We start from the raw sequence: 72089 nt of genomic DNA on the forward strand, positions 1-72089 counted from the left end.
GCCATATTTTTCTTGGGTTGTTGGTGATACCTTCAAACGTCTTTTCGTAGCAGGAATGGCGCGCTTTTTTAAAGTCATGTCTTAGTTTGGATTCAATTTTTTTATTGATTAAAATAGTCCAGAGCTATAGTTCTCATAAATAGACCGGGAATTCTACCACGTTCTTTGATTTATTTAAAAGTTCTCTGTTAATCCACGGCTTTTTTACTTTTCTACTTTTCCTAAATTATGAATGTCTTCTTGGTGGGAACAGCCGAAAAAAACCAAAACGCAGACACAGAAAGGAACACACAGAACGTAGACGAGGCTGACTGTCAACTAAAATTTTTATTGGAAAATCCGCGCTTTTTTTTCTTGTCAAAAAGATCTTGCTTTTATCTCCCTTGGGGTTCGTTCAAGAAGGAAATTTCTTTTCTTGATAGAGAGATGGATGGTGTGCTGACGCACCGCCGTCCTGTTTCCCGTATCGCCAATGCCTCAAGAATCTCACGTGTCAATTTGTCTGCATACCTTTTCATGACTTGAACTTCATCCAACACACTTGCGCACTTGTTTGCCTTTTTTGGTTTCTTTACAATCTCTGCAATGCAGGGCTAGATTGCTGCTTGGGGCACCTGATAGCGATGATGCATGTTCTCTTATCCTATCATTAAGGCACCTTCCCGTCTGTCCTATATATTGTTTTCCACAGGCCAGAGGTATATTATAAACCACACCTTTAACACACTCGCTGAATCTTGTTCGGTGTGCGATCTGGCATTGCTGCTTCTTTTGCCTGTTGACTCGAGCACACATGCTCATTGCCTTGTTCGGTGCAGAGCAAACAACCCGGACCCCGTGCCTCTTGCCAATCTTCATGAGGTTGTGGGTCAATCCATGAACATACGGAACCACAGCTAATTTCTCCCTTTCAATACCTTCTTCATGTCCACCTTTCCTTTCTTGCACTCCTTTCACTTTCCGCAGCAAGCTTTCAGCTACGCTGCTAAGCATCAGAACGGGATAGTCCGCATTTTTTAGCCTTTCGATCTGCCGCCGAAAACTTGTCTCCATCTGATGCTCACACGATTTCTTCAGAGCTGAAAAGAGCGCGGCACTCGATATTGCCCTTTTCACGGTCTTTGAATGGCTTGATGAAAAAGAGAGAAACTGTTTCTTCGCCCTAGGCTCGTACCTCCAACGTACGTGTCCGGGTTGGAATTCAAGGCGTAAGTCCAGGAATTGCAGCGAATCCTTGGCTGGAAGCTCGTGGGTGAATTTCAACTCTGGGCAGGTTTTGCGAAAGGTCTCCAGTACGCTATCCTTGAGTCGCTCAAAGTCTGTTGAATCCTCTGTTCTGCACAGAACCAAGAAATCATCAACATAACGAAAAATCCGTGTGACGCTATTTTCTTTCACAGATTCTTGTATTCTCTTGTCGCATGCGGCCAGGTACAAGACACTGAGTAGTGGTGCTACCTTAGAGCCGATGCTGACGCCTCTTTTTTGGACGAACAAGGAATCCCCATGAACGACGTTCGTAGAGCCAAGATAAGCGCGCAGCAGCTCTAGGAACCCTTCCACCGACACTCCGGCCGAGTTTTGAAATGAAATAACTCCCTGCTCTTCAATGGTTTCTCTAAGTATGGTCATCAGTTTCTTGTGCGGAATTGAATAATACATTTCTTCGATGTCAATCGAGAACCCGTACATTTCGGTCGTTTTGAGCCCTTTTATCTCAGACGTTACTTCTTCAGACTTCCAAATTCTAAAAGGATCTTCTACCCTCAACAGGGAAAGTTGCTTGAACAAGTGCTCTGACACCAGCTTCTGCCACGTGTCTGCTTCTGAAACGATGGCGCGGAAGGGGGTAGCGATTTTGTGTGTTTTTGCGTTGAAAAACACCGACAAGGTGCAAATCTTGGCAGATCCTACCTTGGAATACAAACGGCTCATACTATTCTGTTCAAGAAGCACCTTGACTCTTCTTTTAGCTTGCTTCAGTTCTTTCTTCTCGACCTTGCGGAAATTTTTGTTGATGGCTTCTAATGCTCTTGTGTTGTAGCTACCGGAATCGAGCACTACAAAGCCGCCCTCTTTATCTGAAAGACATAACTTTAAGTTATTCTCCTTAAGCTCTTTTACGGTCTTTTCAAAACTATGCTTACAATGTCCGCGTTCCTTTGAACGGGCCAAGACGTCAACACCTTCAGCCACAACCCGGCTAACGTCCTCTTCATTCGCTCTTGTTGCGACATGCCTGATAATGGCGAGCTTCTCTGCGGCGTGAAGTTTTGGGTGTAAGGCAAATTTAGGACCAAGTTCCAGTACTTCTTTTGAAGAACGTGAAAGCTGCACAGCTCCTATTGTAACTACTAAGTTCTTGCTTGTCGTAACATGCTTTTTCCGGCCTTGCATAAATAATTTCAAACTCGGTAGGAACCAAACATTCCACATGTGCTCCGTACTAAACCTAGCGTTGGCCAAATGAAAACGATGCGATTTTTCGTCGCAACACCTCCCCTTGAGGAAGCCGGTGAATAAGCGGATCTGTCGCCAACACTCAGCTATGATGATCTTCAAAACTCTCCTTGCGTGTCCTTCGGAGGGCGAAAATTCTCCAAATATTGGCTTCAAATCTTCACAAAGAAAGTTCTTCTTGATGCAACGTGAATATAAGCGGGCACGACAGGTGAAGAAAGCGATGTGATAGCACAATTGTTGCGGATCCAAAAGATGCGGGTAACACAAAGAAAGGCTCAGAGTGCTAAAGATGAACGTTAAAAGAGTAGAAAACTGAGCTAGTTGGTTCATTCTTCTTGGTGGGAACAGCCGAAAAAACCAAAACGCAGACACAGAAAGGAACACCCAGAACGTAGACGAGGCTGACTGTCAACTAAAATTTTTATTGGAAAATCCGCGCTTTTTGTTTCCTTGTCAAAAAGATCTTGCTTTTATCTCCCGTGGGGTTCGTTCAAGAAGGAAATTTCTTATCTTGATAGAGAGATAGATGGTGTGCTGAGGCACGGCTGTCCTGTTTCCCGTATCGCCAATGCCTCAAGGATCTCACGTGTCAATTTGTCTGCATACCTTTTCATGACCTGAACTTCATCCAACTTGGGCTCACACTTGCGCACTTGTTTGCCTTTTTTTGTTTTCTTTACAATCTCTGCAATGCAGGGCTAGATTGCTGCTTGGGGCACCTGATAGCGATGATGCATGTTCTCTTATCCTATCATTAAGGCACCTTCCCGTCTGTCCTATATATTGTTTTCCACAGGCCAGAGGGATATTATAAACCACACCTTTAACACACTCGCTGAATCTTGTTCGGTGTGCGATCTGGCATTGCTGCTTCTTTTGCCTGTTGACTCGAGCACACATGCTCATTGCCTTGTTCGGTGCAGAGCAAACAACCCGGACCCCGTGCCTCTTGCCAATCTTCATGAGGTTGTGGGTCAATCCATGAGCATACGGAACCACAGCTAATTTCTCCCTTTCAATGCCTTCTTCATGTCCACCTTTCCTTTCTTGCACTCCTTTCACTTTCCGCAGCAAGCTTTCAGCTACGCTGCTAAGCATCAGAACGGGATAGTCCGCATTTTTTAGCCTTTCGATCTGCCGCCGAAAACTTGTCTCTATCTGATGCTCACACGATTTCTTCAGAGCTGAAAAGAGCGCGGCACTCGATATTGCCCTTTTCACGGTCTTTGAATGGCTTGATGAAAAAGGGAGAAACTGTTTCTTCGCCCTATGCCTCACCTGTCGTGCCCGCTTAAATTCACGTTGCATCAAGAAGAACTTTCTTTGTGAAGATTTGAAGCCAATATTTGGAGAATTTTCGCCCTCCGAAGGACACGCAGGGAGAGTTTTGAAGATCATCAGAGCTGAGTTGTGGCGACAGATCCGCTTATTCACCGGCTTCCTCAAGGTGAGGTGTTGCGATGAAAAATCGCATCGTTTTCATTTGGCCAACGCTAGGTTTAGCACGGAGCACATGTGGAATGTTTGGTTCCTACCGAGTTTGAAAATATGTATGCGAGGCCGGAAGAAGCATGTTACGACAAGCAAGAACTTAGTAGTTACAATAGGAGCTGTGCAGCTTTCACGTTCTTCAAAAGAAGTACTGGAACTTGGTCCTAAATTTGCCTTACCCCAAAAACTTCACGCCGCAGAGAAGCTCGCCATTATCAGGCATGTCGCAACAAGAGCGAATGAAGAGGACGTTAGCCGGGTTGTGGCTGAAGGTGTTGACGTCTTGGTCCGTTCAAAGGAACGCGGACATTGTAAGCATAGTTTTGAAAAGACCGTAAAAGAGCTTAAGGAGAATAACTTAAAGTTGTGACATTCCTTGTGTGCTACGAGGTGCATTCCTTGTGTGTGCTGCGAGGTGCATTCCTTGTGTGTGCTGCGAGGTTCCGCGTTCCACGGCGCGGCGTAGACGGAGACCCAGATGACAGCGGCATCATCAATTACCCAGCCATGCACTTTGAGTGACGACCGGAACGAAGGGGTTTGAGCCCAACCGGACCCAACCGGACCCGCCGCCGCCGCCGCGGGGAAACAGGCTTTATCCTCCCCAATTGGCGTGGCGGTTTCAGGGGCGGCCCTCCCGGGCACATTCCAGGACAAGGGAACTGTCAGCGATCCAGAGCGCGCCGTACCACAGCCGACGCTATGCGCTACCGCGAAGACAACATTCTTTCCCTCGACTCAACACGTGAGGGGGGGCGAGACCACGATGCGGTGGTATGTTTGTGCGCCCAAGTGAAAGCCCTAGCCCCCCCTCCTTCCCCTTACGACGTGGGCTATCGCCGGGAAGGCACCCACAGCTTCCCGCCGTGCCTCGTGAACAAAAGCGAATTCCCAGAAGGGCCGTGACGGACGCCTGTCATGGCGGACGGGCAGTGCTCGCCAGGAATGCGGAAAGACAGGCGCTAGTGAACAAAAGCACATTCCCAGGATGGCCGTGACGGACACCTGTCATGGCGGACAGGCAAGACTCGCCAGGAATGTGGGAAGACAGGGGCGACCCTTGGTCTGGTTTCCCGGAGCAACAGACGAACCAATTCATGCTTATTAGCTGTGTCCCGCCGTCGGTAGCGCGGCAGCATCGTGGGCCCTTTCGCCCCCTCCTCTGTTGTTGACGAGCGACGCGGACCGATGGTGGGAGGCGGTATGCATGCCTGAGGCAAGGATTAGCTCCGAAGAGAGAGCCTGTGTATACTCTCACTTGAGAGAGAGTGGTGGCGTTTTTGTTGTTTATTTAGTTTGTATTGTTAACAGACTCTGGGTTCGAGGCTAAGCCCAACCCAAGGGGTTGTCCCCATCTCGCATGTTATTTTTGATTGGAGAATTGATGCTTTGGGCGGGCCACTGGAAATGACCGTCCTTAGTCCTTTGTTAATCAAGTGCTTAAAAGCACATGTAAACGGATGCAGTCCAGTCCAGTCTTAGCTGAGGACGACATCGTTCGCCAAGAGGGCCTTCAGCGCCGAAGCCCGACGGCGTGCAGCTTCTGCCAGCAACCGCTCGAGCCCAACTCCGGAGCCACTCCATCGCCCCCATGAAGTCGTCGGCACGTAAGCTCGGACGCCCCAGCCTCTGATGTATAACCTTAATCATGTGTAATTATTGAATATACCTGTTTGTTTAAACTGAGCCATACGGTGTCTCTTTGCCTCTCCGTCCCGTGTGGACCTGCGCATTATGGGGGTCATCACAAAGTTATGTCTTTCAGATAAAGAGGGCGGCTTTGTAGTGCTCGATTCCGGTAGCTACAACACAAGAGCATTAGAAGCCATCAACAAAAATTTCCGCAAGGTCGAGAAGAAAGAACTGAAGCAAGCTAAAAGAAGAGTCAAGGTGCTTCTTGAACAGAATAGTATGAGCCGTTTGTATTCCAAGGTAGGATCTACCAAGATTTGCACCTTGTCAGTGTTTTTCAACGCAAAAACACACAAAATCGGTACCCCCTTCCGCGCCATCGTTTCAGAAGCAGACACGTGGCAGAAGCTGGTGTCAGAGCACTTGTTCAAGCAACTTTCCCTGTTGAGGGTAGAAGATCCTTTTAGAATTTGGAAGTCTGAAGAAGTAACGTCTGAGATAAAAGGGTTCAAAACGACCGAAATGTACGGGTTCTCGATTGACATCGAAGAAATGTATTATTCAATTCCGCACAAGAAACTGATGACCATACTTAGAGAAACCATTCAAGAGCAGGGAGTTATTTCATTTCAAAACTCGGCCGGAGTGTCGGTGGAAGGGTTCCTAGAGCTGCTGCGCGCTTATCTTGGCTCTACGAACGTCGTTCATGGGGATTCCTTGTTCGTCCAAAAAAGAGGCGTCAGCATCGGCTCTAAGGTAGCACCACTACTCAGTGTCTTGTACCTGGCCGCATGCGACAAGAGAATACAAGAATCTGTGAAAGAAAATAGCGTCACACGGATTTTTCGTTATGTTGGTGATTTCTTGGTTCTGTGCAGAACAGAGGATTCAACAGACTTTGAGCGACTCAAGGATAGCGTACTGGAGACCTTTCGCAAAACCTGCCCAGAGTTGAAATTCACCCACGAGCTTCCAGCCAAGGATTCGCTGCAATTCCTGGACTTACGCCTTGAATTCCAACCCGGACACGTATGTTGGAGGTACGAGCCTAGGGCGAAGAAACAGTTTCTCCCTTTTTCATCAAGCCATTCAAAGACCGTGAAAAGGGCAATATCGAGTGCCGCGCTCTTTTCAGCTCTGAAGAAATCGTGTGAGCATCATCGTCATCATCATCATCATCAGCCCTACTACACCCACTGCAGGGCAAAGGCCTCTCCCATGTCTCTCCAATTAACCCTATCCTTTGCCAGCTGCATCCACCCTTTGCCTGCAAACTTCTTAATCTCATCCGCCCATCTAACCTTCTGCCGCCCCCTGCTACGCTTACTTTCTCTTGGAACCCACTCCGTTACCCTTAAAGACCAGCGGTTATCTTGCCTTCGCATTACATGCCCTGCCCAAGCCCATTTCTTTCTCTTGATTTCGACTAGGATGTCATTAACCCGTGTTTGTTCCCTCACCCACTCTGCCCGCTTCCGATCTCTTAACGTTACACCTATCATTTTTCTTTCCATGGCTCGCTGCGTTGTCCTTAACTTAAGCTGAACTCTTTTCGTTAGCCTCCACGTTCGTGCCCCGTACGTGAGTACCGGTAAGATTATGCTGTTGTACACTTTCCTCTTGAGGGAAATTGGTAAACTGCCACTCATGATCTGCGAGAATTTGCCATATGCGCTCCACCCCATTCTTATCCTTCTAGTTATCTCCCTCTCATGATCCGGATCAGCTGTCACTACCTGCCCTAAGTAGACGTATTCCGGCACAATTTCTAGGCTCTCGCTGCCAATTGTGAACTGTTGTTCCCTTGCTAGGCTGTTGAACATTACTTTGGTTTTCTGCATGTTAATTTTTAGACCCATCGATCTGCTCTGCCTGTCTAACTCGTTGATCATGATTTGCAGTTCACCTCCTGAGTGACTCAGCAAGGCAATGTCATCAGCAAATCTCAGATTATTTAGGTATTCTCCATTTATTCTTATTCCCAACTGTTCCCAATTCAGGCCTCGAAATACCTCCTGTAAACATGCGGTGAACAGCATTGGCGAGATCGTGTCTCCTTGCCTGACGCCTTCCTTATTGGAATTTTATTGCTGACTTTATGGAGGACTATAGTAGCTGTGCAGTTGCTATATATATCTTCCAGTATTTTGACATAAGGCTCTTCTACCCCCTGATTACGCAATGCCTGTATGACTGCTGAGGTTTCCACTGAGTCGAATGCTTTCTCGTAATCAATGAAAGCTATATATAGAGGTTGGTTATATTCTGCGCATTTCTCTATCACCTGATTGATGGTGTGAATATGATATATTGTAGAATATCCTTTACGAAAGCCTGCCTGATCATTTGGTTGATTAAAGTCTAACGTTGCCCTGACTCTATTAGCGATTACCTTAGTAAATACTTTGTAGGCAACGGATAGTAAGCTGATCGGCCTGTAATTTTTCAAGTCCTTGGCGTCTCCCTTCTTATGAATTAAGATAATGTTTGCATTCTTCCAAGCTTCTGGTACAGTCGAGGTCATAAGGCATTGCGTATACAGGGTGGCTAGTTTTTCAAGCACGATGTCCCCTCCATCCTTCAACAGATCTGCTGTTACCTGATCCTCCCCAGCTGCTTTTCCCCTTTTCATTGCTTCTAAGGCTTTCTTTACTTCATCTTTCGTTACTGGCGGGATGACGCATTGCTGTGCACTGCTGTCTTTCTCTTTAGCGTTCTGATTACATTGGCTACTGTACAGGTCTGTGTAGAACTCTTCGGCTACGTTAACTATCTTATCCATATTGCTAATGACATTGCCCTGCTTGTCTCTTAATGCATACATCTGGTTTTTACCTATGCCTAGTTTCCTCTTCACTGTTTTTAGGCTACCTCCGTTCTTTAGAGCATGCTCGATTCTCTCCATATTAAACTTTCTTATGTCGGCTACCTTGCGCTTATTTATTAACTTTGATAGCTCCGTTAGTTCTATTCTATCGGTAGTGTTAGATGCCTTCATGTTTTGGCGCTTCTTAATCAGATCTTTCGTCACCTGAGATAGCTTCCCGGTATCTTTTTTTCGAAATGTCCTACCGCCTACTTCTACTGCGCACTCCGTAATTATTGATGTCAGGTTATCGTGCATTGAATGAACATCAAGATCATCTTCCTCAGTTAAAGCCGAGTATCTGTTTTGCAGCGCTATCCTAAACTCCTGTGCTTTCCCTCTTACGGCTAACTCGTTAATGGTCTTCTTCTTCGCTAGCTTCTTCCGTTCCCTCTTCAAGTCTAGGCTAATTCTAGACCTTACCATTCTATGGTCGCTGCAACGCACCCTTCCGAGGACGGCCACATTCTGAATGATGCCAGGTTTAGCGCATAGTATGAAGTCTATTTCATTTTTAATCTCACCATTGGGGCTCTTCCAGGTCCACTTCCTGTTTTCTCGTTTGCGGAAGAAGGTATTCATGATCCGTAAATTATTTCTATCCGCGAATTCGACTAATAACTCTACCCTGCTATTTCTAGAGCCTATCCCATAGTCACCTACCGCGTGGTCGTCAGCCTGCTTCTTGCCCACCTTCGCATTGAAGTCGCCCATCAGTACACTGTACTGCGATTTTACTCTATTCATTGCTGATTCTACGTCCTCATAGAAGCTTTCAACGGTCTGGTCATCATGGCTGGATGTGGGTGCGTAGGCCTGCACCACTTTCAGCTTGTACCTCCTATTCAGCCTAATTACTATAGCTGCTACCCTCTCGTTAATACTGTAGAACTCCTCTACGTTGCCAGCTATACCCTTATTAATGAGGAAACCCACACCTAGTTCTCGTCTACCCTCTAACCCGCGATAGCACAGTATGTGTCCGTCCTTTAGTACTGTATACGCCTCACCTGTCCTCCTAACTTCGCTAAGCCCTATCACATCCCATTTAATTCCCGCTAGTTCCTCGAACAGCACTGCTAGGCTAGCCTCACTAGCTAAAGTTCTAGCGTTAAACGTTGCCAGGTTCAGATTCCAATGGCGGCCTGTCCGGAGCCAGATTTTCTTAGCACCCTCCGCTACGTCACAGGTCTGACCGCCGCCGTGGTCAGTTGCTCTGCAGCCGCTGGGGACTGAGGGCCGAGGGTTAATTGGTTTGATCATAGAAGGTTGTGGCCAAGTACTACACCAGGGTGGCCAAATCCTGTTCTGGTGAGAGACAGTGGGCTCGGCAGCAGCGCATCGGAAACGATGTTCAGGAGCCATTTTTGCTTCATTCTTCAGGTGCTGGTGGGCCTGTTTCAAGTGCAGCCACCTGTCTTCTGCTTGCCTGGACTGTCTGCCGTCATCGCCGATATCAACAACGACCTACTGGCACGTGCTGATGTGACAAGCGTCAACAGAATCATCGAACCGGCAGCCAGGATTTCTGCGCATGCCCCGACGTCTGGGACGGCAGAGCACGTGGTTCACCAAGCCTTTAAAAGGAGCCCTGCATCTGCGTTCATCTTCAGTGGGCTCGGCAGCAGCGCATCGGAAACGATGTTCAGGAGCCATTTTTGCTTCATTCTTCAGGTGCTGGTGGGCCTGTTTCAAGTGCAGCCACCTGTCTTCTGCTTGCCTGGACTGTCTGCCGTCATCGCCGATATCAACAACGACCTACTGGCACGTGCTGATGTGACAAGCGTCAACAGAATCATCGAACCGGCAGCCAGGATTTCTGCGCATGCCCCGACGTCTGGGACGGCAGAGCACGTGGTTCACCAAGCCTTTAAAAGGAGCCCTGCATCTGCGTTCATCTTCAGTGGGCTCGGCAGCAGCGCATCGGAAACGATGTTCAGGAGCCATTTTTGCTTCATTCTTCAGGTGCTGGTGGGCCTGTTTCAAGTGCAGCCACCTGTCTTCTGCTTGCCTGGACTGTCTGCCGTCATCGCCGATATCAACAACGACCTACTGGCACGTGCTGATGTGACAAGCGTCAACAGAATCATCGAACCGGCAGCCAGGATTTCTGCGCATGCCCCGACGTCTGGGACGGCAGAGCACGTGGTTCACCAAGCCTTTAAAAGGAGCCCTGCATCTGCGTTCATCTTCAGTGGGCTCGGCAGCAGCGCATCGGAAACGATGTTCAGGAGCCATTTTTGCTTCATTCTTCAGGTGCTGGTGGGCCTGTTTCAAGTGCAGCCACCTGTCTTCTGCTTGCCTGGACTGTCTGCCGTCATCGCCGATATCAACAACGACCTACTGGCACGTGCTGATGTGACAAGCGTCAACAGAATCATCGAACCGGCAGCCAGGATTTCTGCGCATGCCCCGACGTCTGGGACGGCAGAGCACGTGGTTCACCAAGCCTTTAAAAGGAGCCCTGCATCTGCGTTCATCTTCAGTGGGCTCGGCAGCAGCGCATCGGAAACGATGTTCAGGAGCCATTTTTGCTTCATTCTTCAGGTTTGTTCTTATATGCCTACTAAATGCTTCCGCAGCGATAACCGCTGCCTATTGCTGCTGCCTTGCCCACTATGCATTGCGTACTTTTTATCTGATGTCCGGTCATTCACAGAAGATCTATTGTCATGCGGTGACATTGAATCTAACCCCGGTCCAACACAGGAGGATTTGTTGCTTCAGCTTGTTTCAGGTCAAACCAATATGACTGCCTCTATTAACCAGTTGCTGGAAAAACAGACTACGCTGGAGGACAGAATCGGAGGTTTATCTGTTCGCATTACCAACCTGGAAGACAAACTATCCTGTCTGGCATCTATAAGCAAAGTGGTCAGTGATCTAAAAGAAACGGTAGCTCAACTTGAGCAAGATAATTCATACATGCTAAAAAAAATTGATGATTTAGAAAACAGGAGTAGGAGAAAAAACTTGATTGTTTATGGTTTGGAGGAGGGTGACGAGGAAACTCCTACCAGTCTTCAGAATGGGATCCGGAAAGAACTCTTTGAAGAAAAATTGAAAGTTGAAATCAATAGCATAGAGAGGTGTCACAGGCTGGGAAAAAAGAAGAAAGATCAAAGCCGCCCCGTAATTATGAAGTTTCAGGACTACAGAGAAAAACTTTCGGTGTTACAGGCTTGTTCGGGGCTGAAAGGAACCAAATTCTCTGTGGCTGAAGACTTTTCCAGCCGAGTTCGTGAAATTAGAAAAAAGCTGTGGCAAAGCTGTGCAGTGGAGAAGGCTAACGGCGCTAAAGCCAAACTGATATTTGATAAGCTGGTTATCGACGGTGCTATGTTCGGATGGGACGAAGTGAAGAATGAGCCCTATCGTATATCTAAAAAGAGGGAATGACAGACGCATATTATGAACAAAAGGTTCACACTGATAAACGTCAACTGTCGAAGTATTGTCTGCAAAGCTACGCAACTTGAGGGCCTGCTGTTGACGTATGATGTAGAAATCGCTGCACTCACTGAAACCTGGTTGGGAAAAAATATTTTTGACAGCGAATTCGTACCACAAAACTACAAAGTTTTTCGCAAAGACCGAGATGGAAGGGGCGGTGGAGTGGCCATACTGTTCAAATCTTCACTGCAAGTCTTTAGAATGCCAGATATTGACGATGTAGAAGGCATCTTTTGTAAATTTTACAAAAACAATGTTCGTTACGTTTTAGGAGCCGTGTACAGGCCACCCAATTCCTCTGTAGCACTCCTAGTGAATCTAAAAAAATATATTGAGCGCCATATAAAACAGAATGATAGGCTAATGTTGACTGGCGATTTTAATTTACCAAACATAGACTGGACTGCCTTTTCGCATTCTAATAACATCATTGAGCAAACTATGCTTGATATTTCTATTGCCTTTGACCTGCTTCAGGTAGTTAAAGATCCTACTAGAGTCCACAATGGTTCATATTCAATTCTTGATCTATTTTTTGTAAATGGTACTGTCAAAGAAAATGTCGAATGCTATGTAACGACCGGTATTTCTGATCACAAAGCTGTTGTACTGACATTGATAAATGCAAACTTTGATCGCCGAAATACTGTCGGTTTCTTTCCTAATTTTTCTCGTGCACATGATGAATCTATTCTTGATATGCTCGACTTTCATTATGACCGCTTTATGAATTTTAATGGAAATGTGAATGACTTATGGCTATTTTTCAAAAGTGTTGTCTTTCAGTGTATTGAACGCTTCGTTCCAAAAATTGCAAAAAAGTCCCCAAAATGTAACCCTTGGATAACACGAGAGACATTACGCTCACAACGAAAGCTAAAAAGAATGAAAAAAAGGTTAAAAGCAGGAAACTATTCCCAAACGATCATTGATGAACAAACAGAAAAACTCAAACAGCTGATTGCCCATGACAAGAAAAAGTACTTTTCTACTCAGCTACCTACCTTCATTAAAACATGCCCTGAGAAATTCTGGAGGCAGATAACTCCAGCTTCACGATCTCATGATACTTTCAAAGTAAATGGAATATGTGAGCGTGATGATGCTTTGGTGTCCACGGCTTTCAATGACTACTTCAAATCGGTGTTTACGCAGGATGACAGCTCTCTTCCCTGCTATTCCGTGAATTTGCCTTCAATTCCTGATGTTGTGATTTCCGAGGCAGGTGTTCTCAATTTATTATTGAAGCTTGATGTAAAAAAATCTCCCGGACCAGATGACATTCCCAACGCATTCCTGAAGCGTTATGCAGAATGGTGTGCCAAGTACTTATGCATCTTATTTAACAAATCACTAAATGAAGGATCATTACCGGATGACTGGAGAACGGCAAGAATCAAACCAATTCACAAAACTGGAGACAAAGCATCTATTCAGAATTACCGTCCGATATCGTTAACATCTACAGCATGCAAGGTCTTGGAACACATCATTCATAAACATATAGCAGATTTTCTTGAACAAAACAATTTTCTAACTAATGCACAGCATGGCTTCAGAGTAGGATTTTCCACTGCCACTCAGCTAGTACAAACTATACATGATTTTGCGCAGGCAATAAATGAAGGAAAGCAGACTGACGCTATATTTATGGACTTTAAAAAAGCATTTGATAAAGTTTCGCATAACAAACTTCTTCACAAATTAGGTAATGTACTAAAAAATGACAAATTACTTGCATGGATTACAGCCTACTTAAGAAACCGTCGTCAGTTTGTAGTAGTAAATAATTCCCCTTCCCCTCCAGTTCCTGTTGATTCCGGCGTTCCCCAAGGATCTGTTCTTGGGCCACTCCTCTTCTTGATTTTTATTAATGACATTGTCGATAACATCTCAGTTTCTGTTAGATTATATGCTGACGATTGTGTGTTATATGAAAAGATTACTACTACTGAGGACCAAGTACGGTTAAATAACGATTTCACTAAGATAATAACATGGTGTGACCAATGGCAAATGTGCGTTAATTATGATAAAACAGTGTTCATGCGTATAACCCAGAAAAAGAAGCCTCTTTTGTTTAACTATACTGCTAAAAACAAAGTTCTCTCTCAAGTGAATACTTACAAATACCTAGGTCTGCGGATCTGCAATAACCTCTCCTGGACAGAGCACATTGACAACGTTACAGCTAATGCCCTACGCAAACTATTTTTCCTCCGACGTGCTCTGAAGCTCGGCCCCCCCAGTGTACGTTCACTTTCGTATAACACTATTATTCGCCCTATGTTAGAATATGCCGTCATAATCTGGGATCCTTTCACTAAATCTAACATTGCTAAATTAGACAGAGTCCGAAAGAAAGCAGCACGGTTTATTTACAATTCATATAACCGCACATCTATCACTGCACTTCTTAATCAAAGTGGTTTGCTTCCAGTCTCTCATAGAAATCGCATCTGTCGTCTAAAATTTTTATTTCAGTTAATCAAAGGTCAGTACAATATTGACACATCCAATATTATATCGTTCTCCTCAGGGTACAACACAAGACAACGCCATGATTTTACAGTAACACCATTAAACGCACGAAATAACACCTTTAAGTACTCTTTTTTCCCCAAAACGATTACAGACTGGAATAATCTAACTAATGATGCAGTAACCCAAACTTCACTAAAGAGGTTTGAAAGCCACCTTTAACTTTTTTTATAATGACGTACCGCTACATTTCTTTGTTTCATTGTTTCTTGATCTTAAATTGTTGATCAATTGTTCTTGATTGTTTGCTTGTTCCTGAGGTCGTTTTTGTTGTTTCCAGAATTTATGTATTGTGTGCCCACCCCTGCGAAGGTCTTGTAAAAGATCGCAGTATCAATAAATAAAATAAAAATAAAGAGTGCGTTGTCGGTTCTGGTCACCGAGATAAGGCCGCACTCCAGGCCTGGTTATGCAATTCCATCGACACGCGGATTTTTTTTTTTTTTTAAACCCGGTGGAGAATTGCGCGGCACCAGGATTTGAACCCCGGTCCTCTTGCACGCGAGGCGGATGTTCTACCTCTACGCCATCGCTGCATCGTGTGAGCATCAGATGGAGACAAGTTTTCGGCGGCAGATCGAAAGGCTAAAAAATGCGGACTATCCCGTTCTGATGCTTAGCAGCGTAGCTGAAAGCTTGCTGCGGAAAGTGAAAGGAGTGCAAGAAAGGAAAGGTGGACATGAAGAAGGCATTGAAAGGGAGAAATTAGCTGTGGTTCCGTATGTTCATGAATTGACCCACAACCTCATGAAGATTGGCAAGAGGCACGGGGTCCGGGTTGTTTACTCTGCACCGAACAAGGCAATGAGCATGTGTGCTCGAGTCAACAGGCAAAAGAAGCAGCAATGCCAGATCGCACACCGAACAAGATTCAGCGAGTGTGTTAAAGGTGTGGTTTATAATATCCCTCTGGCCTGTGGAAAACAATATATAGGACAGACGGGAAGGTGCCTTAATGATAGGATAAGAGAACATGCATCATCGCTATCAGGTGCCCCAAGCAGCAATCTAGCCCTGCATTGCAGAGATTGTAAAGAAAACAAAAAAGGTAAACAAGTGCGCAAGTGTGTTGGATGAAGTTCAAGTCATGAAAAGGTATGCAGACAAATTGACACGTGAGATCCTTGAGGCATTGGCGATACGGGAAACAGGACAGCGGTGCGTCAGCACACCATCCATCTCTCTATCAAGAAAAGAAATTTCCTTCTTGAACGAACCCCACGGGAGATAAAAGCAACATCTTTTTGACAAGGAAACAAAAAGCGCGGATTTTTCAATAAAAATTTTAGTTGACAGTCAGCCTCGTCTACGTTCTGTGTGTTCCTTTCTGTGTCTGCGTTTTGGTTTTTTTCGGCTGTTCCCACCAAGAAGAATGAACCAACTAGCTCAGTTTTCTACTCTTTTATGAATGTCTGCTGGGTTTTTCTAACCAAGTTTTCATATGATGATATCATATGAAAAATGAAAGGAAGAAAATAATGCATGCAATTCATTATGCTTGCTTCTGGCAGACTGCGTGTTAGGTGAAAAAATGACATGAGCTTACCTTTTACCAAGTAAAGATCTGTTACAGCGGATCGTGCCAAAGCAGTTTTACGCATAGCCATGTCTGATGATAACGGTAATGGCCACAATCCGGAATGTTGATTTTTGTATCTTATCCAAGTCCTCGGTGTGTGTCACACGAAGCACGTTCGATGTTTCGATTTTCCTGTCGCGTTTTTGTCTTTCTTTACCCACGCATACCTACAATTTTTTTTCCTTCTTGGCAACGGTAAGTCGAAGAAGTTTTTTAGGGCCGGACACAAGTGCCCATTCACATATGCGAGTGACTGGCTGGAAAGACTGGGGTGAGAAGTATGAATGTGCTTTTTAGTGCAATTTCAAGAAGCTCATTACGACGCTGTCTAGATAGCCCCTCTATTCTCTTCCCCACAAGCAACCATGATGGCGGAGAGCATCATTCAATGGAACTGCCAAGGGGTACTTAAGAACCTTGATGACATATGAAATACTTGCACACTACTAACCAAACATAATTTGCCTACAGGAAACACACTTAAACGCAACACTCAAATTTACCGAACAGTTATAATAATAATAATAATTGGTTTTTGGTGGAATGGAAATGGCGCAGTATCTGTCTCATATATCGTTGGACACCTGAACCGCGCCGTAAGGGAAGGGATAAAGGAAGGAGTGAAAGAAGATAGGAACGAATAGGTCCGTAGTGGAGGGCTCCGGAATAATTTCGACCACCTGGGGATCTTTAACGTGCACTGACATCGCACAGCACACGGGCGCCTTAGCGTTTTTCCTCCATAAAAACGCAGCCACCGCGGTCGGGTTCGAACCCGGGAACTCCGGATCCGTAGTCGAGCGCCCTAACCACTGAGCCACCGCGGCGGGGCCCGAACAGTTGCGCCGTTTTTCGAAAGGACAGACAAGACACTGCCCAGTGCTCGGGGGGCGTTGCCATTGCGGCCCAACTGCCTCTCAAAGCCTTTCACTCGTTACCGATTTAGAGGCGCTGGCAATACGAGCCCTAATTTTTTGGAAAAAAGTTACAGTATTCTCTTTGTATGCTCTATCCGATCAGCGCCTATCTAGCGGGAAGTTCGAAAAACTCATTGACCAGTTTCCGGAACCGTTCTTGTTGGCTGGGGGTATTAATGAAAATCATCCACCACAGGGATGCACAACAACTTATTCGAAAGGTGCACTAATCGGAAGGTTTCTGTTGTCCTCTGGATGCTGTATATTTAACGAAAAAGACCCAACATAGCACAAAACTCACACACTGCAATAGACTTTGCTATCGGCTGTCCATCTATCTTGGCAACCTCAGAGTGGGCTATCATTAGTAATCTATATGACAGTGACCACTTTCCTATTTATTTTGAAAAATATAGGAGACATAAATTCAAGTATAAATAACCCCAGGAAGTTTAAACAAGAGACGGCTGACTGGAAAATGTTCAGATAACTCTCAGAATCGCCTCCTTCAAGAGTTTCACACTTAGCCATTGAAGAAATGCAATTCTACATTACGCTGCAGATTATCGGTTCAGCATAGAAATCCATTCCACAGGCATCTAACAATATATAAAACAAACGTAGATCATGGTGGAACTCACTGTTCAAGCAAGCCTTGAGAATCAGAATAATGCATGGTCGAAATTTAGCAGGTATCTAATAGTCGACAACTTAATAAACTTTAAGCGGGAAAAGCGGGAAACTTTAAAGGGGAAAAGCAGCTGGGGAGAATCAGGTAACAGCAGTCTGTTGAAGGATGGAGGGGACATCGTGCTAGAAAAACTAGCCACCCTGTATACGCAATGCTTTATGACCTCAACTGTACCAGAAGCTTGAAAGAATGCAAACATTATCTTAATTCATAAGAAGGGAGACAACAAGGACTTGAAAAATTACAGGCCGATCAGCTTACTATCCGTTGCCTACAAAGTATTTACTAAGGTAATCGCTGATGGAGTCAAGGCAACGTTAGACTTTAATCAACCAAATGATCAGGCAGGCTTTCGTAAAGGATATTCCACAATAGATCATAATCACACTATCAATCAGGTGATAGAGAAATGCGCAGAATATAACCAACCTCTATATATAGCTTTCATTGATTACGAGAAAGCATTCGACTCAGTGGAAACTTCAGCAGTCATACAGGCATTGCGTAATCAGGGGGTAGAAGAGCCTTAATTTACGTCAAAATACTGGAAGATATATATAGCAACTGCACAGCTACTATAGTCCTCCATAAAGTCAGCAATAAAATTCCAATAAGGAAGGTCGTCAGGCAAGGAGACACGATCTCGCCAATGCTGTTCACCGCATGTTTACAGGAGGTATTTCGAGGCCTGAATTGGGAACAGTTGGGAATAAGAATAAATGGAGAATACCTAAATAATCTGCGATTTGCTGATGACATTGCCTTGCTGAGTCACTCAGGAGGTGAACTGCAAATCATGATCAATGAGTGAGACAGGCTGAGCAGATCGATGGATCTAAAAATTAACATGCAGAAAACTAAGGTAATGTTCAACAGCCTGGCAAGGGAACAACAGTTCACAATTGGCAGCGAGAGCCTAGAAATTGTGACGGAATACGTCTACTTAGGGCAGGTAGTGACAGCTGATCCGGATCATGAGAGGGAGATAACTAGAAGGATAAGAATGGGGTGGAGCGCATATGGCAAATTCTCGCAGATCATGAGTGGCAGTTTACCAATTTCCCTCAAGAGGAAAGTGTACAACAGCATAATCTTACCGGTACTCACGTACGGGGCACGAACGTGGAGGCTAACGAAAAGAGTTCAGCTTAAGTTAAGGACAACGCAGCGAACCATGGAACGAAAAATGACAGGTGTAACGTTAAGTGACCGGAAGCGGGCAGAGTGGGTGAGGGAACAAACGCGGGTTAATGACATCCTAGTCGAAATCAAGAGAAAGAAATGGGCTTGGGCAAGACATGTAATCCGAAGGCAAGATAACCGCTGGTCCTTGCGGGTAACGGAGTGGATTCCAAGAGAAAGTAAGCGCAGCAGGGGGCGGCAGAAGGTTAGGTGGGCGGATGAGATTAAGAAGTTTGCAGGCAAAGGGTGGATGGAGCTGGCAAAGGATAGGGTTAATTGGAGTGACATGAGAGATTCCTTTTTCCTGCAGTGGGTGTAGTAAGGCTGATGATGACGATGATGATGATGATGACGAAGCGGGCAAAAGACAAGCGCTGACGCGTTCGTGCACCTCACACCTAAGTGTGTCTTCGTGTAACTTCCGTGTACCTTAGGTCCACTGATGTGCTCTGGGAAGGCAACGTGTATCTTCAAAAGCGTGGCGTGTGTATAGGGTCACGCAATGTACCAACCCTTAATGAATTATACCTAGCACAGAAAGATAGGCCTCTTGTCAACGCCCTCACGTGAAGCAGTGTGCGGAAGGTGTTCAGGTATGTCGACGACTACCTAGTGTTTTGTGATGGCGGCGGCGCGAACACTTCGACGTGACCTCAAAGGATGTAGCTTGCTTTAGTCATGCTCTCCAGCCCTTACCTATAATTCTTAGAAAACATAGCGCAAAAAGGACACGGACGACACAGAAGTGGACAGGACAGGCGCTAACTTGCAACTTTATATTTTATCGTATTTTTATCGTAATTTTTTGCTTATTTTCACACGCTGTAATCCTGATTGTGCTCTTCTTTGCGCATGCTCATCGCTTGATGCTGGTGATCGGCTCCTATATATTAGACGTGGTGGCTTTTCGAAATATAAAGTTGCAAGTTAGCGCCTGTCCTGTCCACTTCTGTGTCGTCCGTGTCCTTTTTGCGCTATGTTTTCTAAGAACTATTACCAACTAGCCCAAACCAAGCTACTCTTACCTATAACGCACGAGATTCCTCTGCAAGGGTCGATCAGATTTCTTGATGTAAGACTGCATTTCACTAAGGGGAAAGTGTGCTGAGCCTATGAGCCCAGAGGCGAAAAGGCACCACTGCCTTTCCAATTGGCACACTCCAAACTGGTAAGAAGGGCCGTTGCGGATTAGTGTTTGTCAAACGCGCTCAAGAAGTCGTGCATTCACAAGATGGAAGCTTGCTTTCGTCGCCATGTTGAACGCCTTTTGGGGGCTGGGTACCCCTCACACCTCCTTGGGTCCGTCGCAGAATGATTAAGCAAGAAGCTTAAACTGCGTGACAATTGCAGGAAGCCCATAGATAAACGAATGATTGTGGCCATTGCTTATATCCATAATATCTCCCACCGCCTCAAAAAGATTGGACGAAAAGCTTGAGTTAACATTGTGATCACATCCTCGGAAAAACTAAAAAGCCTTTGTAGGCGCCTCAGCGCCGAAGAGCCAGAAAAACTGTTCGGGTGCACAACCAATCACCAGAGTCGTTTTGTCGAGTGGGTGGAAGCCATCGTTTATTCACTTCCATAGGAATGCGGAAAAGAGTACATAGGTCAGACCGGCAGATGCGCCAACGAAAGACTAAAAAAACAAAAATTAACGTCGATCAAGCACGCAAGCATGTTGGAATACATATGAGAGATTTCCCATCCAAAACTTACTTGTCTGAGTATGCACGATGTAAAGTGATTGATAAGCACGGTGAGCTACTGGTTCACGAGATAACTGAGGCAGCCGAGATGTCAAAGCTTGGAGATGAGTGTGTCAGTACACCACCTGTACTTTTGACAAAAAAAGAACTGGAGCCGTTGGATGTACGATGATTCTCGTGGAAGTGTTGATACGTTTGGCAGAAGTGACGTGTTTGTGTCACGTACGGTTCGAATTTTGGGTATAAAGCAATGTACGCCTCGAAATAAGCTTGCAGAAAATCAGCGCTCGGTGTGTGTTCTTGTTTTATGTATCCCGTCTGTGTTTTTTGCGCTAAGAACGCACTCTTGTAAGAAACTGCAGGTTAATTGCGCCAAATAGTTGCTTGTGAAACTCCTTGAAAAAAATGATTAATTGCCGTCTTCTATATTAACTTCAGTTCAGTGGCATTCTTGACCAATGGCAAGCCGTATTCAGACATGGCCAGTCAAGTGCTGAATAGCGTGTTGCATTTGAGTCATATGTCCGGGATGCGTTTGTCCAGAGGCAGCATGTATTCTTTGACCTGGATAAGGCGTATGATACAACAAGGCGTTATGGAATCCTCCGTGACCGGCGCACACTTGGAGTCACGGGGAGCATGTTGAAAACCATACAAAGCTACATTTCACAGCGCACTCTCAGGGTTCGTGTTCGAAATACCTTCTCAAAGGAGTTCACACAAGAGAATGGCGTTCCGTAAGGATGTTTATTTATTTTATTTTTTGAAGAATACTGCCAGGCTGAGTGCTAGGCTTTACGCAGGAGCAGGTGTACACGACATACATAGCATCAGGAGCATTTCATGCAGGGTATCGCAGCAGATGCCGAAGACAAACCAGCAGACACTAGCGAGCCGTTAAGTTAATTGTAAAGCAAAAAAGGTATTGCCGGGCAAGAGAAAGAACCTGAAAAATTGGAATAAAGGCAATGCAGCATGACTCCACTGTCTGAACCAGAAAAATAAAGGTAAGTAACAATATAGTGAGCACACTTCGATATTCAGCACAGCGCGCGAGAAAATAATGATACATTTTCACATTGCACAACATCAGCAGATAAGGCATTCCACTGGCGAGCCGTTTTTGGAAATAATGACTCAGTAAAGATATTAGTCTTGCAGGTATATTCTTTAACTTGTTTAGGGTGATAGGAACATGCTGCACGCGGATTAGCTGTATCGATGTAAAGTGTTTCATTAACTTCTAACTTGTGTGATAAAGTAAGTGAAAAAGTTTCTTCCGTTCATGGCAACGTCTTGAAGACAGGCTTTACAAATTTGCGTCAAATAAGAGCAGAGATGGGGATGTGCGCCAGTTATTTGCGTTATAGATGAGTCTTACCGATTTGCGTTGTACCTTTTCAAGTTAAGTGTACTTAGTTGCACACTCTTTATCTTTAAACTGAATTCTCGAAGGAGCGTGCTGCATAAAATTATTCCCTACTCTCTATGTGCTGACTATGTACAAATAAACTTCAAGTCCTACAGGACATGGAGCTTGTTTGGCAATTTATGATCCAGCTTGCGGTTAACAAACTCTCTAGCTGGGCTGATACCAATGGGTTCAAACTTAACTGTGAAAAGACTGTCTGCGTGTTCTTTTTTTCAGCAACGTGGCATTAGGCCTGACCCCAACATTACACTGAAAGGTCAGAGCCCTGACTTTCGCAAAGCTCACTAATTCCTTGGTGTCGTACTTGATGAAAAACTTTCCTTCACCGCACACATCAAACAGTTGCGACAAAAGAAATACGAAAGCAATGAACCTGCTAAAAATCATCTGACATCAGTCATGGGGTACGGACCGCCACTTTCTCTTGAGCCTTCTGAATAGTTTAGTCCTCTCGCACTTTGACTATGGCTCGGTAGTGTACGAGTCAGCGTTAAAGTCTTCTCTAAAGATGCTTGACTCAGTTTAGCACCTTCGATTCCGTCTCGTCGCCGGTGCTTTTAGAACTAGCCCAAGTGCTAGCCTCTATATTGAGGAGGACCGGTGGTCACTGGCGCGACGAAAACAGTTTACAGGTTACGCTACAAGAGTACTATCCCAACTTTAGTACCCATGCGGTCAGATTCAGCTAGACACAACAAGCACACAAATGTTTTAAAGAAAAACATCGATAACACCACCATATCACATCAGAGTACCATACATACTGAAAATATGAGCATTCCAGTTTCCAGTCTTCAAGCGGACTCCGCAAAAACGTAAAGAAGGAAAACACGGGCTACCGATTGCTCTACACCAACACTTCATGTACTTACAGGCATAATACAGCTGCGATGTTTCACACAGACGCCTCTAAGTATTCTCATGTCCCATGTGCAGCATGTGTACCCCAGCTCTCTAAACAAATAAAGGTGAACAAACACACAAATATCCCTTTACTGCCGAATGTTACGGTGTCCTGTTAGCCGTAAGTAGAAAAGCAAATATGAACATCCGTCATTTACATAGACTCTCTAAGTGGGGCAGTTGCCTTAACCTCTGGGAAACGGCATAAGAACCCAGCGATGAATTTCTTTTCAACAACCTCTTGTCTGCTCACAAATAAAACCTCAAAATTACAGTGTGCTGAGCGCCAGGCCACCGTAGCACACCTGGGAATAAGGCAGCTGATCGGCTCGCAGCGTAAACAGCTGGAACACAAAAAACATTGAAAAAATACCATACCATGACCTCAAACTACTCATCAAGGACACGATTCGACAGCGATGGCAAGAGGATTGGAACGAAACAAGCGATAACAAACTGCACGCAATAGAGCCGAGAATAGGAAGTTACACTACCGGAAAACAAGACAGATTCAAAGCAGTAACTTTGTGCAGGCTGAGGATAGGCAACGGATAAGCGACGCATTCCTATATTCTAACCAACGCCCCGACACTGTATTGCCTGAGATGCGGTGTCCAGATTACTGTTATCCATGTTTTAATCATATGTCGCAGGCTAGAACTAGAAAGGAAACGCCACTTTCCAGAGATATACATATATCAAATGCCTACACACCGGTCATTCTTTCTCAGTGACGATCAAATTTTTCGTTAAAAAGAGTTCTTACGTTTTTGTCAAGAGTAGGGTTCTACATGAAATTTCTTACCAACATGGACTGTAACCTCTTCGCCATTTTTGAGAAGATGGCTGTGCTTATTTTTTAATCTGACAGGTCAGGAGCATTGCAGTTCTTGCTTAGGTAAGGAGTTCTGCTAAGGCATCTTGACCTTTTAAAGCCTATACACACATCCTTTTAGTAATTTGTCCTCATCTCATAATACACCGCAAAAAAATGTTTAGGCCCTATACACCACCCTTCTTTTACCGCTCTTTAGAAAGCATCACAACCCGTACACTCCATTAACCTAAGTCGACCAGTTACCTTGGGTTTGGCGCTCTTTTTCTTCAGGTGCACTGAGCCATAACAATCTACCACCACCATCATCATCATCATCATCAAGAAGTGTATCGCGCTTGGCACGTGCTCGGAACTGCCCAACTACGTTTGGGCATCCCCCATCTTTTCTGGTGACACGATGGAAAGCTTCAGCGTCATTTTTCCTGCCTTCTTCTTCGCAAGCACTCCCTATTTTCTTTATCCAGTCTGTAAGGCTTTCCTTTTCACTATACTGTATGCCTTGCACCGAAACGTGATTGTTTCCATACTTGTACTGTTCTGTTGGGAGCTATGTGCGAGCTTTGTGAGTGCTTCACAGCGAGAAGCAAGTCCGGCATTTCTTTTCTTTAGTGCTGAGTTTTCTTTTTCAATCTGGCTGTGGCGTGTGTCCATGGCGCACAAATGGTAGCTGCGGAAGTCGATAGACGACTTCAGCTCTTTAAATCCTCTGTCAAGAGCGAAAAGAAAAGAGGCATGAGTAAAACACTGGACCTAAGTAAAGGCACGTTAATTGGCACGTGGCACTTGAGAAAAAGAGAACACAGAAAAAAGGAGAGTGGAGCGGTATTTTTGAAAGAGATGGAGAAGCCGACGATGGAACCGAAAACGAGGCGGAATTAGAAGAAAATGAAGTGGACGTGTAAAAGAAAGGGTGGCGACGTGGACAGGAGGAGAAACGTTCTAAGTGCGGACGTTGGCGCACGGCCGTCAGCTGCTGCAGGAGGTGTTCAATCGTGAGGCCTACTTATCAGCCGTGGTCCCCACCGGCTGATGCCTCGGCGCCGTGGATCACAGCGCTGACCTCGTCTTCAGAACGCGGGCCCTGTGTCAACGCCTCCGGAACGACGACTCAGCCAGCGGCTGTTGCTACCTCCCAGACCTCGTCACCGTTGCGAGGACACTCCAACGTCGACATCCGGCTTAAGGCTACAGGAGACGTGGCAGCACCGACACCCTTCCCCTGATCCTCCTCAACACTCCCCTCATGGAACAGCGCCGTCTCTTGAAACAAGGTACCACGTGAGTTTTTGTCTGTACGCCGCGTCCGAGAGAGCGTGCGAACCACCCGAGTTTGGTAGCAACACTGCATGGGTGTGACTTTGAGGTTTACGCGTGAGGACCATTGGTGTTCTAGGACAGTGGTGTTTTCTGTAGAGTCATCTTGGTGTATGAGTAGTGCGCTGCTTTGTTTGTTGTTGAGTCATGTATAAAGTGTGGCGTCTTGAGTTCCCCCTCCAAAGCCTTCTCTCTGCTTTGTAGGCTTTCACACGCACAGAGAGCTTACCATTCTTCATTGGAAGCACATTTTTTTGTGACAATGTTTGGCGAGCCTGCCAGGATTCTATTTCGGACCCATTTGTCAGCGATAGCTCTGTGGGTGTGCTGACATACCAAAGATGGACTTCGAGGATATTTTAAAGTAAGTGATTAAATTAGGATTGGCCAAGGAGGAAGCGGCAGAGACGGCCAAAGCTGCAGAGGAGCGGGAGGCATGCCGAGCAGCGCGGGCCAGAGAGGAGTAAAGACGAGCAGCACGTGCTTGAGAGTAGGAAGAACACGAGATTAGAAGAATGGTTCGCGAAAGAGAGTTGATAGAATTAAAGTTGCAGCTAGCGAGCGTGCAGGGTTCAGAAGAGGAAAAGCGCCCTATTACCGCAGGTGGGGACCCTCCCTAAACAAGGGTTCCTGCTTCAAGATGACTTATTGTATAGACGATGTGCCTAATACAGGAAGAGAAATCAGGTAGCTAGAGGTCCCAAAAATTTTGAGACCAGAGCTGTTAAGCTTGGGTCGCGACTTGATTTTAGCTGGGCACCAGAGTGTGAAGAACACCGTATATGGGAAAATGGAATAATTCTTTTGGCCAGAGATTCCAAGTGAACTTAAAAGATATGTGAAGTTATGCGGCATCTGCGAACGTACAATACAGAAGGAAAGAGTGGGTCGAGTACCTTTGGGTACCAAGCTCATCACTGACCTTCCATTTCCGAAAGTAGCTCTGGACATTATTGGACACACAATATCGGCGTCCCATAAAAGAAATCGTTACATACTAACTCTAGTGGATATGGCAACGAGATTCCTGGAAGCAGTGCCATTGGGGCAGCAGTGGTTGCGGCAGCAGTGGTTGCGAAAACAACTAAGTTCTTTCATCTGTTTATTCAGGAAATCGACGCCCCGCACGGAACCAGCACCCGATCATATCGAGCCTGCGAATATCAACACGTGCAAGGCTGCCTGCCTTGTCATCGGGAACGGCCTGCTGCACCTGACACCTGCCGGCCAAGCCTCCTATAAGAAGACGCAGCACGCACCGCTTCTGGTCATTTGGGCAGCAGTGCTTGCGGCAGCAGTGGTTGCGAAAACAACTAATTTCTTCCATCTGTTTATTAGGTTAGTGTACATGCTATTTTCTTCACTATAGTAAGGCATTGATCTGATATTCTGCTGCTGCCACTGCTGCCTAAACGGTCTGTACGGGACGATTGAACCATGCCGACTTGTGCCGAGCTTGCAAAAGAAATCCAGTCACTCCGGGTTGAAATGGTCGCGATGAAGACAACTCTAGGCACGTTCAATGAACTCTATAAAACGATAAAAAAACAATGAAACCCTCACCGAAGAAAACAAAGTGCTCAAAGAAAAAACCGAACTGCTGAAACAAAAAAACGAACAACTGTCACAACGCATGTCTGATCTTGAGCAATACTCGCGCTTAAACAACATCGAGGTCAAAGACGTTCCAACAACACAAGCTGAAAGTTGCTTAGCTATTGCGCAAGCCATTGGTGACAAAATCGGGCGTCCGGTTACACCATCTGACATCGACACGGCACACCGCGTTCCTGCCTAAACAGATAATAACATCATTGCGCGATTTTTGTCAAGAGACAAGAAAATTGAATTCTGCCCTAAAGCAAGGGAGGACAGGCTGTCGACAGTCTATATCGGATTCCCCCAAAGCTCGGAGAAGCCTCTCTATGTTAGTGATCACCTGACACCTGAACGAAAACGACTTTTTGGGCAGGCGCGTGAACTCAAGAAGCAAAAGCAGTGGAAGTACCTCTGGACCAATAACTGCTCAATCAAAGCCAGAAAGGCCGATAAGAGCACAGTCTATCGCATCTCGTGTGTTGCTGACCTTACCATCTTTACATAGGCAGTGACAACTCTCCTTTCATCTGACACATCCACATTTATATGAGCATTTATACTTACCAACGAGCAAAAGCAATTTTTCATGACAAACTGGCTTCACTATCACTGTTGCGCCTTAATATCTGTTGCCTACGTAAAGATAATCACGACCTTCTTACGCTGCTTACACTTCTGGATCATTCATTTACATGCATCTGTCTATCTTAGACATGGTTATCACGCAATGGCGGTAATTTATACGGGCTGACAAACTATGTCTCGGAGTACTGTCATAGTGACACTTCTCGTGGTGGTGGATCTGCCATATTCATTAAACACGATATGAATTATATACGTCGGCACGATATTTCATTTAACGAAATTCAATGCGAGTCAATTTGGCTTGAATGTCACTGCAGTGCACTACCGTTGAGCAATCGCAACACGATTCTCTCCTCCGTTTACCGCTCACCGTCATCACCTCATTAAGAGTAGAATTCATAGCGCAAAAAAACAGGGACACAGAAAGACGACACCACAGAGCGCTAACTCCCAACAAATATTTATTTCGTAAAAGACGAGTGGTTTTTATATATTGACTTATCATACAATTACTATCAAACCCCAGCTAGCAATGCATATCATGCAAGAGTGGCAGATCGGGCTAGTTGGTAATTTTCCATAATGCGATACAGCGCGAATAAAGACGGGGACGAAGCGAGACAAGACGTGGTGTCTTGTCTCGCTTCGTCCCCGTCTTTATTCGCGCTGTATCGCATTATGGAATGCATACCAGACAGATATAAGAGCTCCTTTGGCAACAGAGCTACTGAAGGGCTACTCACACATTAATCTTCCAGCAAGGAAATCCATTCCGCTTCAATTATCTCTCGTGTTAGGTGGTTTTTGTGGATTTTCAAGACCGCACATTTTTTTAGGAGTGGTATACACTGACACACACGGCAATGGGCTGACAAACCTTTCCCACGCATATCACTAACGTCACGCCCATGTTCCCGAAGCCTATCATTCAGGCATCTGCCTGTTTGGCCTACATACTGTTTGCCACAGGAAAGAGGTATCTAGTAAACGATATTTTCAAGGCAGTCAACAAATTTATTTTTATGTTTCTTAATACAGCCAACCGCCTTTTTGGATTTTGTCAAATTTTTTGTGCACAAATAACGTAACTTTTTGGGGGCTGAAAAAACCACTCTGGCTCCCGAACGCTGCGCTATTTTTTTAAGATTATGGTAACGCCGATGAAAGTAAGGGATGACAGCAACTTTTTCGTTCTTAAGCGTAGCCTCTTGAATTTCTAGTGTTTTTTTCTGGCAGAATTTTTTTTGAACGCCTTCCGCTACAGAGACCAGAACATGGGAAGGGTAACCAGCGTTCTCCATCCGCTTGCACTGCTGAGAAAAACTTTCATGGATGACGTGCGGACAGGACTTCATTAAAGAATTAACAAAAGAAAGGCGAACAATGGAATGTTTTACAAGTTTAGAGAGTGTTGAATGAAAAGGCAATAATGGTTTCTCGCCTCGAGGTTTGAACATCCAGCATGTCCGATCATGATGCAGTATGACGTTGATGTCTAGGAATTTGAACCCCTTTTTGAGGTAGTTCAAACGTTAGTTCTAGAGGACGGAAATGGTTACGAAACAAAGTTCGGACATTAGGAACATCATCCTTGAAGGAACCGTCATTTCTGTTAAGTACAATAAGAAAGTCATTAACATATCTAAAAATCTTGATGACATGTTAACGTCAAGCAGTATCCATTACCGCTTCCTTTACAAGACACAATAGAGAAGGAAGTAAAAGAAATGTTGTAGCATGGTGTGATTGAGAGGTCAAATTCACCGTATAACGCTTCTCTAGTGGTTGTGAAGAAGCAGGACGGTTCAAACCGACTTTGTCTTGACTTTCGGCGCTTGAACCATGTTTTGGTAGCGGATGCCGGAACTATTCCGTGAATTGATGCTGTCTTCGCTAAAGTTGCGAACAAGTTCTATGCGAAGCTGGATCTAGTTAAGGGCTACTGGCCGATACTCATGCAGGTATCGTCAAAGAAAAACACCGCGCTCTCTTGCGTGAGTGGACTGTACCATTTCATCTTCATGCTTTTGGTTTGAAAGCTGCAGCAGCTTTATTTACAGAGCTAATGAGGAAGGTGCTGCCAGGCCTTGAGAATGTAGCACATTATATTAACGACATGTTAGTGGCGACTCACTCGTGGCCCTAGCACTTATGAACATTAAAAAGGCTATTTGACAGAATCCGGATGGCTAACCCGACGATTAAGCCAACCAAATGCGAGAGAGGGTCTGAAGCTGTGGCATTTCTGGGCCGTACCGTGGGACTGGGTCGCGTTACTTCAAAGCAAGATATCCGAAAGCTATCTCAGGTGACGAAAGATCTGATTAAGAAGCGCCAAAGTATGAGGGCGTCTAAACCTACCGACCGTATAGAACTGACAGAGCTTTCGAAGTTAATAAATAAGCGCAAGGTAGCCGACATAAGGAAGTTTTTAGTATGGAAAGAATGGAGCATGCTCTAAAGAACTGGGGTAGCCTAAATGTGGTGAAGAGGAAAGTGGGCACAGGCAAAAACCAGATGTATGCGCTAAGAGACAAGCAGGGCAATGTCATTAACAATATGGATAAGATAGTTAACGTAGCCGAAGAGTTCTACACAGACCTGTACAGTAGCCAATGTAATCAGAGCGTTAATGAGAAAGACATTAGTGCACAGGAATGCGTCATCCCGACAGTAACAAAAGATGAAGTAAAGAAAGCCTTAGGAGCAATGGAAAGGGGAAAATCAACTTGGGAGGATCAGGTAACAGCACATCTGTTGAAAGATGGAGGGGACATCGTGCTAGAAAAACTAGCCACCCTGTATACGCAATGCCTTAAGACCTCGCTGTACCAGAACCTTGGAAGAATGCAAACATTATCTTAATTCATAAGAAGGGAGACGCCAAGGACTTGAAAAGTTAGAGACCCGTAAGCTTACTATCCGTTACCTACAAAGTATTTACTAAGGTAATCGCTAATAGTGTCAGGGCAACCTTAGACTTTAATCAATCAAATGATCAGGCAGGCTTTCGTAATGGATATTCAACAATAGATCATATTCACACTATCAATCACACTATCAATCAGAAATGCGCAGAATATAACCAACCTCTATATATAGCATTCATTGATTACGAGAAAGCATTTGACTCAGTGGAAACCTCAGCAGTCGTACAGGCATTGCGTAATCAGGGGGTAGAAGAGCCTTATGTCAAAATACTGGAAGGTATATATAGCAACTGCACAGCTACTATAGTCCTCCATAAAGTCAGCAATAAGATTCCAATAAGGAAGGGCGTCATGCAAGGAGACACAATCTCGCCAATGCTATTCACCGCCTGTTTACAGGAGGTATTCCGAGGCATGAATTGGGAACAGTTGGGAATAAGAGTAAATGGAGAATACCTAAATAATCTGCGATTCTCTGATGACATTGCCTTGCTGAGTCACTCAGGACGTGAACTGCAAATCATGATGAATGAGTTAGACAGGCGGAGCAGAACGATGGGTCTAAATACTAACATGGAGAACACAAAATTAATGTTCAACAGTCTAGCAAGGCAACAGCACTTCACAATCGGCAGCGAGAGCCTGGAAGTTGTAAAGGAATACGTCTACTTAAGGCAGGTAGTGACAGAAGATCCGGATCATGAGAGGGAAATAACTAAAAGGATCAGAATGGGGTGGACCGCATATGGCAGGTTCTCTCAGACCATGAGTGGCTGTTTACCAATTTCCCTCAAGAGAAAAGTGTACAACAGCCGTATATTACCGGTACTCACCTACGGGGCGGAAACATGGAGGCTAACGAAAAGAGTTCAGCTTCAGTTAAGGACAACGCAGCAAGCCATGGAAAGAAAATTGGTAGGTGCACCGTTAAGAGACCGGAAGCGGGCAGAGTGGGTGAGGGAACAAACGCGGGTTAATGACATCCTAGTCGGAATCAAGAGGGAAAAATGGGCTTGGACAAGGCATGTAATGAGAAGGCAAGATAACCGCTGGTCCTTAAGGGTAACGGAGTGGATACCAAGAGAAAGTAAGCGTAGCAGGGGCGGCAGAAGGTTAGGTGGTCGGATTAGATTAAGAAGTTGGCAGGCAAAAGGTGGATGCAGCTGGCAAAGGACAGGGTTAATTGGACACACATGGGAGAGGCCTTTGCTCAGCAATGGGTGTAAGAAGGGTGCTGCTGCTGCTGCTGCTGCTGCTGCTGATGATGATGATGATTATGATTATGAAGATATCCTAGACAAAATACAAGCAGCTCAGCCACAGAGAACTAGGAAGGAAGTACATCGTTTCTCGGGTTTACTGGCTTATATAGAGAGTTTATACCTAATTACGCGGACGTTGCAGAGCCGTTAGTGGGATTAACAAAAAAAGGAGGTAATAGTAAGGTAAAATGGACGCCCGTGCATGTGCAAGCCTTCGCAAGGTTAAAACAAATTGTGGTGCTACTACCGGTGTTGCTGGCTCCTAACATGGAACAAACATTTGTTTCGCGTACAGATGCTTCAGACAGAGCCCTCGGAAATCTGTTTTTGCAGGAACAAGATGGGTTCTTGCATCCAGTGTCTTATGCCAGTAAGAAGCTTAATAAAGCAGAGAAAAATTACTCCACTGTAGAAAAAGAATGTCTTGCTTTGGTATGGGCGGTGGAACGTTTTCCATCTATATTGTTGTGGGAAACCGTTGCCACTGCAGCCTAATCACCAGCCGCTGGAATATTTGAATAAAAGTAAGATGACGAATGGCAGAGTGATGAGATGGAGTCTGACACTACAAGAGTCTGATTTTAGCATCGAGTAGATTAAAGGAAGAGAAAATGTTGGTGCAGATTTTATGAGCAAAATGTCGGGCGAAAAGGTGCGGAAAACATAACAGTTGAGAAGTTGAGTACGACTAGCGAACGTGGCTGTACATTAATAGGTAGTGTTAATTTTGGTTTTGTGCGTGCACTAACATTTTGTATGCTGTTGCTGGAGATGTGATGGGTGGCAGGTGTATAAAATTAAGGAACTGACATTTGTTCTTATACAGGGCCTTAATGCGGTCGTCAGTGCAACAGTTGTGGTGGTGGAAACATTCGTTAACATGTGTGATTTTGAGGAGTGCTGCGTAAAGTGGTGAGGTGTTGTGTGGGGGTGGTTTCGTGTGCTTCAAGGACAGGAGACAGCAGGCTTCTGGAGAAAAAAATTCTTAAACAGAGAGGCCATTGTCACGAGCGAAAAGAAAAGAGTGATGAGTAAAATACTGGACCAAACGAAAGGCAGGCTAATTGGCACGTGGCACTTGAGAGAAAAAGAAAAGAGAAGAAAAGAGAGCGGGGGTGGCATTTTTGGAAGAGATGGAGAAGGTGACGAAGAAACCGAAAACGAGGCAGAAGTAGAAGAAAATGAAGTGGACGTATAAAAGGAAGGGTGGTGAGGTGCACAGGATGAGGAACGTTCTAGGTGCGGACGTTGGCACACGGCCGTCAGCTGCTGCAGGATATGTTCAACCGTAAGGCCTACTGACCAGGCGTGGTCCCCACAGGATGGTGCACTGGTCCTGTGGACCACGACGCTGACCCCGTCTTCGAAACGCGGGCCCTGTGTCAACGCCTCCGAAACGAAGACTCAGACAGCACCTGTTGCTACCTCCAAGACCTCGTCACCGGTGCGAGGACGCTCCAAAGCCGACATCCAGCTAAGGCGACGTGACAGCACCGACTCCCTTCCCCTGAGCCTACACAACACTCTTCTCGTGCATAAGCGCTGTTTCTTGAAACAAGATGCCACCCTGGTTTATGTCCGTACCCCGCGTCCGTGGTAGCGTGCGTACTACCCGCGTTTGGCAGCAACACTGTATGAGTGTGACTTCGTGGTTTACGCGTGAGCACCATTAATGTGGTAGGACTGCGGTGTTTCTGTAGAGTTATCTTGTTGTATGTGTAGTGCGCTGTTTTGTTTGTTGTTCAGGCATGTATAAGGTGTAGCGTTTGGAGTTTCCCCTTCGAAGCGTTCTGTCTGGTGTATAGACTTGCACGCACACAAAGCGCTTACCATACTACATCGTAAGCACACTTTTGTGTGACACCCTCTTTGTAGCTCTTTTTAAACTGAAGACCGCATTTCGCGCATTTTCTGCCTGAAATCATTCATGAAATTCGCAATTTCTCGAGGCATGACGGCAACAGAGAACCGACATCGCCACTTTTTGCTTTGCACAGCAGCAGCAGCAACAAATTTGCTGGAAACGGGATCTAGACCAGTACATCAACCTGTGCAGGAAGCACAGCGCCAGATTGGGTGCTCGGTGCTGCCGCTGCTGCCAAAGTGAACCAATTTAAAACCAGCAGCAGCTTTTCAGTTCGCGCGTCCGTCAGGCAGCCAAATACAGTTCCGCTTCCCCGGATGTCGTCCAGGTGACGCGTCAGCAACACGGGTAGGCACGTGCGACGAAGCGTTGCTTCTCCAGCGAGGGTAGAATGTCATCTGCGCGTTGTGTGCGCGCCTTTCAGTTGGTTCGCAGGCTTAGAAGCAACAATTTTCAAAAACTATCCGTATTGTGAATCTTAGGGAAGGAATAGAGGTAATGCGCCTGGAAAGACGTGACTGGTCGCTCCGTACCTTCTCCACTTAGGCAGTGTCCTTTGAGGGAATAGAGTTTGTAGGTCCTTGATTACGACTTTCACGACCCTACTGGCGGTAACAGAGTAGCGTTGCGGCCCACTTCCTTCCCTTTCCCCAATCCTGCTCTGCTTGTGTGTCTCTGTTCCCTCACTGGTTGAAGTTATGAACAATTAGTGTGCTCTACGCATCTGAAGATGCCTCCGCTATTTGCAAATAACAATGCGTGGTGTGGTGCGTAGGCCATACATGCATTATGCAGATTCGACGAGGTCGAATCGGGCTACACATATATAATTTTCATGCGGAGATTCTTGCCTTAGCCCCGGTGATTAAATGATAATTGGCGCCAAGTCAGTCAATCGCCATCGAAAATTTGTAATAATTGGCCGTTTAGAGCACTTAGATGGTGTGTAATACACGAGAAATTAAACAACAAAGCTATGAAGATGACCGGAAAAGCGACACACGGAACAGAAAGCGCTCGGTGTCTCTGCCAACTGAGCACTGTCCGAAACTTTTTTTAACGCGACAGCGTTACGGGCCCCGTGCCACAGAAAAGCCAATGTCGTCGGCGTCAGCAGCGATGGCTGCGAGCGAAAAATCCTGCTTCTCCCTCCTCCTCCTCCTCACAATGCACGCCACTGCCCCAAGAGATAGCGCGCAACAGCTGCGCCTACGGCTCGTCTCGTTCGGGCGCAGTGGGGCCGTGCGGGCACGCAGGAATCACGTGGTGAGCGGCGAACAACGAAGCGCACATCCAAAGCGCATTCACCACGAAGCTTGCGGCTTGCTGCCCACTCATTCGGCGCGGAAGCTATGCCGGCGTTCGTGACATCGGGTTTGACGAGAACGATGTGCCGACGAACTACGACTGCAACTTGAGTCCCGCGCGTTTCGGCAAGGCGCCCGGCAGCGCTTCTACGTAGTTTGCCGCTCCGCGCGTCCGTTTCACTGCACGTAGCAGAGAAATTAGTCAACGGGCAAGGCGTCGCGACGAACGGGCGATGGCGTTCCGTGGACTCCCTGGCAGTGCTGCAACACGCTGTCGCGTTCCACTATTAAAGGCGAAGATTAAGCGTCCTCCAATTTTTTCATTGTTGGGCAATTGGCAGTGGAAAAAAATTCTAAAGCTTTGAGCGATCCTAAAATACAGCAAAGATATGATCGGTCGCTGTTCTATTTTCTCTTCTTCCTAGTGGTGGAGCTGTTCAAATCTCATGATTTTTATCGAAGCATATGTTGAGCATTCAAGTAGACACTTCCGGCTCCGCACTATCGTGGTCGTAAGCCGCCGCCTGCTCAGCCTTCGGGACTTGTGCCCCCGCGAGCTAGAGCGCCCTTGTGTGTCTGTGTGTGTGTCTGTGTGTGTGTATCTGCTTGGACTTTATCCGCCGCGGACGCTGTTTGACCGTCGCACCGGCCCTACATTATCACGAATCTGGGCATCTCACATATGACTCATGATGGGCTGCTCAAACACAAAGGCTGTGGATCTGACCAATGAAGATCTCCAGTTCCTCAAGAAGCACAATGACCATGATGATGCCACAATATGCGACTGGTATGCAGGGTTCAAGCAAGACTTCCCGACAGGGAAGCTGTCTCGTGCAAAGTTTCTGGAGATGTACTGCATGTTCTTCACGACGGGCAACCCCGAGAAGTCCTGTGACCACGTCTTCCGCACGTTTGATGCGGACAACAACAGCCACATTGACTTCAAGGAGTTCCTGCTAACCATTGGTGTGACGGGTAGCCAGGGCTCGGAGGAGCGACTGAAGTGGGCCTTCCGCATGTACGACATCAACGGCGACGGCAACATTGACCGCACAGAGATGGTCAAGATTATCCAGGCTCTCTATGAAATGCTGGAGTCCGGTGCCGCCGCCTCCGATGAGGACACTCCGGAAGAGCGCACAGGAGCAGTCTTCACCAAGATGGACACTGATGGCGAAGGCAAGCTCACGCTACGAGAATTCCTCGATGGCTGCGTACAGGACCGGAAGCTTGCAGGCCTCCTCACAGCAAACACAACACTGCAGCTGGGAGAGCCTCAGTTGTGAGTGTGCTGTTGGATGCTTCTTCCTCCTTTGGTTCTTGTGCCTTTAGCCTTTTTGCCCAGATATGCCTTTTTTGTCGTTATTTAACAAGCTGTGTCACGTTTGTGCTGGTATTTTGTATACAAGCTTCATGCTATCTTGTCACATTCGTCATGCTATCTTTTCAACGCCTGTACACAAAGTAGAGCAGGTTGTAGTACTCGAAGAGTTGCTGAACACCTGCCTGGTCTCGTGTTGGGGTACAGGCAGCCTTCCGAACATCCATGAATTCCTGAACGGCGCTCTCATACATGGAACTATCTTCACTGTACTGTTCCATGATAAAGTCCTTGAATGGCTCCTTAAAGTTTATGTCCTTGGTATCCTTGAGGCCCAGAGGGATCATTGGCACCACCTATGACTGGTTCTCACTCTGGTAGATTTGCACCGAACTGTTGAGCTCAGCCAGCTGCTCCTTAAGCAGCTGGAGGTTTTAGTTGAGCAAGCTCAGTTCCAGATCCACTGTTTCACGGAGCTTCTTGTTCGTGGTAGCCTTGAAGAGCTTTTCAGCTCCATCGCGCGTCGTCATCTGTTTGATGATTTCGTGGTTGATCTTGGAGCGCCGGTACTGCAGCTTGCCTCGGCACGTGGCAGCCCGGGAATCCGAGCCACCTTCAGCCATGGAACGAGCCGACGGCAGAGGCTGCTGGAGAACATACACGATTAGGCGATTATTCAGATAGACACTTCCGGTTCCGCACTATCCGGAGTCTCATTATGAGGCTCAGTCATGTAATGGATATCCCTAAAAGAAAGATTAAAAAATTCATAACTATGACAAACAGGGTATGGACTACCATGTAGCCGAACTAATTAACCCACACAAATTTGATATTGACTTCAGCCAGGTAATCAGAGCTTTTAAATACATTTTAGAGTCATGAACAAATTACAAGTATAACTGAACCTCAGTATATGGCTATCATGCTGTCGGTGACTGAGATTCTCTTTATTGCACTACACAATCTAAGATAAGGCTCAATCCTCCAGGTGATATTATTAAAAACTTTTACTAACGTCTTTTTTAGTTTTTGGCTTGGATTCTATCAAGTGTTAGTTTCGGTTGTACGTGGCTGTATCCGTACCCTCCTTCCTTAAAAAAAATTTTCAGTGTATTTGTGTTGTATTGCTGTATTGTATTGTTCAATTGCTGTACTCCTTGTGTTGTATTTGAAAGTGCGGAAATATTTTTGTGCTATTGTAACAGCGTAAAGGATTTATCTGAAGAAAATGTGATTCTGCTCCTGAAGGCTGTAAACAAGTGCGTGGGGGCTAAGGCCTCGTCAGGCTTCTGAGCCTTTAGCCTTACGCTACCCGCAGGGATAAACTGTATTGCTTGCTGCATAATACAGTTACTTACTTAAATTCCGATTATACCATTAATGCCGATATTATACAATTAAGGCCGATCATACTTTTAAAGCCGTAAGTTTCACCAAGCCTGCTTTAATCGATGTTCTAGCTGCAGAACGTGCGGCCGTATTCTGTACCGCTCTCAATCATGAAACGCTACTAAAATGCTCACAATGCCGACACATTGCCCGCTCCTATTGGCCGGCCTTGGCAAATGATTTTTGCGTCACCAGCGGCTGCTATTTATTTAGTGAACACGGCTGAAGTATTGACGTTGCGCATCTAATTACGCAGACTTACAATTGAGAGCGAAAAACGTAGCTCTTAAACCACTCGAAATCTTTGTGAGCGAAAATGGCGGCTGTTCACAGCGTCTAATACGCGGGTGGCCCCACGAGAAGCGGTGTAGTGGTGTGCATGAACACGAGTTTGAAGCGCGGGACGAGTTATTTCAACGCTTCGACTTAGGAAGGAGACTGCAGATTGGCTGTGCGACGAACTCGCTGTTGAATTGGGAGGTGTGTGGATGAGTGCCCTCTCAGTGGAGCGGCAGGTGCTGTGTGCGCGGCGCTTCTTCGCCACCGCTGGGTTTTAAGGCACCGCAGGAAATGAAGAAAACGTCGGCGCAGCCCAATCGACTGCGAACAAGTACTTGCGGCGGGCGGCGGAGACTAGTGTCAACGCTGGGTGGGCCCGATTTGGGCGTGTGTTCGCTTTCCGCGGAGATCTGAAGAGAAGGCGGCGGCGAAGGAGGGCTTCATTTGCCTAAACTTTCGACCCGGCGGCATCCCCGGCGTCATCGGGTATGTCGATTGCACACTCATCGCCATCAGGGAGCCGCGAGGCAGCGCTACGAACAAGCCGCAAGGGGTACTACGCTACAAACATGACAGTGAGTATACCTCGGCTACTGTTTTTGACCGCATGAGTTCGGTTACTAGTGTGGGCCTCGGCAACAGGAGTAAGTTCGCGCTGTGCGCGTTTTTTCTCAGATCTGTGGAGTGAACATGTGCATTCTGGCCGTGGACACGCGCTGACTCGGATCCTTCCACGACGCGCTCGTCTGGCGGCACTCAAAAGAGGAGGAAGGCCGGCTGCGCGACGGGGAGTTTTTCCTGGGTAACGGAAAAAAAGCAGTGTCAACGTTCGGGCCACCTCCGTCGCACATATTGAGCTCCACCACTATGCATTTACCCTTATCTGCTAAACCTACTAGTTCAGCCTGGCTAGTTACACCTATGCAATCACGTTACAGTATGATACAGTGTATTGTCACCCTTTTGTTTATAATTGCAGCAGAAACATAGGACACATATAACATTGTTGAGATACTTGGCTAAGAAACCACTGCAAAATGCACCTGACGGCCCTTGTGTCGTGCAGGCAATCATAGCACATCATTTGTATTAGTGTAGTAAAGTCAGCGCGAACCGCGCAGCATCTCGAACAATGGTCGGCAGTGAACAACAACGTTTATTGCCCAGAACCGCGATTATATACCCTCTCGTACTGAGAGGGTTACAGAAGAGGGAGAGAAGCATGAACGATAGGAACTCAGGCCAATAGGGGGGCGTGCGGCTGCCTTCGCTGGTCAGCACAAACCAAACAATTACAACATTTCTCCTCCCTTAAAAGTGAAACCGCTGTACCGGTTTTCTTATTCTGGTCGATCGTCTGAGCGTGGGCTGCAGGGGGTCAGTCAATCCCGCCGGAACCACTGGACGCTCCGTGATTGCTGGAGATGGTACTTCACTCTGGTCGGCTGCTAGCGGCTGAGGGCTTTGTTCTTGTTCCGACCCAGTGGTACTGGGCGTATGCACAGGTGACAGATCCGCACTGGTCACCTGGTCAGGACCGCCTTCTAACTGCGCTCTTGCAGTGGCCTCTACAGACGCAGTCCCTGGCGTAAACTCTTGACGACGGCGGACTTGGTCGACGTGGCGCTGCACTGCTCCGGTTGGCGTGTTCACTGTTACCATTCTCGCCCCCGAAGTGGTCTGTACCCTCCCAGGCACCCATCTTTTGCCGGTGCCGTAATTTCGCACGTATACGCTGCTGCCTGGCGAGATGGTCCAGTCGTGAGCGTCCGACGACGAGTCCACAGCTCTGGGTGGGAGACATGTGTCTAGTCGGGAACGCAGCTGATAGCCGAGAAGCATCTCGGAAGGTGACCTTCCTTCTCTTTGGGCGGTCCGCCTGTAATTGAATAACAACCGCATGAGGTTATCTTCCAGCTGTCCGTCTCCCATTTTCCGCAACCCGTCCTTCACGGTCCGAACCGCTCTTTCTGTTGCTCCGTTAGATTGGGGATGGAAAGGCGCAGTGCGCAGGTGCACGATATTGTTTTTCGATATGAAAGTGGCGAATTCTTGACTTGTGAATTGTGTGCCATTATCGGACACGATTGTGCGTGGCACGCCAAACCGGCAAAACATGCTCCTTAAGCATCGGATTGTACTAGCTGTATTTGCGTGCTGCAAGGGTACTGCTTCAATCCACTTCGTGTGGGCATCAACCACTATTAATATCATCTTGCCTGCTAACGGGCCTGCAAAATCGATGTGTATACGAGACCACCAGACCGCTGTCTTTGGCCAACTCACTGGTGGGGCTGCCGTAGGCATTGGCAGGCTTTGCACGCAGTTGCGGCACTGCGCAGACAAGTTTTGAATGTCTCTGTCCAGGCCTGGCCACCAAAATAATGACCGCGCGACTGATTTCATTGACGAGGAGCCCTGATGCGTTTCATGTAGCAGCTGCAGCATCCGTTCCCGCGCTTTCCGCGGTATCACCACTCTGTTGCCCCAGTAGATCAGACGGTGAGCCAACGATAGCTCCAGCTTACGTTCAAAAAACGGCAACAAGTCTGGCGCCATTCCTTTAGTGGTTTGAGGCCATCCATGCAAAATGAAGTGCGTGACACTGGCTAACATCGGGTCCTTGGCCGTCAGCTCCTGCAATTCGTGCGTCGTCACTATACCTTCTTCCAGGGATTCCAATGAAAGGACATATTCCGGCGGTTCACCATCGGTCCCCGGTTCCATAGTCGGCGCTGGTAGCCTGCTGAGGGCATCTGCTGTCAGCAGCTGTTTCCCTGGCACGTACTGTAGCTTGTACTGGTAGCCACCCAAGAATAGCGCCCACCGTTGAATTCGCGCGGCAGCCATCGGTGGCGTCTGGCGGTCAGGTCTGAGCAGTCCCAGCAGTGGTTGATGGTCGGTCACCAGGGTAAACTGCCGACCTAGAAGATAGTCACGAAAGCGAGAAACGCCAAAGATGAGGGCTAGTGCTTCTCGCTCCAGCTGCGAGTAGTTTTGTTCTGCTTTTGTAAGTGTTCTGGAACGGAACCCAATTGGCCTGTGCTCATTTCCTATCGAATGAAACAGCACTGCGCCCACACCATACGGAGATGCGTCACACTCTAGTTTCAGCTCCTTGTTAGGATCAAAATGCACGAGAATTTGTGCATTTTTGAGGCTTTGTTTAGCTCGCTCGAACGCCAACTGCTGCGGCTGTAGCCACTCCCAACGGCTTCCTTTTTCCATGAGCCGATATAACGGGCTGAGCACAGTCGACATATTCGGCAGAAACCGTGCGTAGTACGTGAGCATACCAAGGAACGAACGTAGCTCGCTCACGTTACTCGGGCGCGGGGCTTGCATGATGGCGTCTACGTTCTTTTCCATAGGGTGTAGGCCTTGCCGATCGATACGATGCCCGAGGTAAGTCACTGAAGGCTGCCGGAACTTGCATTTGTCGGCCCTAAGCTTGACACCATGCTCTCGGAATCGTTCCAACACTTTCTTGAGCCGCGCTTCCTTGTCCCCTTTGCCTTCTGACACTAACACGTCGTCAAGGTAAGCTTGGACGCCTGGTAGCCCGCCGAGTACAGCGTCCATCTTCCTTTGAAATATAGCTGGGGCAGAAGCTATACCAAACGGGAGTCTGTTGTAACGAAAAAGTCCGCGATGTGTGTTAATGATACAAAGTCCGCGTGACGCTTCGTCAAGGGGCACTTGGTTGTACGCGTCCTTCAAATCCAAGGTGCTAAAGTATTCACCTCCATTTAAGTTTGCGAACATGTCCTCGATCACTGGAAGAGGGTAATGCTCGATATCACAGGCAGGGTTAAGCGTGACTTTGAAGTCTCCGCATATTCTTACGGTGCCATCTTTCTTCAAGACAACTACGATGGGCGTAGCCCATTCTGAATGTTGCACAGGAGATAAGACACCAAGGGACAATAACCGATCAATTTCACGAGAGACCTTATCACGGAAAGCGTAAGGAAGTGATCTGGCCTTACAGAATTTCGGTGTCGCCGTTTCCTTTAGTTTTAGGCTGGCTGGCGGTCCCTTGATGAGCCCCTGGTCTATCGAAAAAACATCCTTATACTCAGCGAGCAGTCTGTTCACCATGTGGTCACTCGGCGTGTTTCCTGTTGTCGAATCCGGCGCAGTGAGTTCTTCCATCGTAACACCCGTCTTGCCAAGTGCCGCAATCAGATCGCGGCCGCATAGACTCGGTCCTGAACAGTCAAGCACCACGAGTGGACAGGTTACAGACACGTTCTTGAATTGCACCGGAAGTTCAAGTTCGCCAAGCACCGGCAGTTGTCCCGCGTAACATGACAACTTCACATGCGGCGATTTCAAGCGTGGCCACTGCGCTCTGTGTCGGTCGTAAACGTTCCGTGATATGACGCACACCGGGGATCCTGTGTCCACTTCCATGTCTAGATCTATTTCCCCCCACCGAAATGTGCGGCGTAACGGTGGTTCCAGGCCGTTTTTCCTACCAGAAATTAGCGTCCAGATGTGTGCCTCATCCTTGTTCTCGTTTCTAGACGCGGTTTCAACTATCAGTGTCTTGACACTCGCGGTTCGCCTAGCAGCATTTTCATCTGTTCTCGCCCTGTAGCATTTCTTCGCCAAATGACCACGTTGCCTGCAGCGGAAACACCGTGCGTTAGCCCAGCGGCAGGCGTTATCATCGTGCTTCGTGCTTCCACATCGTCCGCACTCTTGCGCTGCCCCGCTGGTATCTCGCGACGAAGAGCGATGACTGGCTTGCATTCTTAGCACCGTTGGTGGTGCTCCACTGATATCGTTTGCATCGTTCTCGGCTGTTTCTGCTGCTATTTCCAGCGCTTCGGCCTCCTCCAGCGTCAAGTCTTTCTTCGCCAGTAACTGCTTGCGTAGGTTAGTTGAGCGTACACCGCAAACAATTCTATCCCGCAGCATTCGGTCTAGCGCACTCCCAAAGTTGCAGCCGTCTGCTATGCGCCGTATTTCGACCAGAAATGCGCGCACTGCCTCACCCTCTTGCTGGCAACGGGTGAAAAATTTATAGCTCTCCGCTATCTCGTGACGCTTCGGGTCGTAGTAGCTGTTTAAAGCTGCGACTGCTTCATCATAGGTGAGGGAATTCGGTGTCCGGGGTGCAATCCGTCCCGCTAACACTTGCACCGTCTGCGTGCTGAGTGCTGCCACAAGCAAGGCTCGCTGCTGCTTTGAGTCAGTAATAGCATTGGCTTCAAAATATGCTTCTGCCCTTATAAGGTACGCTTTCCACTTATCTGACGTGTCGTCGAAGGTCGGGAGCTGCAGGCTGGTCATAGTTCTCGTCTGTGCTTCAAGTTGCGACAGGCTGTCGGCTTCAACTTTTACCGCATGGGTAGTTTCCGCACTCGTCGCCACTGTAGTAAAGTCAGCGCGAACCGCGCAGCATCTCGAACAATGGTCGGCAGTGAACAACAACGTTTATTGCCCAGAACCGCGATTATATACCCTCTCGTACTGAGAGGGTTACAGAAGAGGGAGAGAAGCATGAACGATAGGAACTCAGGCCAATAGGGGGGCGTGCGGCTGCCTTCGCTGGTCAGCACAAACTAAACAATTACAACAATTAGTATAATGGTAAAGGTCTGATCTTACAGCAGTGCTCACTCATACACCTCAATCATGCGTTTTCCGGCTTTGGGCTACTTAGCACGAATCGCTATTTTATAGCAGAGTTTCCTGTTATGTTGTTGAGATCGCCGAGAAAGGACATGCTTAACTGCGTCATTTTTTGTTATGCAGGAGACAATTTGTACCCACTGGAGCCATGGCTGCCTGGGCCAGTGGTGTGGCATCACAGACCCAACTCAGGAGAAGGCTTGTGCAACACGCCACATGATTTCAAGCAGTCTGTGGTTGAGCGCTCCGTCAGTGCGCCGAAGAGCCCTGCTATTGGGAGTAGACAATGCGCATCATCACCGCACGTGCTGCACTTCACAGCCTCTGTTTTGATGTGCCCATATCAGCAGATGGTGCAGGCGACACTGCCACCGACCCAGATAACAACGGGCCACCTCGAAATGGTGGCTACCTCGTAGAGACAGGATCCCTCCTCACCTGCCTCCTGGGAAGAGCAATGCGCTACTGTATTTTCAGCCTCTCTAGGGCAACCAGTCTCCAGAGGCAGGCGTATCTAGAGCGGTGCAGCGACAGTTGCGGTGGAAATTCTAGCGTCTAGCAACGACTCACCATACTGGCGTGGAGAGTCATATCAGTCACTATTCCTGTTGCCACTGTCATTGCCTCATGTCAGTGTACAACACACATGTGCAAGTGTGTGATATGTTTGTGTGCTTGGCCAACCTATGTGTGGCCAGAAGCCTGCAGTGACAAGTGCCCCCATCGGCTGCCATATATTAGAAGATCAGCAAATGATGTTAATGAACCGAGGTCGTTCCCTCCTCGGAGACAATAGCAAAGCTATCAAGTCAAGTGCTTCCTTTCCCTCTAAAAAAACTAAGTGGAGCATAAACATCGCAATTTCTGCATCTTGCACAGGCAAAAAAAAATACCGCAACACTGAACATCTACCGAAGGGAGCAAAGAAAAACACCAACGTAACATCGAGTGCTCAGCCCGATGTGGGCGGCATCACTTGGTTGCGAGGCACAACAGTGATTGTTGCCTCAGAGGCAGGTCATGTCGGCTCTCATTTCTCGCACCGAGATTGCAAGCTATCAGCAGCTGCACCTGTCTGCTCCCGTCTGTCGGCAGTTGCTTCTGTGTGATGATTCATGGTTTTCTGGTATTTTCTAAAGAAAAAAAAACACAACCACACTTCACTCGGTCATCGATAGGCGCCGACCGAGAACAGGGACTAGAGTTGTCGTCGTCGATTTTCGAGCCGACCGCTCCGTGTAAGTTGATCTCGACAGGGCCGTAGCATTCACTGCCTTCAAACAGATTTTTCCGCGCACTTAAGACATCTGCAAAGTACCTCGACTTTAGCGACACGAAAAAAAAACAGGAACTAGCCATGGAATCAGCTGATTTCTTTCAGGTCGCCATATTCACGCGATACCACTGCCAGCGGGCCCTCATGGCAAGAGAAGCTACGCTAAAGCAAATTTAATTGCAAAACTGAGAACACCTCTTGTTTTGCTTGGGGTTGTTGAGTTCAAATACAGATTCTTAGAAAAATAAAACAATAATTATTTTATTCACTTCATTTTTACAGGAAAACGTTAGCCTACGGTCCCTTGTCGTGCGAATAAACACTTCCGAGGTGGAGCCACCGCAACCCTGCTGCTAATTGGTTGATCCATGGTCGGCGTCTTCCGGTGCCGTCATTTTGACGTCACGCTCTCAAACTTGAGAGCGATTTAGAGAGCGGTACAGAACACGGCGCCTGGACTCCAACTGTATATCCAGCTTCAAGTTATGCCCCTTTTATACAACTGGAATGGCTACCATGCACCGGTTAGTTTCCCTGTTGTCATCCTTACTCACATCAAGGTTGAGCTTGAGGTTGAGGTGTTGATTGCTACAGGTGGGGTTAGCCTTGCTTTGTCTGCCGGCAATTGCTCCACCGCAGCGTCCCTTCGATATTAACAATGCCGCATCTACCACGCTAAGCGCACAGTCTCTTATAATAGCACACATTCTCTCCCGCAGTCACCATCTATGCACACAATCAATCCATACAGTTCACATCACAGTCCACTCCAGAAGTCACCATCTATGCACATATTCAGTCACAGTAGAACATAGGCCATTGTAGTGCCACACTCCATACACACATTCACTCACAGTATAATGTAGTCCACTCGGGAAGACACCATCTACGCACACATTCAATCACAGTAGGCCATTGTCCGTTCCTGCTGTCACCATTTAAAAACAAGATCCGTGTTCTGCAGATATGTTAAAAGAAGGCGTGCAGCCTCCCTTCTGCATGTCTGGTTTCCACTCGGGTAGACAATGTTCTGCAGTGTGCTGTGACGGGTTCCTGTCTTCTTGAAGGAAGCGAACATCACATGCCTTTCCGCATTGTACTCTGGGCAGTACATAATATAATGTTCGATATCCCCGCACACACCACATCCCCCTCGGCATCACAACTTGAGCGTCTCGAAGTTGTCCACAGAAAGGGCCTAAGAAGAGCCATTGGAGTTCCCCAGGCGGCTGCGAATAAGGCAGTACTTCATGAGTCCCTATCGAAACCTCTTAGCCTTATCGCTTCTCAGAGACTATTAATGCATCTTGACCGCTTAGGAGAGACGGTAGCTGGGCGATCCCTTCTCCAGCGGCTCTGCAAGAGATATGAGTCGAAGGCTTACTTGGCACTCAATACTCTTAGTTCTTTAGGCATTAATGTCCGAAGGCAAAGGAAACGGTTGAAACCCCCCTGGTCTTTTCCTACCCTCGACTGTAAGGTCACAATTCTCCAAGTGAGCGCAAAGCGCAGCTCTCCTTTGGCAGCAACGCGTTCGCTTGTACTGGAATACTTGGAAGCAGAGAATGCCTGCCACCTTCAAATTTTCACGGATGGTTCTGTGGACAAGGTCAAACAAGCTAGCGCAGCGGCTTTTTACATTCCTTCTTTGGACTGTAAGTGGTCCGTACGCTGTACTGCTGTCGTATCCTCCACAACGGCTGAAAGCGTCGCTATTGAGGCGGCTTTGCGGAAGTTAGGGTCTTGTCTGGCTCAACCTGTTGTCATCCTAAATGATTCAAAATCTGCCCTTCAGAGGTTAGAGCGCGGATTCCCTACTGACGCCTTGTCTCTAAGCTCTCTGCGCTTGGTGCAGAATCTGCACAGCAGAGGCTTTGCTCTACATTTCCAGTGGGTGCCCTCTCACATAGGAGTCAACGGTAATTAGGTGGCAGACAGTCTCGCCCATAAAGCTCTCTCAAGGATTCCATCAAAAAAAGTACCTCAAGATGGGAAAAGTCTCTGCAGGAAAACGGTGCTCGATCACTTCAGTACCCTGTGGAGTGCGTCCCACAAGCCATGTGTGACCAAGGGACTGAGAAGATCTCAGGCGACCCTTCTACATCGAATTCGCACGGCCTCTGCTCGCACTCCTGCATGGATGCATAAGACCGGCATAGCATCGTCTCCGCCCTGCTCTTTACTCACATCAATTCCAGGAGCCAAACCTTGAAGTTTTGAGAATTATTCGCATCCTGCGCAAGACTCAGAGGCACACACGAATTTTACGCGTGAATGCGTTTTTGGTGGACACAGGAAACGAACGGGTATTGTGCCCACTAAGGCACGATAACTCAGGTGCGATGAACTGCGTGAGTAGAATGCGCTTTCAGTATAACGCTTTCCGATTCCATGCCTTTCCTATGGCCGCATCCCATTGCCTGAAAGCTTCACCAGTTAATCAAGCCTTACTCTGGCCCGGTCTAGTGGCTCGCTAGTGATTTATGCTTACAGTTGTTGCTCTTGTATTTCGTTACTTATCTGGTTAGTGTTTTCGGCGCCACCTTCCTTCTCTCCAGACTCGCCGCCGGCTATGGGCCGTTGCTGCGCCTTCTCCAATGCAGGGTTTCGTTTCGCCTCTCGTGCGGGAGTGGTTCTCGCGCTCGGCTCGCGGCAGGTGCCGAAGGCTTCTTACATGCAACGTGCTATACATTTCACCAGCGGACGCAAAACAAATGACACGACAGAGAAGGCACGAACTGACAACTATTTGTTTATAAAGAACGTTTTCCCATTTTATACGGAAACGACACGTGCTGCGCTATTAGAACCAGTGTGAATTGTAAAAACTGAGAGTGCTAAAACAAAAAGTAATAGAAGAAGGACAACAGAAACGCAACATAAGAAACAAGACAGGCGCTATGCGATTGAAAACATCAACCACAGGATTGGTCCGACACGTTGAAATGTCACCGTGAATGCCTCATCAGCTCCAGTTCTCTACCTGACACTGACAGTTAAACATTGCTTACACATTCCTCAAAACTTGCAGATATACGCGTTATGGCTCGCAATGATTACTTTTTTTTGTTCTCTGCATGAGCAGTGATGGAGGTTCTATCAAATAGAGGCCTACAATCTTAGCAACGGTCACAAAGAGTTGCCAGCTTGCCCGAGTGGGTGGTCAGACCACCCTTGTTTTCATGCTGCCCTAACCTTTTGTTCACACATCTGCCTGTGTGACCTAAATACTGCAATCCGCATGCCAGCGGGATGCAATATACAACTTCGCTTTCGCTGACGCCCTTCTAGTGCTAGATTAGACAGGTCTTCACCATCACTGTTCGTTTCAGAGCACAAGCCTGAACCTTTTGTAGGTGCTGTGAAGACGACTGCCACGTCGTGTTTACCTGCTCTTTTCCTCAGGCGATGGAAAACAGTGTGCACAGGAGAGGACGACTGGCCGCGCCTTTTCCTTGGTTTCTTCTTTTTCTTTCCGCTTCTTGTCTGTCATCATTCTTAGGACTTTTCTGTGATTGAAGCCAGAAGAATGTCGGAATGTCCACTGTATTTTAGCCAAGCTACTTGGTCATTTTTGCCATGCCGAATATTCTGCAAAAACGATTTTCTGAATAAAATCCCAGTTACATACATTGTACCAGTCGTCTTCCCAGCTCATAAACAACTTTCAGGTTTGCCAGCTGAAAGAGGCGGTGAAGGTGAAGCTGTCAGAGGTCCCACCTGCACCATCAAGCACCATAGGCGCTTCGTCGAGTGTGGCAGCGAAGTTGCATCCTGCATCCCATTGGCATGAGGAATACCGTATGTTCGTCAAAAAGGTAGATGTGTGAACACTTGTGTGGGGATGCGTGAAAACTAGTGTGGTCTAATGAATCACCCGGGAAAGCTGGGAACGCATTGGCCACAGATAGAAAAACGAAACAGAAAGAGAAATCATTGTACCCTCAACGAATATACCTCTAAGTTCCGAGAAACGTGTAAGCATTGTTTTATTTTTAGATGATGCAGATGTCAGATAGCGAATTGGAACAGCTGAGGCTGCCGCGATGACATCTTAATGTGCGGGACTCATTCTGTGGTGGATGTTTTCCACCGTGAGAACTCGCTTTATTTGAGTTTGGTGTCTATCGTCTTTCTTCCATTGCTTTATCATTCAGCATTGGTTTGGTTCATGGGGTTTAACGTCCCAAAGCGACTCAGGCTATGTGGAGAGCCGTAGTGAAGGTCTCCGGAAATTTGGACCACCTCGGGTTCTTTAACGTGCACTGACATCGCAAAGTACACGGGCCTTTTGAATTTCGCCTCCATCGAATTTCGACCGCCGCGGCCGGGATCGAACCCGTGTCTTTCGGGTCAGCAGCTGAGCGCCATAACCACCGCGCCACCTAGGCAGCTTATAGCCTTCGCATTTTTTATAATTCGCACTCAGGTTCTAACAGCGCAGCACGTGTCACTTATGTATAAAATAAGAAAACCTTCGTCACGGATACGCAGTTGTCAGTTCCCGCTTTGTGCGTCGGGTCATTTGTTTGGTGTTCGTCAGTAAAGTGTATAGCGCGTTATATGTATGATGTACAACCAGAAGAGCGTGTTGTCGGGCAAGATGGCCTTGCATGATGTGGAAGAAGTTAGCACAAAACTTAGACACAGACCGAGAAGAAACGCTCGTCTGTTGTCTTGTGTGTTTCTTCTCGGTCTCTGTCTATGTTTTGCGCTAACTTCTTCCACATGTGCAACCAACTAGGCCCACTTCTCGCACTTTTACTCCGAGACTTCGTTCGGAGGCCACGCTGAGGCATGCGCCGGCATTTTCACCTAATGGCACTCATAACGCTTACGCAGTAATAAAACTTGCCGACAACGACCAAAAAAATTGCCTGCATTCAAGTAAAACTAACGAAAATTGGTAGAGAAAGTAGTGCGTTACCTGAAATCATGACGAAATGGACCTGGGTTGTTGGCTGCCTGCGAGCAGCTCAAAATAGATAGCCGCTTGAGAATTCGCCTGCGGGGTGCATTAAGGGATACTGCATTAAATTTTAGGCGGTCTAGTTTTCTTCTGGAATGAAAGCTGGACTTCCTAAGACGACTTAAACCGCATCGCATTTTGGACGAAGCCACCGGATAGACCTTTTTCCCCCTCACTGCCTCCTTGAACTGGTGCACCTTGCGGCGGCGCCCCGAACTACTTCCCCTTGGAAGCTGTGACGTCACGCGTCTCCCTGCCTCCGCGCCCGGCCGGACCGGCCACTTCGGCGGCACGCCGTGCACCTGCTGCAGCTGCTAGGGCATGGAGAAGGAAAAACTAGGAGGGAGCTTGACGTCATAATCTTGAGGCCAACTCATAAAAAATATAATGAAAACATCATGGAAAATAGGCCCTCACGTAATAAGGCAGCGGTAGTTCTTAGCCGGATTTCGGTTTCGGTTTCGCTCTCTCGCTGTGTTGCGTCAGACTAAAAAGCACCGCGATCCAGGCTGGTTGGCAGTCTGGTAAATGTGGAGGGCCTCTTTCTCAAGAGTAGTGCGCAAAAGGCCCCTCGGCAACGGCGTCAGAGGAGGATGGCTTGCAGAGGCTGAGCGCGTGACGTCATGATCCCTCCTAGTTTAGTTCTTCCTCCATGTGCTAGGTTGCACCCTAGCTGCTGCATGGACGCTACGCGCCACGTAGGAGATGCGCTACGAGTGCCGCCGCTTGTGTCCGTCGTCCTTGGAGCGCAAATTTGAACTCCGCGGCTGCCAGACGAGCAAGGTGGGGGGGGGGGCAAAGTATTATTCCGCTAATGGTTTTAACAGCAGTGCGGCGGGGAAGGGACAACGGCATGTCATCTTCCCAAAGGATGCTGAGCTCTGAAGACATCACTGAAATAACATTGCCTCAAACCTGACTGATTTCAGTACATTACGTGACGTACATTTGTGAGGGAGAGGTTATTGAAGACCTAAAGCCAGGCAGGAGGAAACGGTTGTTGTTTTCCTCGATATAGCGGGAATAGCGGTCGAGAAGCGATAGCGCAAGCAGTATATCTTTTTATTTATTTATTTATTTATTTATTTATTTATTTATTTATTTATTTATTTATTTATTTATTTATTTATTATTATTATTTATTTATTTATACATGTACCTACATTCGCCCGCAAGGGCATTAGAGTAGGGGGGTGCACCACACTATTCTCTTGCATTAGCGCCGAGGAAACAAATATATACGCAAGTAAAACAATAATGGAGGATAATGCAAGCACTCCGATAGGAAATAGCAAGACCATGAGACAAAATATCAGCGCAAATGAACACTGTGAATTGAATGGAAATACATAGTAATGTCGCCGCGCACACTAAAATTCTGCTAACTTTAAAACGTGGTAAAGAGAACGAATGTTCCCCCCACCATGTCGACATACAGACCTCGGCATACATACAGACAGAAAGTCTACATACAGACCACGGAAATGAGTGTTAAACCAGAGCAGTCTTCAGCGCAACAGAAAATTCTGAATCGGGTGTAGCCACAGCTATGTCGCGGAGAAGAGTATTCCAAGCACTGATTGTGCGTGGAAAACATGAATGTGCAAAAACTGAGGTACGCGCTGATATTTCTTTAATCTTATGCGCGTGATCTCGACGCTGGAAAATGTAGCTAGGTGGTAAAAGATAGGCATCTTTGTTCAGTACGGTGCGACAATGAAATATGTCTCGCATAAACACGAGTCAAAAAAATTCCCGACGTGAGGATAGAAGAGGCCATTAGAAGCTACTTTTGATGTCAGTGGTACTGCTACGATGGGAATAGTTGTGAGGTACAAAACGGGCTGCTCGGTTTTGATTTTTTTTTCAATCTGTTGTTAAGAACTTGCGTGTACTGGTTCCATATGCCACAAGCATATTCTACGACTGGGCGGACATTTGTTACGTAGAGCAGTTTCTTCACATCTTGTGAAGCATATTTAAAGTTTCGTTTGATAAAATTTAAAGAGCGGGCAGCCTTCAGAGTTAAGGTGTCTACATGGCGGTTCCTTGTCAAGTCGGAGCTAAATGTTACTCCTAGGTATTTTGCCTCGCTTACTTGAGAGATCATTTCAGTGTTTCAGTAGTATTGTGTATTGATCGGTTTATGCTTTAGGGTAAAACGAACATGCTTGCATTTAGACACATTTAGATTCATAAGCCAGGAGCGACACCCGGATGAAATACTGTTGAGGTCATTTTGAAGTTCTATCCTGTCGGAATCATGCTTTATTTTTTGTTACAAGACGCAAACATCAGCGCACAATCTAATCATGGAGGTTATACCTTAGCCAATGTCATTTACGTAGATCCAGGTGAGCTGTACGCCACGTCGCAATGCTTTACTTCACTTCACTTTATTGCCTTAAAGGCCCCCGGGATTGGGGGTGTTACAAAAGGGGTGGGTTACATGTATAAATCAGATTTAATAAACAAAGGAAACACGTAAGGTACATAAATTATTGGCTGTTAAATATAGTCTGTAAACAATTTACAAATGTTGTTGGACAGGTGATTGCAGCGATGTCGTGTGGAAGGCTGTTCCAGTCCGTGGCTGAGCATGGAAAGAATGACGATGCAAATGTAGTAGTGCGCGTACGAAGCCGGGCAACTTGAAGGGGATGACCAATGCGGGGGGAAATGCGTGCAGGCGGATTGATGTAGGGCGGATGACGAAGTGAGCTGTAATAAAATTTATGAAACAAGCACATACTAGTGATACGACGTCCACAAGCTAGAGATGTTAAGCCTGCCTCTGCTTTTAATGACGATATACTAACATTATATGAATAGCCCGAATATATGAATCTTGTGTCTCGACTTTGTACTGATTCTAGGGAATTTGTTAGATAATTTTGGTTAGGGCTCCAAATAGCAGAGGCGTATTCTAATTTGGAACGGACAAGTGATTTGTAGGCAAGTAATTTTACGTTTTGTGGCGCATGGCGTAGATGTCGTTTTAAGAAACCGAGGCTTCCGTTGGCTGATGATATGACTTTTGTCACATGCGCGTTCCAGGTTAGATCATTGGACAATGTTACGCCGAGGTATTTATAAGTCTGAGTTAATTCTACTGTGACGTGCGAGGTTTTATACGAGAAGAGGAGAGGATTACGTTTTCGATTAAATGACACGAGTTTACATTTATTGGGGTTTAGTGCCATGAGACATTGGTTACACCAGTCCTGTATGCTGATTAAGTCATTCTGGAGGGCGAACTGATCAGAGGCGTTATTGATTGTGCGATAGATGACACAGTCATCGGCAAAAATACGGACGTTACAAGAGACATGCGTCGGTAGGTCATTAATGTATATTAAAAATAATAGCGGGCCAAGGGCGGATCCTTGCGGGACACCTGATGTTACGGGAAGAGAACTAGAGGCTTGGTTATTAACGTAAACATACTGGGTGCGGTAGGCCAGAAATTCCCTTATCCCCTTTAATATGTTAGGACGAAGGTTTAACCATGAAAGTTTTAGTAGCAAGCGTTTGGTGGAATTATTCACTAGATAGCGAAAGACAGACAGACATCACAGCCGCGCTTTAAAGAAAAGGGGACCTAAACTACATGAAAATTACAGGTCACTTATAAGAAGCACGGAGTTTACTGAAAAAATGTGCACTCTGTAGGACATGTTAGTGCACGTAAATAAAGAGGATAGCCAAAAACGCAGCATCATTTGTTACATGCATATTTTCATTGTCAATGGACAGTTCGGAAGTATATTCACTTGTTAAGGCTCTTTCGCTGATTCAAACAACCTCTGACGAAAAATCATCTTGTTTGAGATGCGGAACAGGAATACACATTATAAGCGCACACGTCTTCCTTATTCCTAATCTGCAGTGCATTCACCGAACAAACCGCCCGCAGGCAAGGTTATCCGTGTGCTTGATAGGGTAGTAAATAAATATATCGTGTAATAGTGTTTTCATGCGAGCGTGCGCACATATAAGAAAAATTGAGGAACAACTTCTTCGCTGATGCCCGGGACCCTCAGAAAGTAACAACGTTGACAATTTATTAACAAGCCAATGCCACGAGAATCGCGCGCCAGATCCAGTTCGTGAGATTTATACACGCAAGTCTGGCGGCGTAGTAACAGTGCTTCAGTCACAAAAACTGCGTGTTGCATACTATTTCGTTACACCTATCCAATTAATTTGCCTACTTTTATATTTCGAGCACTCACTCCGCTGTTCGCGCCCCATTATGGCGTTACATCATCATCATCAGCCTTACTACGCCCACTGCAGGGCAAAGGCCTCTCCCATGTCTCTCCAACTAACCCTGTCCTTTGCTAGCTGCATCCACCCTTTACCTACAAACTTCTTAATCTCATCCGCCCACCTATCCTTCTTCTGCCCCCTGCTACGTTTGCCTTTTCTTGGAATCCACTCCGTTACCCTTAAGGACCAGCAGTTATCTTACCTTTGCAGTACATGCCCTGCCCAAGCCCAATTCTTCCTCTTGATTTCGACTAGGATGTCATTAACCCGCGTTTGCTCCATCACCCACTCTGCCCGCTTCCGGTCTTTTAACGCTACACCTACCATTTTTTTTTCCATGGCTCGCTGCGTTGTCCTTAACTTAACCCGAACTCTTTTCATTAGCAATGCCACAAATGTTTGAAACTGGGTCATGTGAGCGGGGTCTGCGACAACACTATATTGTGCTCTCGTTGTGCCTTAGCTCACAGCACTGAGTCCTGCAATGCACAAGTGCTTAAGTGTTCCAACTGCAACGAGCCTCATGACGCCTCACCTAAGAATTGTCTGCGCATAAAAAACGTGTGTGCTGTTCTAAAGCAAATGGTTCGGAACAATTCTACGCACCGTGAAGCTGCCGCGGCTGTTCGAAAAAGGAGTTCTCTCCGCAAGAACTCAAGAAAGTCTATTTCAAAAAGCAACCACATCGACACGCCCACGGCACCTCCTCAACCTTCTCCTGTGCCGCCACGTCCAAGTGTGTCCAGTCGGCGGAATATCACCAAAAATAATCAGACCTCTTCGTGTGCGGATACTTGCCCAGCGCTTCCGCCGTTACGTCCTGCTGAGCCTCCTCAGCGCAAGCTCCCATCGCCGAGCTCACCTGTCGTTAGAGAGGGGCTCCCAGAGCAAGATCGCCAAGCCCTCGTGATCCTCAGGACGGTGGTCAATGCCATTCGCCCTCTGATACAGGCCCTGCAATCGTCAACCGCCCGAAGCGTCTTACTGATGCTGGACTCTGGTTCCAGCACTATCAGATCTTTAAAACAGAATGGCTGGCCAGCTTCCCACGTTTCGTGAGGAAGTCAGGGTCGCTGCGGTCTTCCAGTGGAACACTAGAGGCCTAAATGCACGAATCGCAAGCTTTCGGCAATATGATTTCAACAACCACTTCCCTATTTTAGTCATCTGTGAACCTAACTCATGCCAAGCAATCAGGCTTTCCGGGTACGAGCCTTTCTTTGCTCCGACATGCGGGGAGCGCAGCAAAGTTCTGGTCTACATCAGCACCGACTTAACGTACGTTTGCTGCCAGTTTAACCCCACATTGACATTCAGTACGTGTGCTTCACAGTCAAAAAAGGATCCATAGAGTTCACACTGGTTGCAGCGTATGTCTCCGCTGCTCTAAATTCGACTGCGAGAGGTTGAAGACAATTATGGAGGCAACCCGAGCTCCTTGTATTATTAGCGGAGTTTTCAACGCCCACCACCAACTGCGGGGAAGTCCTATAGTCAGAGACAGAGGGAGGAATCTGGCCTTATTTGCTTCAGAAAATGAACTTAACGTAATGAATGACGGCAGCCCGACATACCTGCAAGGCAGTTCATAGAGCAGTTGTCTAGACCGGTCGCTAGTTTCGCAGCCTCTGCTCCTGCGTGTCCTGTCGTTTTGTGATGTGGAGACCCACGGGAGTGACCACATGCCCACCAACCTCAATATTCCAGGTCTTGGGGCGTCCGGCTCAGCTAAACACGCGCACATCGATTGGACGGCATTTGAAAGTCGAAGGGCAGAGGCGTGCAAATAAGCCCTCAATTCCAGTTTGTAGGACATTATAGCAACAAAAATGAAGGCTGCTAGAGGTTTCTTCACGTCAACTGGAATGCGCACCGAATTTGATATCGAATTAGAGCACCTAAGTGCTATTCGTCGGTGTGCAGAAAGACGTTACAGACGGATCAAATGCGTAAGGGACCTGAGAGAGGCGCGTCGTTTGCAGATGAAAATAGAGCGGCGAATGGACACGCTGGCGGAACAGCTCTGGAAGTCCTCTGCCAATCACTGGATCCTCGAAAGCCCATGTCCCTTATTTGACGAACAGTGCGGGGGAATCGACGCTTCCACAGCAGACAGCCTTTCTATGCATTGTCTCTACATCAAAACCGTCACCAGATTGAAGTTGCAACTGACTTCTGCTGGACAATCGCGAATGCAGTGACTACCTCGGGTTCCCAGCGTGTTCCTCCTGCATCACGGGATTCATCGATGGATGTTGTCTTTACTCGTGAGGACCTTGATGCCGCCCTTGCAGAAAGTAAGCGTTCGTCTGCACCACTTCCATACGGCATTGCATATGCTGCGTTGTGCAACCTTGGCCACGACGTGCGTAGAGAGCTACTCAGCCTTTACAACCACTCGTGGCTAGACGCAGTTGTTACTCCCCAGAGTAAATCCAGTCGCATAATACCATTACCAAAACTAGGGAAATCCCCGCTCGACCTGTGATCATACAGGCCAATAGCTTTGACCAGTTGTGTGGGAAAAGTTATGGAAAGAATGCTTCTGGCGCGTCTTGAGTGGTACCTTGAGCACAACAACGTGTATCCTAATGCCATGGAGGGTTTCCGACGGGGTCGCTCCTCTATAGACAACGTCATTGATCTTGTGTCCACAGTACAGCAACAGAAACGCCAGATGCGCATACGATAACGTGACACATGAGGCCACCTTTGATGCGCTAGAAGTGTTGGAATTGGTGGACGGTTGTATAGATGCATCCAAAAGCTATCTGACCAAAAGGACATTTTTATTATGTGTGAAGATGACTCTACATCGGTGCATTACACCTACCGGAGCGTGCCCCAGGGCGGAGTGCTCAGTCCTGCTTTGTTTAATCTAACACTTATAAGACTCCTGGAGTCTTGTAAGGACCTAATACCGTCCATATCTCAATGTATGCCGATGACATCTGCATCTGGGCCTCCTCTGTGCCGCGTCTCTAGGTGCGAGCAAGACTTCAGAGGGCAGCAACCACAACTTCCTCCTATCTCCGAGAGCAAGGTCTGAGCGGGTCAGCCAAGAAGTTCGCTATAGGGGCATTTACGCGCAAAAGTATGACTCGTTATCCGCTAACTATTGACCGCCATGTCATTGCCTAGCGTGCATCTCATCGTTTTTAAGAATTTTTATTGATCAGAATTCATCATGGAGCCCGCATTGCAGCATTGTAAATGAAAATCTAATCTCTATCACACACCTGGTCAGATTTCTTGGCGGAAAATTATGGAGCTTGTCGATTCTATAAATGCTGCAACTCTACAGAGCACTCTTTTTGGGATTTTCGCGGTATAGTGCCCCAGTGCTCTCAAGCACATGCAAGACGAATTTGCGTGCCCTCCAAACTATACAAGGTCAGGCACTTCGCACATGCCTGGGTCTTCCTCGCAGCGCATCAACAGTTGCTACCATTGCAATCGCCCAGGACTACCCACTATCGACATCGGTGCACACACAGCCCACAAATGGGCTGTGTTCTGCGACTCAAAAGCAGCCTTACAGTGTCTTAATTCTGCTTTACGCCATGGCGATCACTATCAGCTCGTAGCTGAATTAAGACATCTCCAATACCAGGCGCAGGAAGAGGGTCATGACATCGTCTTCATGTGGATACCGGGACAATGTGGCATTGTCGAAAACAACGCAGCTGACGCTGCAGCTCGAGCGTCTCAAGGCAGTGCCCACATTGTCCAGATACCGTTGACAAGAGCCGACGGAGCAAGACAACTGCGAATGCTTGGCCGAGGAGAGCTTTTAGCGTCATGGTCCTCTACTAGCAACTCTACATGCCGTCTGCACCACCTAGACCCCTTACTTCAACTCAGTCCTCCGTCCGGCCTCTCCCGCTGCGATGCTACGCTGTTGTGTCGCCTGTGGCTGGGAGTGGCGTTCACAAATGCCTACTCCCACTTAATCGCAATGGCAGACTCCTGCTTGTGAGACCTGTGGGTGCGACGAAACTATAGAACACCTTCTATGTAACTGACCTCGGTTTCAGCGTGAGCGTGCAATCCTGGCTGCAACACTCCGCCATTTAAATCCTCGGCCCCTTACTGAAGCCAAGATTCTGGGTCCTTGGAGTAAGCTTTCATCGCAGAGGACAGCTTTGAAGGCATTTTTCAAGTACTTGAAGGACTCAGGACTGAGTGCAAGGTTGTGAACTATCAGTTTGTGCTCTGTGTACCCTGAAAGTAATGGCCAACGGACATGTGCTAAAGTGTTCATCTCCCTTTGTTCTCTTCTTTTTCTATCTTTCCCTCCGTTCCCTTTCCCACGTGTAGGGTAGCATACCGGGCGCTGCCTAGTTAACCTCCCTGCCTTTCCGTTTGTCTCTCTCTGTCTCTCTTTTCGTTAGCCTCCACGTTTCTGCCCCGTAGGTGAGTACCAGTAAGATACAACTGTTGTACACTTTTCTCTTGAGGGAAATTGGTAAACTGCCCTTCGTGATCTGAGAGAACCTGCGATATGCGCTCCACCCCATTCTTATCCTTCTAGTTATTTCCCTCTCATGATCCGGATCAGCGCTCACTATCTGCCCTAAGTAGAAAGATTCCTTTACCACTTCCAGACCCTTGCTGCCAATTGTGAACTTCTGCTACCTTGCTGGACTGTTGAACATTACCTTGGCTTTCTGCATGTTAATTTTTAGACCCAGCGTTCTGCTCTGCCTGTCTAACTCATTGATCGTGATTCAATTCAATTCAATTGCATTTATTTCCCAGAAAAATTCCGGCAGTTCACCTCCTGATTAACTCAGCAAGGCGATGTCATCAGTAAATCGCAGAATATTTAGCTATTCTCCATTTACTCCTATTCCCAACTGTTCCCAATTTAGGCCTCGGAATTAATACCCCCTGTAAACAAGCGGTGAATAGCATTGGCGAGATTGTGTCTACAACTGTTCTTTTTGTGTGGCTGGAGAAGTGAATGAAGGTGATGCCTTGATTTACCTTCGGCAAAGGAAATGTTTTAATTCTTAAATCAGGACAACTTCTCTGTGTGACATCAAATTGGATTATAATATTCACACCTACCACTACAGAGAGCGCGCCTGTGCAAAATGTTCCTGGAAAGGGGGTGATGGTTCCTAGCCTGACTTTCGGCAATGCGGTACTGTGCATGGGACCAGAAGTTCAAGCAAGGTTAGAAATCAAACAACGCGGCGTAGGGCGGCTAGTTTTGAGAGCACATGACAATCCACCAAATCAGGAGAAACAGGGTGAAATGGGATGGGTGTCGTTCGAGAGCAGAGAAGCTAGCAGTAAGATAGCATATGAGGAGCGATTGAGAAAAATGGGGAAAAAGCAGTCGGCTAGGAAAGTTTTCAGATAGCTGTACATAAGGAATGTTGACACGAAATGGAGAAAGCGAACTACAAAATTGAGAAGCAAATATCTGGACAGCAGTAGGGGGAGGGGTGGGGGGGGGCAAATCAGCAATTACCATTTAAGAAAAAGGATAAAGAAACAGAGAGAGCCCTGTGGAAAATAGGGATGCTGACAAAATCGGCACTGGGAACAGACAGGATCTTTAAACAGGAAATTGCCAAAGAAAATATCTACGATAATTATAGGGGAAACTCCTTGTTCTTTGAGGCGGGGATGGGAGTTTTGTGGACTAAGACATATAGAGTCAGGTACCACGAGATAGACACGTTGTGCGTTGCGTGCGGAGAGGAAGAGGAAACAGCTGAACACTTGATACTTTTCTGTAAAGGGCTTCACCCTACAGTGGAAGGCAGCGGGGCTGACTTACCCAAGGCATTGGGGTTTAGGGATAGTGAAGGGAAAGTGGATTTTAAGAGGTTAGAAGTAACCAAGCGAAGGTTATCTGATTGGTGGCTAAAATCAAAAAAGAGTAAAATTCCCAAGTCATGGCTAGGTGGCTTGAACCACCGCCCGATTTAAAAGGTTCAGCCGTATCCATCCATCCATCCATCCATCCATCCATCCATCCATCCATCCGTCCATCCGTCCGTCCGTCCGTCCGTCCGTCCGTCCGTCCGTCCATCCATCCATCCATCCATCCTGCAGGCTCATTTTGCTCATCGTCGCGCGATGAGGCTGCGGGGTTGTACCCGTATCTATAGTCCATGGCCATTTCGATATCGGAATGATGTAATCTTTACTACCACTATCAATATCCAGGCTTTAACTGTCGATCAGTTTCATGTTACCATGCTGCCGACTCTGAACTTCCAGGCGCGACAGCTGAACCGATGTCAGCACTGTTGGACGGGAGCAGGCCGCCGCGAGAAGTGTGACGTCACGCACGCCTGCCGCCTGGGCCGGCGGCAAATGGCACGCACGCACAAAACCTTCAAAATAACGCCATCCGCGCATAATAAATGAAATAAATATTGAAACTTTATATAATAGCACCTTCTGAATCCAATTTCGGCGATTTTACAGACAGCCGGAATTTGTGGGCGTGTGAACAGCATCGTGGTACGGTTGCTTGACAGCACGCGTTTGTTCATGCAGATAGAGGGATATCTTCAAATCAACGTGGCATCTGCCGCTCCAACTGGCACCGCTTGGATTGCACCGGCGCCTTACGGCCATTATGCTGATTTCGCTGGCTAAGACCCGTTCTGGCAACCCTCTTCGACCGTGGCTCCTTCGCAGAAGTTCAGCTCATCGCCCAAGACATCACCATTTCCTCTGGATATAAACGGACGCCAGCGACCCACGCCCTCCAGTGGGCGTGTGAACAGCATCGTGGCACGGTTGCTTGACAGCATGCGTTTGTTCATGCAGGTTTGTAATGATGTTCCTATGTTTGCTAAGAAGTCTAGCAATGTTTGTCTTGTGCTGTCTTCACGCGCACAAGTGCTGTTAGGTTTGATTGTGCAGTCATTTGATGTGTGTGCTCAGATGTGGATTTTAAACCTGGCCCTGGTACGCGCTATAAGGAAAGTGAAACGGATGACTCTGTACAGAAAAAGCTTAATGACGTAGTTGAGTTTCCCCCTTCAGGTGGTGATGAGAGGAAACACCTTGTTGATGATGAAATCAGGGTTTCTTGATGACCCGGTGGTTCTAACTAGCAAACATTCACGTTACTCGAAGAAAGGAGAAGGTTAACTATTTATTTACAACATAAATAAAACGAGAAGAAGCAAAGGACGGAGAAAACTATTTACATGACTAAACCGTTGATCAGACGAATTCAGCCCTCCTTCAACCCAGCGCGCTTGTTTTTAAACCCTCTGTCTCCGCCCTTAGCGGGGACAGCCACCAATAAGATTACTAGCGACACATCTCACCAATCAGTGGTCAAGGAAAGGAAAATAAGGTTTCCGCCAACTAATCACAGATTGGGGAAAGAGTGGTGATTAATGATTTGGGAAAGGAGAGGTAGCAATCACAACACAAACAGCACTAACGCGACCACCCTCTCCCACGGCCCAGACGTTACCACTTTCCTCTCTCTGTCGCACACGCGACAAACATATGCCGACGAAACGATCCCTAAAGTGTTTACAAACACACCGCAAGAGACGAACACAGTCGTTACGGGAATAGTGGGCTTCCGGTCACTCGGCTAATACTCAGCTGTATCTCGTGCGCCCCCGAAACCTAGTCAACCCCTTGACTACGAACACATGTCGACAGCAGTACATGGTTAGGCTTCTTAAGATGGATAGGCATGGGTAGGCTTCTTAAGACGGGCTATGCCCGTGTCGGCGCGGAGTAACCGAGGACGTACGCCGCAAGCAGGGGAGGCCGGGACTGGACGGGTCCCCTTGTTGGCGACTTCCGACCCCACTGGAGCAGTCTTCCTTGTGAACACAAGACCAACGAGTTCGCGGAAAGGTCAGCGAACTCCACACCTCCAAACCAAGAATGTCACTCGGACACTTGCTGTCAGTGTGACATAAAAGTCCGGTCACAGGGTTCCAAGCAGCACTGCGCACTCACACACACAGCCTCAATTCGTTCTGTGTACACAAGGTTAGGACACCAATCTGCACGTTCCAGAACTTGCCATGTCCGCTCTCTGTATGTCATCTGTCAAGCTTGTCCCTAGCCTCCACTTCCCACATTGCATCTGCTGGTTACTTACGCACGCAAACATTGAGCATTCGGAGAGCTCGCATGCTTTAAACTCTTCAGTCGCGCCCGGCTGGGACGCGGTCTCACTGATGCCGACCGGTCACAAAAAACGGACCACTCCCGCGGCCCCTTTGCAAGCGCCTCTGCGTTCCGGTAATAAACCTACAAAGGCCCGGTAGCGCGGTGATTGTCGAACGGTCCGGCCGTACAAAGACTCTGAAATGAAAGCGCCCTTGCCTGTCAAGCCCCCCCCCCCCCTTCCCCCCCCCCCCCCCCCCTTGGCAGCAATCGGTGATCTGACGCGCCCGATAAGCGTTTTTGTTTTCTAATGTGTGGTGCGCGACCAGTTAGCCCTGGCCGTCGCCGGCCAGGTACTCTTCGTTGGGGGCGGCGCTCCAGCCCCTTTTGAAATCTTTTACGTCGCGATTTCGTTCACCCCTCTTTTTCCGTGCACACTGCTGTTCCCACTGAATAACGTGCTACGCCACTTCCCGCCTGCCGCTGCCAATCTACAACGTGAACGCCTCTTGCTGCCGTGAAGCACGCCTTCACCTTGGCCTTCCTGTTGCTATCGTCTGAGTGACCCGTAGGTGTCGTCTGAGAGGACTCGGCTTTCTTGCGTTTAGGGTACACTCGGCGGCGACGACTCCTTCTAGGTGTCCGATGGTTTTCTGCGTGCACTTCCTTTGTTCCAGAAGCATGCATGGAAACCGTCGCTGAATCCTCAAGCAGCTCTTTGCTGTCGCCCGGCGCGCTCAACGTGTCTGCCAATACCGCTGTCCTAGTTAGCGCAACCTGTGTTCTTTGTATCGACAGCTCGACCGGCACGAGCGGCGCGTCCTCAGCTGCCAGTGATGGCCTACAGTCCCCCTCGGCGACAACTTCATCAGAACCTGCTGTTACCTTTAAAGTTTGTCGTGCGCTTTCGCAGTTCTGGGGAATTAATCTTCCAGGGACAGCGACGTTAGGCTCAGAATTAACACCTCTTAATTCCGGCCTCGATCTCTGTGTTTCCAGCACCTGTACTTTCTACGTCTCGCTGGCCTGTTCTCGTGCTATACGCTCCGAACGAAGACGAAACGTTTCGCGCCTCAGTTCTAGCGATTCCCTCTCCACTTCTGCGATCTGCAACCGCAGTTGCAGTATCGCCAACCGCGTCGATTTCGCCTCTGGTGCGGCGCTCTTCTGACCTCAGCCCGTATGGACCGCGGACGCCAATGGGTCCTTTTCTGGCACAGGAGCCAGCACCGTTTTCAATTCATTTGCATAAACGCCCAATCGCTGTCCATGTTGCGCGTCCGCTAGTGGCGGAAGCTGCATTTGCATCAATTTTATTTCATTAGGCTCAATTTGGAGCTTCAAATTTTCAGTTTCAAACATTTGAGCCTTGCGCTCCCTTTCGTTCGACAAAGCTTGCGTCATATTTTCTAGTGCCTGCTGTGTTGACGCGAGTTGCTCGATAGATTATAAACCATTGCCCCCTGCGGCATCCATCCCGGCATTAGTCATTTTTGCGCTAACCTGTAGCGTACGACTAACTACACAGACATGACAATTTCGGAGAAAGCAGAAAGGTGTCCTATCGCTTTCGATGCTCCGACGACCGCAGCGCTGTCAATCTCAGCGTGATGACAGCGGGCTCCCGGGAAGGTAGACACCCACGAGTTGATCCTGGTCCCGCAGCAGCTCAACGCTTCGGACCTCGCTTCACTTGGTCGCCTGGTTACTTTTCAGCAGCTCGCTGACTCGAACCCTTTCGAGGTGGACGCCTGGTTCTTTTGTTTCAGCAGCTCGCTGACTCGAACCCTCGATGGCTTGTCGTTGCCCGGCTCCTTCAGCTCCTCGCTGACTTGAGCCTCCGACGTCCACTCGACCACGACCAGTGATCCTGAAGCTCTCGACGTCATCTTTCGACGCAGCTTCACGTTTTTCCTTGAGGACAAACCGCTTGTCCACCGACTTGTTCTTCTCACCTTCCGTCCAATGCCTCGAGTAGAAAGACGTTGCGATCTTGTGTCGACTGCACCAGTTGTTTCCCCCTTCAGGTGGTGATGACAGGAAACACATTGTTGATGATGAAATCAGGGTTTCTTGATGACCCGGTGGTTCTAACTCGCAAACATTCACGTTACTCGAAGAAAGGAGAAGGTTAACTATTTATTTACAACATAAATAAAACGAGAAGAAGCCAAGCAAGGAGAAAATTATTTACATGACTAAACCGGTGATCAGACGAATTCAGCCCTCGTTCAACCCAGCGCGCTTGCTTTTAAATCCTCTGTCTCCGCCCTTAGCAGGGACAGCCACCAATAAGATTACAAGCGACACATCTCACCAATCAGTGGTCAGAGAAAGGAAAATAAGGTTTCCGCCAACTAATCACAGATTGGGGAAAGAGTGATGATTAAACATTTGGGAAAGGAGAGGTAGCAATCACAACACAAACAGCACTAACGCGACCACCCTCTCCGCGGCACCCACGGCCCAGCCGTTACCACTTTCCTCTCTCTGTCGCACACGCGACAAACATATGCCGACGAAACGATCCCTAAAGTGTTTACAGAACACACCGCAAGAGACGAACACAGTCGTTACGGGAATAGTGGGCTTCCGGTCACTCGGCTAATACTCAGGCGTATCTCGTGCGCCCCCGAAACCTCGTCAACCCCTTGACAACGAACACAAGTCGACAGCAGTACATGGTTAGGCTTCTTAAGACGGGCTATGCCCCTGAGGGCGCGGAGTAACCGAGGACGTCCGCCGCAAGCAGGGGAGGCCGGGACTGTACGGGTCCCTTTGTTGGCGACTTCCGACCCCACTGGAGCAGCCTTCCTTGCGAACACAAGACCAACGAGTTCGCGGTAAGGTCAGCGAACTCCACAGACGCGTTAACCTTATTACAGAACGTTAACTCACGCACCGCTAGCATGAAAACCGAGCAGTCACGTTTAATTGCATCCATATCTGAAATAAAAGAAAATCATGAATCTATCAAGAAGAATATCTCTAATATCGATGCCAGCCTGTCGGCAGTTGAAGCTCAAACTTCTGCTTCTGATGATGCTCAACAAGAGCTGCTGACCCTGCGCAAACTCGCTGGTAACTTGATTAGCGGAAATGCTAAATTGCGGCTTAGTTAATCTCAGCTGGAAGACCGGTAGAGAAGAGAAAATCTATTCTTCGGCTTACGTGACAGACCAACGGAAACACGAGAAGGAACGGAAGACGAACTTTTGTACGTGATCTCTAACTGCTTTAGTCCGGTGCTTACGAAGTCTGTACGTACTCATAGGATTGGTGCATTCTCAGATGATAAATGCCGTCCGGTTGTCATGAAGTTCGGCTCCTTTAAAACAAAGCAACAAATTCTATCTCAGTCAGTCAAACTTAAAGATGGGGGTATAGCCGTAAGTGAAGATTGCTCGTTAGAAACACGCCAGGCCAGGAAAAAGCTCCTTCAATTCGCCAAGGGTCAGGACTCATTTTACAAGCTTAGGTACAACAAATGTAGCATTTACAACAAATGCTACATTTCTAACCCTGCTTTTTTACAACATACGAAGCTTACTACCCGAGCGCGATGAACTCAATCCTATCTTTAATTAGTGTGATGCTGATGTCATCTTGCTAACCGAGACGTGGCTTTCTTTTATGATAACGAATTTTGAACTATTTGACTGTAAGAAACACTCTAATGTGTTTAGATCTGACAGAAATCATAGATCTGGAAGAGATGTTTTAATAGCTGTTCCGGATAACCATGTAGCTTCGCCTATTAATATTTCAACTAGCCTGGAGCCGGTTTCAGTGGACCTTTGTGTACGTTTTAAGAGAATGTGGGTATATGTTACCGTCCCCCGTCCTCGTGCCCAACATTCGTTGACGAATTGCATGATGCCCTTAGCATGATCACTTTACGATATCATAGTATACCTATTGCCTTAGCTGGAGACCTTAACTACCATAGTATCGTGTGGACTAATACATCACCTTATCTCAGCTCTTTCTCTGCGGAGTGAAATAAGTTTTTGTCGATAATAAAAAGAAGCGCTTTTTCCGCTCTGCTATGTGGTTGATTTCTAAAAAAACGACGGGAGGCCTACTTTTCCGTGGCTGCAAAGTACAAAGCTGCGCGAAAAAACGCAAAGGACACATTTTTTAACCAAACTCTGCCTGCTATGCTGGTCAATAATCGTAAATAATTTTGATTTGTAGTTACCAAGAAAGACCCTTCCACAGTACTACTTCTTCTGACAGTGTTGCCTTTCCTACAAACGACTGTGCTTCTGTTCTAAACAACATATTTTCTGCGGCATTTTCTAGTAATGTTTCTGTTGTTCATCGCACGTGCCCTGTTTCTGATGCTCTTCCTATGGATCCAGTTATATTCGACGCGTCAGGCATCCAGTGTATCTTACAAAAACTTAAGGTTTCCTCTTTCTGCGGTGTTGACAACATTAATACGAACTTTTTCATTGATACAAAGTATTATTGTTTCATAATTCTCACTAAATTGTTTGACCAGTCTCTTCGAACAGGTTGTATTTCCAGTGATTGGAAAATTTGAGAAGTGATTCCACTGCATGAGTCCGGAAATAAACACTCTCCTGGTAAATTTGGACCTATATCGCTCACTAGCATTCCGTGCAAGATCATGAAACACGTCATATACTCTCATCTTACACCTTCTTAGAATCTAACTCTTTTTTCAGCATTGCCCAGCACTGTTTCCGTAAGTCTATTTCATGCGAAACTTAGCCAATATGTTTCACACATGACTTTCATTGCATCCTTGAACACGGATCTCAGGCAGACTGCATATTGAAGCAGAATTGACATCTGAGCTAGTTGGTTGTTCATTTTCAAACATTATATAAAGCGCACTTAGGACAACAGACAAGGGAGACCAAACAACACAAAAAAAAGACTGCATATTTTTGGACTTTTTGAAAGCGCTTGACACTGTTTCTCATGAGCTTCTCTTTCTTAAAATACGCAATCTTAGTATCGACTCTAATGTATTTGCATGGCTGCAATGATTTCTTTCTCACCGTTCACAATTTTTAAAAGCGAACAATATGAAGTCACATTCTTTGCCTCTCCGTTCCTGCGTGCCTCAGGGGTCTGTTCTTGGGCCCCTCCTCTTTCTCATCTATATAAATGACTTCCCGGCTAACATTTCTTCTTGAATTAACCTTTTTGGTGATGATTGTGTTACTTATCGCAAAATTAAAGATGATAAGGACGTATCTTCTCTTCAACCCGACATTAACAAGGTTCTTTACTGGTGCTATATTTAGAACATGCAACTAAACATTAACAAGGGTAAGCATGTACGCATTTCTCGTCTCTACAATGCCCCTTCTACTTATGACATTAACAACTTGTCTCTCGAAACCGTGTCGTCTTCTAAATATCTGGGTGCTTACGTTTCTTGTAACCTGTCTTGGAAAACTCACGTTGAATACATAATAAATAACGCTGATCGCATGCTTCGGTATCTTCGCAGAAATTACACACGTTCATTTAGTTTATTGGTTTTGTTTAGCGAGTTTAACGTCCCAAAGCTACTCGGGCTATGAGGGACGCCGTAGCGAAGGGCTCCGTAAATTTCAACCACCTGGGATTCTTTAAGGTGCACCTACATCGCACAGCCCACGGGCCTGTAGAATTTCGCCTCCATAGAAATTAGACCGCCGCGGACAGGATCTAACCCGCGTCTTTCGGGTCAGCAGTCGAGCGCCATGACCACTGAGCCACGGCAGCCGCACCGTTCTATAGTTCAATAAAATTATTACTTTAAAATCATTGGTACAGTCCAAGTTAGAATATGCTGCATCTGTCTGGAGCACTGGCATCGAGTCACTCGTTTCAGATTTGGAAGCTGTGCAGAACTGCGCTTGCCATTTTATTCTTTCTAATTATCACCGAACAACCAGTGTAACCGCCATGAAATCAAGCTTGTCTCTACCACTTCTTTCCCTCCGCAGATCAATAGCTTCATTGTATTTTTTTCAGAACATTTACCACAACAGCTTTCTCAAAGGAAGGTTACTGTCAAGACCATGCTACATATCAGCACGCATTGATAAGCGTCATAAAGTTGGAATCCCATCCTGTCACACAAAATGTTTTCATGGCTTATTCATACCCCGAACTTGTGTCAGCTGGACTTATGTCAGCTGCCATGCACACTGGCGAAGGGGGCAACGTCCCGTCTACAGTTAATATACCCCTACTTCAAAGCGTGTGTCATCTCGCACCTGCTCGAGCAGGTTTGGAAGTGTTTCGACTAATGTCATTTAAATTTAAAATAAAAAGTAAATAAAACAGAAAAATGCAGCTCCGGTCTTCTCAGAGCGCGGACTGAAGAAAAAACTTGCTTGAAAAACACATCACTGCTGTCAGTAGTACCGGCTATCGTTTTGGATGGCCAGTTCGAGGCGAAAGTGAACCAGAGTGACGAATCTGGGCTGATGTGAGGATGCGCCAGGGTGCGCTAGAAGTGGCAGTAGTTTATATAGTTTTCACTAATTTCTGCGTGTTTTTTGTAAACTGCTTTAGAGAGCCGCTTTCGTAAGAGACTCGTCTTTCCATACTACGCCTGCGAGTAATCATCATATTCATCATTATTGTCATCAACTAGGTGCACCCGGTGCAGCAGAAAACTTTCCCACTGCCCTCCAATATGACCCTGGTGTGCAATCTGCGGCCAACCTCATTCTCGGAAATTGCATCATCTCATCCGCCCACCTAACTTTCGGCCGCCTTCTGCTGCACTCGCCTTCTCTTGGAACCCAGTCAGTTACCCTAAACGCTACCCTTATTCTCCTTCATATTACATGGCCTAATCATGCACATTTCCTCTTCATATTGACTAGAATTTGTGCCATGGTCCACTCTGCTATCTTTCCTTTTCTGAACTTTAAACCTATCATTTCCTTTCCATGGCTTGAGCGGTGTTCTAAAGTTCATGCCTGTAGTCTTTCCGTTAGCCTCCTGGTTTCCTCTCTTTAGATGAGCTCTGGCAAGGTATGACTATAAAGGTATCAAACACACACAGCTCCGCAAGAGACGATCGCTGGACAAGCGCCTTCGTGAGCAACTGCCTTTGATGCGGCACTGTGCTGGCCACCGACGGCAGCAGAGCGCATTGTTCCCACAGAAAGGCTTCCTGGAAAAAAGCGGTCGCCTCGTCACGACGGCGGCCCCTCGGCGAACGGGGCTGTGCCGCCCGATGAAAGAAAGGCGCTTAGCCACGCAATGCTGGCGGAGCGTGCCACTTCGGCGGGGGTGGCTCTTCTGTCACCGCCGCTTCTCGTTTTCTCGCCAGACAAGAGGCCGACGCGTTCGCTTTTGGCATAGAATGCACTCGCTGCGCTCTCTGATATTGTTGCTTTCTCATCCACTGGCAGTCCTGAGAGCGATCCTCTAGAAGCCTAAGAGCGACTGTCGCGCTGGCCACGAACCCATCCGGCACTGCGTTAACAGGTGCGGGAACGCAGCCGGCGTACGGAGCCACTCGCAATTTGCGCAAGGCGTCGGCAGCTTATCTTGTCAGCGAAAGGACTGCTACATGGAAATGCAACGCTGTAAAAAAGAAACCATACTTGTAAAGACCACAGCCGCCGCTTTTGTAAATGCTCTCAATTACCGAAGTGATTTGGACAGCTTGTGCATCCTATCATATATCTAAGCCCTGCGTCTTCGACCGGCTTGCATGAATGGTTACTGCTTTCAACGTTCGCGGTGGCCGAGCTTGTTCACAAAGCTACCCAGAATATTCTGTCTCAGCGCTTCTGCCCTGATAAAGGATAAATAGCAAGTTTTTTTAAGAAACAGTATTATTTATTTATTATTCCTCAAATGTATCTCGCGGGACATTGCATGAGGGATGGGCATAACATGGCAAATATATTTATTTATTTATTTATTTATTCAAACTACCCCCAAAGGCCCTCATTTGAGGGTATTACATGGGAGGGGGGGGAGTAAGTACAAAGCATTGTTATAAGGTTAAAGATATTGCACTAAAATAAAATAGAAATCACAAAATATTAATCATAAATAGGCATTCACAAAAAGGGTCGCAACAATGCACATAACAGCAAAATTTGAGCATAAATAACAGCACCGCTAGAAAAAGAAAAAGACAACACTGGAAAAGGTGCGCTGAAGTACAAAAAATATATAAAATAAAAAGAAGACAAGGCGGAAGAAAAGAACGCTCAAAAAATACCTTTTTAGTTGTTGAAACATGAGTGCATAAGATGTTGGAATTTATTTAGATCAGATTCAGTGGCAATTTCTGATGGCAAAGCGTTCCATTCGGTTATTGTGCGTGGTAAAAAAGAATAGGCATAAGAGAATGACTGGCAGTTAATTCGTTTAACTTTGTAAGGATGATCGCGACGTGGAAAGATAACTGGCGGTGGCTGAAAGAATTCATCATGAAGGGAAGGATGGTGATAAAGCTTGTGGAAAAGGGACAGACGGGAAATTTTTCGGCGCAGTGCTAAGTTATCTAACTCGGCTTTAGTCTTCAATGAGGTGACGCTGGTGTAACATGAATAATCAGAAAAGATGAATCGCGCAGCACGGTTTTGCAGGGCTTCGATGTTACTGATGATATAATTCTAATGAGGATCCCAAATGGCAGACGCGTATTCGAGTTTCGGGCGGATTAATGTGGTGTACGCTAGTTTTTTTTTACATGTGTCGCGGCCTCTTTTAAATTTTGTTTGAGAAGTCCGAAAGTACGGTTAGCGGAGGCAAGAGTGAGATTAATATGATGATTCCATGATAAGTCGGATTGTAGGTTAATGCCAAGATACTTGTAACTTGTGGTGAATTCTACACTATTGTTATCAAGAAAGTAGGCGGTAGGAATACGTGGCTTGTTAGTGAAAGACATGAGCTTAGTTTTGGAAAGATTTAAAGGCATTAACCAAATAGAACACCATGTGCTTATCGCTTCAAGATCAGACTGCAGTGGCTGGCTGTCAGTGTTACAGGTTATACGTCGATAAAGCACACAATCATCAGCAAATAGTCTGATTCTGGACGTCACGCAATTGGGTAAGTCATTAATATAGATAAGGAAAAGTAAAGGTCCCAGTACACTGCCTTGTGGAACTCCAGACGTAACATTAGCGCAACATGAGTTAGAGTTGTTAACTGATGTGAACTGAATTCTAGATGAGAGAAAATCTGCTATCCATGCAATAATATTAGGGTGAATGTTCAGTTGGGAAAGTTTAAGCAACAACCTTTGGTGTGGAACGCGATCAAATGCTTTAGAAAAATCTTAAAATATTGCGTCAACTTGGAAACCAGCGTCAATCAGTGCATGAATATCGTTAATAAAACCGGCAAGTTGGGTGTCGCATGAGTAGCCCTTGCGAAAACCGTGCTGATGATCGAAGATAATGTTATGATCTTCAAGGTAGTTGATGACCTGAGTATGTATAATATGCTCCAGTAATTTACAAACTGTACTTGCTAAGGAGATGGGACGATAGTTAAGCGGAGAAGCACGATCACCTGATTTGAAAATGGGTATTATCTTAGCTATGCGCCAGTCGTTAGGAATGGTGCCAGTTGATAGCGACTGGGAAAATAATGCGGTTAACATGGAACAAATGCTATGTGATGTATTCCTTAAAATTTTATTATTGAAGCCCATATGATCAGCGCTAGAAGATGTTTTGAGATTGTTTAGTAGAGATAAAACACCAGGCTCACTGATGACTATCTCGTCCATAGTTAGTTCCACTAGTGCGCTTAATGTAGGCAAGGATGTAATGTCTTCATCTGTGAACACAGTTACAAACGCATCGTTAAGAAGTTGAGCGCACTCTGAATCAGGGATGGGAACACCAACAAAATCTGTAAGAGTGATGTCAGGTCGAATTACTGGGTTTACCACACGCCAAAAAACGGCGAATATTATTTTTCATCATGCAAGACAAGTCATGAGAAAAAAAGTTGCGCCGAGTAGATTTTAATGGTGCCTTATAATCCTTTTCACATGCTCTGTATTTGTCATGTGAACTCACAAGACCATTCAGTTTTGCCTGTCTGTATAGTTTTTTCTTTTTGTTGTTCAGCCGCCGAAGACGGTTGGTAAACCAAGGAGAACTGCTATCACAGGTAATGGTTAACATGGGAATGAACTGGTCGATGAGATCATTGAGGGCAGTTTTAAAAAGGATCCAGTTCTGCTCTATAGAGCGAGAGCAGAAATCATGCAAAAATTTATCAGAAAACATTAATAATT

General features: G+C 46.8%; 2 pseudogenes; one reads left to right on the forward strand and one right to left on the reverse strand.

The window, feature by feature from the left end:
- Positions 1-35250: 35250 nt before the first annotated feature.
- Positions 35251-35899, forward strand: LOC144119477 (hippocalcin-like protein 1 pseudogene; annotated as a pseudogene).
- Positions 35900-39920: 4021 nt separating this feature from the next.
- LOC144122195 (uncharacterized) lies at positions 39921-42856 on the reverse strand (annotated as a pseudogene).
- Positions 42857-72089: the final 29233 nt, after the last annotated feature.

The sequence above is a fragment of the Amblyomma americanum genome, chromosome 2 (genome assembly GCF_052857255.1).
Source record: "Amblyomma americanum isolate KBUSLIRL-KWMA chromosome 2, ASM5285725v1, whole genome shotgun sequence".
NCBI classification, from domain to species: domain Eukaryota; kingdom Metazoa; phylum Arthropoda; class Arachnida; order Ixodida; family Ixodidae; genus Amblyomma; species Amblyomma americanum.